At 48.6% G+C, this 72089-nt stretch overlaps 1 long non-coding RNA gene across 1 annotated transcript; it reads right to left on the bottom strand.

Moving 5' to 3' along the window:
• Positions 1-21329: 21329 nt before the first annotated feature.
• Positions 21330-71101, bottom strand: LOC143822436 (uncharacterized). Its single transcript, XR_013226157.1, has 3 exons — positions 70814-71101; positions 38900-39161; positions 21330-23162 (listed from the first exon to the last, which is right to left on the bottom strand). It is a non-coding gene; the product is annotated as an uncharacterized LOC143822436 (long non-coding RNA).
• Between the last annotated feature and the right edge of the window lie 988 nt (positions 71102-72089).

Raw genomic sequence — 72089 nt, 5'->3', positions numbered from 1 at the left:
CCACGTCAGCGAGGACGTCTTTCTGGACCCTTTTGCTGTCATACTGTGGGAGGAGCGACAGAGTGTCGGCCAGAAAGTTCATTTTCCCCAGCAGGTGCTTAAGAGTGAACCGGGAGAAAAACTCCGCCCACCGCATTTGTTTGGCGGAAAATGACCGGGGCTGCTTGAGGGCTTGTAGGTTCTTATGGTCTGTCCAGACAACAAAAGGGAGGGCTGCCCCCTCTAGCCAATGCCTCCAAGTGGCCAGCGCTAATTTAACAGCGGCCGCCTCTTTTCCCCAAATTGCCCAGTTCCGCTCAGGTCCTGAAACCTTTTTTGACAAGTAGGCGATAGGGTGTAGTGTGCCATCCCCCCCTACCTGGAGAATCACCGCCCCCATTGCCACATCTGAGGAATCTACTTGCACCGTGAATTGCAGCCGCTTTACCACCGTCTTTTGTCTTCAACAGGTCTGTCAGAGGCAGGGCCACCCTTGCAAAATTAGGGATGAATGTTCCATAAAAATTGGCGAACCCCAAGAAACTCTGGAGCTGTTTGCGCGTCTTGGGGGGCTCCCAGGCCAACAAGTCCCTAACTTTGCCAGGATCCATTTCAATTCCCTTACTTGACACCCTGAAACCCAGGAACTCTACAGAGTCACGATGAAATTCACACTTAGACAGTTTAGCAAACAAATGGTGCTTGCGAAGCCTCTGGAGCACCTCACGTACCAAAGACATGTGTTCAGTCAAATTGTCTGAATACAGCAAAATGTCATCAATGTACACCAGGACCCCTTGGTACAATAAATCATGCATAATTTCATTAATCATATTCATGAACACGCCCCAAGCGCTGGCAAGGCCGAACGGCATGACTGTGTACTCAAATTGGCCCAAGGGCGTGTTAAACGCAGTCAAATATTCGTGTCCCTTCTTTATGTGCACCCTATAATACGCTTCGCGCAAGTCCAGCTTAGTAAAAAATTTTGCCTCCACAAGTGTCCCAACAGGTCCTTGATCAAAGGTAACGGGTAAGCGTTACACATGGAGACAGCATTCAGCCCTCTGTAGTCCGTGCAAAGTCGCAGTGTGCCATCCTTCTTTTTTGCAAAAATAACCGGAGCAGCCAACGGGGAGGTGGCAGGCCGGATAAAACCCCGGGCCAGGTTCTTATCCAAGAAATCCCACAGCTCCTGCATCTCTCTGGGACTCATGGAATACAGTTTAGCCTTTGGGAATGGCTCCCCCGGCTTGAGCTCAATTGCACAGTCAGTTTTGCGATGGGGGGGGGGCAACTGGTTGCACTCGGACTTGTCAGGATTGTAGAATCCCTGTCATAAATTAGCCTGAGTTCTTCCATGACAGTTATATTGCTTGGCGCCTGGTTGCTGCAGGTCCTGTAATCATGCTAACTATTAAAAGTGAAATATATGTTGTTGTAACTCTTATCACTTGTTGAGGCCTCTCGGCTGGGCCCGGTTTCGCTATCAACCAGTCAAGGCCATGAGAATGTATCACTGTTTTAATTGCATGTGCCTCTTCTCTCCTTCTCCCCTCCCTTGGGAACTTTCAAGTTTTGAGCGGGAGAATTGTATTGATAAGAAGAAGCAAATCTGTACTCAGGTCAGATTTGACGTCGCCAGTCTTGATGCGTGTAGTACTTCTCAATAAAGCTTTCTGATTATTAAGAAGCTAGTTGTGAGTTCTCTCAGCGCTTGACATTAAGTCAAATCTCACAACACCTTTCGCCTGCCAATATGCAGGACGAAGGCAATCTCTATACTGAGCAGGAAGAAGGCCTGGATTGGGATCTCTCTCAGGGCGATGTGGCCGGAGCGGGCTCGGTTAGCTCGGGCATGATCAGAGCCTTGGGAGAGGCGACCCCGGGTCATGCAGAGTTCCTGGAAAAGCACATCACCGAATGCAGGCGTCTATCGAGGTACGACCACCTGACGGGTGATGAGCAGTGGCCTGACCAATTGCCCCTGGGGGTGCCCAGCCAAGGGATGGCGTCCACCCTTGAGGTGCGCGAGTTGCAGCAGAAACTGGACAAGGTGACCAGCTGGCTGCAGGGTGTGTCGGGATGGTTGGATCCGGAAGAGCAGCGTAGGCGAGGCGCCTGCTGCGCGAATTGCAAGGAGACGTCCGCGAACCCGGCGGCCGGAGGCTGGGGGATCTTCCCACCCTGAGGGAGCGCGAGGAGGCGGCGATGAATGCCGCCGCCGAAGCCGAAGCCGCAGCCTTGGCGGCGGCGAGAGCAGCAGCGCAGTTGCAGGAGGAAGAAGACGACGGCCTTGGTGGGGCCGATGCTGGGAGAGGAGCGGGCCTCCTGGGTTTGGGTCAAGTCGTGGCCCACGGACTGGCTGCAGGAGCCGGTGGATTACAAATTGCAGCGGCGGCTGCTGACGGAGCCGGGGTAGCGGACGGAGCGGCGGCAGGGGCTCGTGGAGCGGCTGAAGCGGCGGCGGCAGTGAGAGCAGCGGTGGCGGCGAGAGCAGTGGCGGCGGCGAGAGCAGCGGCCGGAGTAGGTCGAGGCGTTGGTCGAGGAGCGCGGGCTCCGATGGACTGGGGCCCAGGACGTCTGCCTCCCCATCTCAGAGGAGTGGAGATGCGGAGCACCTACAAGTTTAAAGCTAAGTTCTCGGGAGATCCGTCAACCTTCCCGTCGTTCCTGGTGCATCTCCAAGCCTACAGAATGGACATGGGGTTCACTTTTAACGATGATGCCAAGCGCATTCGTTTCGTGGGGGAGTGCTTGGAAGGGAAGGCGGCAAAATGGTTCATGGACCTCTATCATTACAATCTGAGAGCCGTCCGTAACTACAATCACTTCCTGAGAGCCATGCGCCTGATGTACGTGGAACCTTTCGAAAAGGAGACGGCAGAGAAGAAGCTCAAGGCCCTGAAGCAGGGCAAAATGACGGTGGCCGAGTATGCCCGGGAGTTCAAGGAACTTTCATCTGCTGTGTCGGATTGGACTGAGCCCCAGAGAGTGCATGCTTTCGTGGGGGGGCTCTCCGGAGATTTGTCCAGCAAGTGCCTCCTTCTGGAAGACCCACTGACCGTGTCGGGATGGGTGCAGCTGGCAGGAGAGATGGAAAGCCGCCTGGAGCGGGCGACCAAATATAAAGGAATTGCTGACAAGACGGGTGGAAAGACTTCTACCCCTAAGAAAGCCAAGCCCAAGGCTAAACTGGAACCGAGCGAGTGCTCTCGGCGCATGGAAAAGGGATTATGCCTGGGTTGTGGCCAGGCTGGCCATTTTCTCGCCCAATGCCCAACCAAGACATTGCCCAGCGCCAAGTCGACGGGGGGAACCCCAGCTAAAGCTTCCACAACCATGAAAGCGGCCCTGAAGAAAAGTGCCAAGTCCCTGCTGGCTCCGGCCGGGGCCGCAACTGTGGTGGAGGAATCGGGGGACAGCAGCAGCCAAGATGAAGAAATTCAATCGGAGGAGCAGTCGGGAAACGAAGACAGCCTGCTGTGAAGGCGCCCCGCCAGCAGGTCTCCGGCAGGGGCAGGCGCGCGGTGAGTGACTCTCCACTGGTTCTCTTCCCCGCGACTCTCACATAGCCCAACTCTGGGAGAAAATTGGGTGTCCGTTGCATAGTGGACTGGGGGTGTACGAAAACCCTAGTTAGCCCAGCGCTAGCCGAGACTTTGGGGGTGGGGAAGCTGCCTCTGGGGGAGCCCCTACCCATTACTCAACTGGATGGGAAATGTGCCCCAGGGGGGGAGGCCACAGTGAAAATGCTCCCAATGGACTTGGACATTGAAAAACATTGGGAGCAGATCCAACCCCTGGTAGCGCCCCACTCTGCATTTCCGTGTGTGTTGGGGGCTGGACTGGTTGTGGGAACACGATCCCACGGTGAAGTGGAAGAAAGGGACAGTGAAGTTTTCGTCTCCTAGTTGCAAGCAGCATGTGCGGCCCCAACCCGCTCAGGGCTGTCGAACCGTGGCCGCAGTGGGGGCGGCTAGGGTGCCTGCCCTCCCACGGGAGTATCGGGAGTTTGAGGATGTGTTTGCAGAGACCGAATGCAACCAACTACCTCCCCACCGAAAAACAGACTGTGCAATTGAGCTGAAGAAGGGGGAGCCGCTTCCCAAAGCCAAATTGTATTCTATGAGCCCTAGGGAAATGAAGGAGCTCAGGGAGTTCTTGGACAAGAATTTAGCCAGGGGATTTATCAGACCGGCCACTTCTCCCCTGGCTGCCCCGGTCCTCTTTGTGAAAAAGAAGGATGGGTCCCTACGCCTTTGTACGGACTACAGGGGGCTGAATGCTGTTTCCACCTGCAATGCTTACCCCTTGCCTTTGATTAAGGACTTGTTGGGACACTTGGGGTGGGCTCGGATTTTTACAAAACTGGACTTCAGAGAAGCCTATTACAGGGTCCGCATAAAGAAGGGGCATGAGTACCTGACCGCTTTCAACACCCCCTTGGGCCAATTTGAATACACTGTCATGCCTTTCGGCCTCGCCGGCGCTCCGGGCGTGTTCATGAACATGATAAATGAAATTATGCATGATTTGTTGTATCAAGGGGTGCTGGTTTACATTGATGATATTTTGGTGTATTCAGAAGACCCGGGCAAACACGCCAAATTAGTCCGCGAAGTGCTCAGCCAGCTGCGGAAGCACCATCTGTTTGCCAAACTCTCAAAATGCGAATTCCACCGGGACGCGGTGGAGTTTCTGGGGTTCCGGGTTTCCAAAGAGGGAATTGAAATGGACCCGGGCAAAGTGCGTGATTTGTTGGCCTGGGAACCCCCCAGGATGAGGAGGCAGCTCCAGAGCTTCTTAGGCTTTGCGAACTTTTATAGAACGTTTATTCCCAGCTTTGCCAAGGTGGCATTGCCGCTTACTGACTTGTTGAAAACGAAGGAGGGGGGAAAGGCAGCAAATCGACCGGGCGCCCCACTCCAGTGGACCCCCCTGTGTCAGGAAGCCTTTGAGAATCTGAAGCTCCTTTTTACATCTGAACCGGTGTTGACCCATGCTGATCCAACTAAGCAATTTACCGTGCAAGTAGATTCTTCGGATGTGGCAATGGGGGCCGTAATCCTACAAGAGGGGAAGGATGGGAAGCTGCACCCCTTAGCCTATCTGTCAAAGAAGTTTTCCGGGGCAGAACGAAACTGGGCGATTTGGGAAAAAGAGGCGGCCGCAGTAAAATTAGCACTTGTCACTTGGAGACATTGGTTGGAGGGGTCTGCCGTCCCGTTTGTAGTTTGGACAGACCATAAAAATCTCCAAGCACTCAAGCAGCCCCGCTCACTCTCTGCCAAGCAAATGCGGTGGGCGGAGTTTTTCTCTCGTTTCAACTTTACTCTTAAGCATCTGCCAGGCAAAATGAACTTTTTGGCGGACGCACTCTCCCGCTTGCCCCAGTACAACAGTAAGCGCGACCAATTGGTGGATACAGTTTTCACCCCCGCCCAATTGGGGATGGCAGCAGTGACGCGCAGTCAAACAAAGAAAGGAAACCCGATTCCCGGTGGGTGGGTTCAGAAGGAGGCATTACAGGACTCTGAGTTTGCTTCCCTCCGCCCTGCCCTAGTCGACAAGGGGGGCCTGTTTTTCAAGGGGGAGCGCCTCTATGTTCCAGCGGCGGCGCGCGGGGACGTTTTAAAACTTTGTCACGATGCGAAAACCGCAGGACATTTTGGTTTCGTGAAAACTCTGCACCAGGTCAGGAGACATTATTGGTGGCCAACAAGGAGCGATGTAGAGAAATACGTGCAGGGCTGCCCTACCTGCCTGGTTTCCAAACCCCCAGGAGGAAAGAAACGAGGGCTGCTGCAGCCTCTGCCCACCCCTGCCCGCCCCTGGTCCGATGTCACCATGGACTTTATTACGGACCTGCCTCCCAGCCAGGGCAAGACAGTAGATTGGGTGGTGGTGGATGCATTCTCAAAGCAAGCCCATTTTATTACCTGTGCGGGCTTGCCCTCAGCGGCCAAACTGGCTTCTATGTTCGTGTCTCACATAATCCGCCTACATGGAATTCCTAGGAGATTCCTCACGGATCGGGGCCCACAGTTCGTTGCCAAGTTCTGGCGGGAGCTTTTGAAGTTGCTGGGGATAGAGCAAGCCCTGACATCGGGCTACCACCCTGAGTCCAACGGACAGACTGAACGGGTGAACCAAATTCTTGAACAGTACCTGCGCTGTTTTATTAATCACCAACAAAATGATTGGGTTGCCCTCTTGCCTCTTGCTGAGTTTGCCTACAACAACGGGGTGCATGCCTCCACTGGGGTGTCTCCCTTTAAGGTGGTGTACGGGACATACTTGGTTGCTGCACCCACCTGGGATTTAGTTTCTGCTGAAGCCCCTGAAGTCACAAAATGGGCAGCAAATATTAGTGCAGGTTGGCCTGACATTGTCTCTAGCCTTGAGGAGGCTAAACAAGCTTATAAGTCCCAGGCAGACAAAAAACGTGCACCTGCACCAGCCTGGAAAGTAGGTGACCTTGCCTACCTGTCTACAAAAAACTTACGCTGTCAGCAACAATCTAAGAAACTGGGTCCCAAATTTGTGGGGCCCTTTCCCATTGTGAAGCTGATCAATGCTGTGACTGTGGAATTGCGTTTGCCTAAAACTTACAGGAATGTGCATCCGGTTTTTCATTCCAGCCTGCTGCGGCGAGCCCCTGTGCCGGATGTGTGGCACCCTCCGCTCTCAACACCAGTGCCTGTCTACATTGATAAAGACACCCACTACGAGGTCAACCAGATCTTGGACTCTCGTGTGCACAAGGGTCGCCTCCAATATTTGGTGGATTGGAAAGATTTCCCTTCGGGGGAGAGGGAGTGGGTGGAGGCGGCGAATGTGAAAGCCCCGCGACTCCTTCGGGCGTTCCACCATGCATTTCCGGAATGCCCTCGTCCAGTGGATGCGGGCTAGTGTGGGAGGGGGTCCTTTTTAGGGTGGAAGGATGTCAGGATTGTAGAATCCCTGTCATAAATTAGCCTGAGTTCTTCCATGACAGTTATATTGCTTGGCGCCTGGTTGCTGCAGGTCCTGTAATCATGTTGTTGTTGTTATGTGCGAAGTCGTGTCCGACCAATCGCGACCCCATGGACAATGATCCTCCAGGCCTTCCTGTCCTCTACCATTCCCTGGAGTCCATTTAAGTTTGCACCTACTGCTTCAGTGACTCCATCCAGCCACCTCATTCTCTGTCGTCCCCTTCTTCTTCTGCCCTCGATCGCTCCCAGCATTAGGCTCTTCTCCAGGGAGTCCTTCCTTCTCATGAGGTGGCCAAAATATTTGAGTTTCATCTTCAGGATCTGGCCTTCTAAAGAGCAGTCAGGGCTGATCTCCTCTAGGACTGACCGGTTTGTTCGCCTTGCAGTCCAAGGGACTCGCAAGGGTCTTCTCCAGCACCAGAGTTCAAAAGCCTCAATTCTTTGACGCTCGGCCTTCCTTATGGTCCAACTTTCGCAGCCATACATTGCAACTGGGAAGACCATAGCCTTGACTAAACGCACTTTTGTTGGCAGGGTGATGTCTCTGCTTTTTAGGATGCTGTCTAGATTTGCCATAGCTTTCCTCCCCAGGAGCAAGCGTCTTTTAATTTCTTTGCTGCAGTCCCCATCTGCAGTGATCTTGGAGCCCAGGAAAATAAAATCTGTCACTATCTCCATTTCTTCCCCTTCTATTTGCCAGGAATTGAGAGGGCCGGATGCCATGATCTTTGTTTTCTTGATGTTGAGTTTCAAGCCAACTTTTGCACTCTCCTCCTTCACCCGCATCAACAGGCTCTTTAGTTCCTCTTCACTTTCTGCCATTAGAGTGGTATCATCTGCATATCTGAGATTGTTGTTATTTCTCCCTGCAATCTTGATCCCAATTTGTGACTCCTCTAATCCCGCATTTCTCATGATGTGCTCTGCATACAAGTTAAATAGGCAAGGCGACAGTATACAGCCTTGCCGAACTCCTTTCTCAATTTTGAACCAGTCAGTGATTCCATGTTCAGTTCTCACTGTTGCTTCTTGACCTGCATATAAATTTCTCAAGAGACAAATAAGATGCTCTGGTATTCCCATCTCTTTAAGAACTTGCCACAATTTGTTGTGTTCCACACAATCAAAGGCTTTAGCATAGTCAATGAAGCAGAAGTAGACGTTCTTCTGGTACTCCCTAGCTTTCTCCATGATCCAGCGTATGTTGGCAATTTGATCTCTAGTTCCTCTGCCTCTTCGAAACCCTGCCTGTACTTCTGGAAGTTCTCGGTCCACATATTGCTGGAGTCTAGCTTGTAGGATTTTGAGCATAACTTTGCTAGCATGAGAAATGAGTGCAATGGTGCGGTAGTTTGAACATTCTTTGGCATTGCCCTTCTTTGGGATTGGAATGTAAACTGACCTTTTCCAATCCTGTGGCCATTGTTGAGTTTTCCAAATTTGCTGGCATATTGAGTGTAGCACTTTTACTGCATCGTCCTTTAAGATTTTGAATAGTTCAACTGGAATGCTGTCACCACCACTAGCTTTATTGTTACTCAGACTTCCTAAGGCCCATTTGACTTCACATTCCAGGATGTCTGGCTCCAGGTCAGTAACTACCCCATTGTGGTCATCAGGGATGTTAAGCTCGCTCTTGTATAGTTCTTCTGTATAATTTTGCCACCTTTGTTTAATCTCTTCTGCTTCTGTGAGGTCCCTACCATTTTGGTCCCTTATCATACCCATCTTTGCATGAAACGTTCTCTTCATATCTCCAATTTTCTTGAAAAGATCTCTGGTCCTCCCGATTCTATTATTTTCTTCTATTTGTTTGCACTGTTCATTTAAGAAGGCATTCTTATCTCTTCTAGCTTTTCTCTGGAATTCTGCATTCAGTTGGGTGTATCTTTCTCCCTTGCCTTTCACTTCCCTTCTCTCCTTAGCTATTTGTAAAGCTTCCTCAGACAGCCATTTTGATTTCTTGCATTTCTTTTTCTTTGGGATGGTTTTAGTTGCTACCTCTTGTACAATGTTGCGAACCTCCATCCATAGTTCTTCAGGCACTCTGTCTATCAGATCTAATTCCTTAAATCTATTTGTCACCTCCACTGTGTATTCGTCGGGGATATGATTTAGTTCATACCTGAGTGGCCTAGTGCTTTTCCCTACTTTCTTCAATTTAAGCCTAAATTTTACCTGTAATCATGCTAACTATTAAAAGTGAAATATATGTTGTTGTAACTCTTATCACTTGTTGAGGCCTCTCGGCTGGGCCCGGTTTCGCTATCACCCAGTCAAGGCCATGAGAATGTATCACTGTTTTAATTGCATGTGCCTCTTCTCTCCTTCTCCCCTCCCTTGGGAACTTTCAAGTTTTGAGCGGGAGAATTGTATTGATAAGAAGAAGCAAATCTGTACTCAGGTCAGATTTGACTTCGCCAGTCTTGATGCGTGTAGTACTTCTCAATAAAGCTTTCTGATTATTAAGAAGCTAGTTGTGAGTTCTCTCAGCGCTTGACAGGACTCTGCGAAAACATCGCAAAAGTCTCGGTGTTCTCTTGGTAAATCACTGCCCCCCATTTCAGCCACTGCCGCCGTAAGGGGGGGATGATCCCCTGCTGGCTCTTTCGGATCGGGCCGCCGGTGCCCTTTGCATCCAGGATCCGAAAATTATCCCAACCCTTTTTTCCACTTTACAGTGGGGTCGTGCTTAAGTAGCCAATCCAGCCCCAGCACACATGGAAACGCGGAGTTGGGGGCTACCACTGGTTGTATCTGCTCCCAGTGCTTCTTAATGTCCAATTCTAAAGGGAGCGTCTTGCTCGTTGCCTCCCCCCCCCCGGAGCGCACTTCCCATCCAACTGGGCAATGTGTAATAGTTTCACTAAAGGCACTCTGCCCACTCCCAGAGTCTCGGCCAACACTAAAGTCTTGGTGCACCCCGAGTCCACAATACACTGCACCCCTACTTGCTTCCTGGATTTGGGCTCAGTTAAAGTCGCGGGGAGGAGAACCAAAGGGGGAGCACTCACCGAACGTTTGCCCCTGCCTGGGACCTGCTGGCGGGGCGTTCTTACAGCAGGTCACCTTCGTTTCCCGACTGCTCGCTTGAATTTGGTTCCTCGGGCGTGCCACTGTCACTGGAGTCCGGAACGGTGGAAGTGTTGCTTGCGGGCGCCAACAGCGATTGCACGGTCTTCTTGTGCGCACTCTTCTTCGGTGCTGCCCCGCCAGGCACCACTCGAGTAGCAGTCCCCGATCCTCCGGCAGGACGACTCTCCACATAAGCCAATGCTTGCTTCTTGGTGGGGCATTGAGCAAGGAAATGCCCGGCTTGACCACAGCCCAGGCACAACCCCTTCTCCCGACGGCGAGCTCGTTCGGCGGAATCCACCTTCCCTTTCAGCGCTGGCTTCTTCGGAGCGCTGGCTTCTTCCCTTTTCCACCGACAAGCCCTGTGGCTACCAAGAGACGCTGCTCGACTTCGCCCACCAGGCGCACCCATCCCATCACTGTTTTAGGGTTGTCAAGATGCAGGCATTTTCGGGCCAAACTCTCGTTCAGTCCCTCACGGAAGGCATGCACTCTCTGCGGCTCAGTCCAATCAGGAACCGAGGCTGCCAATTTCCTAAATTCCCAAGAATATTGGGCCACCATCTTGGAGCCTTGCTTGATCGCCTTGAGTTGGTTCTCTGCTGTCTCACGCTGAAACGGATCCACGAACATCTCGCACATGGCTCTCATGAAGCGGTCGTAGCTCCTCACTGCCCTGGGATTGTAGCGATAGAGATCAATGAACCACTTTGCCACCTCTCCATCCATGCAATTCCCCACAAAGCGAATGCGGTCAGCGTCATCCTGGAAGGTGAAACCAACGTCCATCATGTACGCCTGGAGGTGGACGAGGAAGCCTGGGAAGGTTCCTGGATCCCCGCTAAAACGGGTCTTGAAACGGTAGAGACGCCGAATTTCCACCCCGTGTAATTGTGGGGGCAGCCTCGCCGGTGGGGCATTTGCCCAGTCTTGGAGCCTTGCTTGATTGCCTTGAGTTGGTTCTCTGCCGTCTTGCGCTCAAACGGATCCACGAACATCTCGCGCATGGCTCTCATGAAGCGGTCGTAGCTCCTCACTGCTCTGTGATTGTAGCAACCACGGACAGCCAAAGTTACCAACAAGACAGTTTTAGAGAGGAGCAACCCAAATATGTCATTAGAAGGGAAGATATTACGGATAAAGCTCACTAACTTTAGACACATCATGAGATCAAACTCATTAATGCTCGGCATGGTCAGCAGCAAAAGGAAATGTGGTTGCCAAAGGATCTGCTGGCTCAACTCGATCAAAGTTGATACAGGGGTGACCATGAACCAACCAAAAGAAGCAGCCAGAGACAGGGTTGCATGGCGAAGACTTTCCTATAGAATCTCTGAGGGTCGGATACGACTGAACGGATATCATCACCATGATCATCACCCATGAAACTGTTCCCTAAATTCCAACTGGCCCAGAATGCAGTTGTGCAGGTCCTCCCAGCTGCACTGGCTCTAGAGTAGGGACAAAATCGGTTTCAAGGTTTGGTTTTCACCTTCAAAGCTCTAAGGGTCTGGGACCTTCGTATCTATGGGACCGCCTCTTCCATCATATCCCCCAAAGGACGCTACCTTCTAGCCAACAAATTCTGCTCAGGATCCCTGGCCCCAAGGGAGGTAAACTGGCCTCAACCATGGCCTGGGCCTACTGAGCATTCTGCCAAATGACATTAGGGCCCTGTGGGATCTTCCACAGGGTCTACAAGGAAGTGAAGTTCTGCCAGGCCTATAGTTTCCTGGACTCCCTGTCTACAGTCCATCCAAATAAATTCTGCCTGAGCAAAGTTTTATGTCTCCCTCCCCGTTTTTCACTAGGGGAAAGAGGCTGCTTTGAATCAACTGATTTAATTATTTCATATTTAATTATTAATTTAAAAATTAAAATTTAATATTTAATATTTAGTTCTGTTGTGTATGTTTAAGCTTTCTGTAAGCCACCCTGGGCCTCCAGGGAATGGCAAGGGATAAATGCAAGCATAAATGGATGACCTCCATCGCCAGCTGGACCGGGGCAGATTGGTGCTGTTTATTTTATTAGATCTCTCAGCAGCGTTCAACACAGTAGACCATGAGCTTCTAGCTCACCACCTCGCCAATGCCAGGATCAGAGGGACTGCCCTCCAGTGGCTGATCTCCTTTGTCCAGAATTGTGGACAGAGGTTAGCATTAGGAGAGAGCTCATCAAGGCACCACCAACTGGCTTGCAGAGTCCCCCAAGGGGCAATTCTCTCTCCAACCCTATTTAACATCTTTATGCGCCCTCTTAAGAGCCTCTTGTGGCGCAGAGTGGTAAGGCAGCCGCCTGAAAGCTTTGCCCATGAGGCTGGGAGTTCAATCCCAGCAGCCGGCTCAAGGTCGACTCAGCCTTCCATCCTTCCGAGGTCGGTAAAATGAGTACCCAGCTTGCTGGGGGGTAAACGGTCATGACTGGGGAAGGCACTGGCAAACCACCCCGTATTGAGTCTGCCATGAAAACGCTGGAGGGCGTCACCCCAAGGGTCAGACATGACTCGGTGCTTGCACAAGGGATACCTTTATGCGCCCTCTTGCCCAACTGGCGTGGAGGTTTGGGCTGGGTTGTCACCAATATGCCAATGACACCCAGCTCTTCCTCCTGATGGATGGCCACCCTGACTCTCCCCCTGAAACATTAGCCAGCTGCTTGGAAGCGGTAATGGGATGGCTCAAGCAGAGTCGTCTGAAGCTCAACCCTTCAAAAACAGAGGTCCTGTGGCTGGGCAGGAAAGGTCCAAACAAGGAAGCGAGCCTACCCAATCTGGATGGAGTGCAGCTAACAGTGGCCCACTCTGTAACCCTGGACTAATTGGGCAGGCTCCCATCCAAGTACAGACAAGGGCTGGTACTGCTGAGCTTCCAAAATCTGTTGAGATTGTCCTAGTCTGGGTTATTGTTGCAGTCTGTGTCGGGGGTGGGAACAGCCATGAGCTTATGGGTGATAACTGAGCCAGAGTGAAGGGCTAGTTGGAGCCATCTCAATACTTTGAAAGCCTCTCCACTGCCCGGCATCTGAATCTGCTTTTTCCTGGATTTCACTGGCCTCCCCAGTGTCACCATCATTACCTTATCCTTGTTGATGTCTTCCAACGTTAAACATGAACACACTGAGTGTCACTCTAAAAGCTCCTCTGTGCTTGGAGTCCATTGATGAACTAATCTCCTTTTTTGGCCTATTTTTTCCATAATGAGACCCGAAAAAGAAGAAAGAAGGCAGCTGGTGTCAGAGGGTAAGCAAGAGACCTCTCTCACTTGGCTCTCTCGTTTTAATAAATCATCGTAGCAGCTTTGTGACAGGTCCCCCATTATCCTCCCAGCTCTGGCAAACAGCTTTTCTTTCAGCTTCTATTCAAACTTCTGCCAGGCCTGCAGGAGCAGGGGAAGGAAACTGCCTGTAATTCAATTAGAAAAGCAAGCATGAAGGCCGTATTCCTTGCGGCAAGCCAAGAGCCATGCGGCACCATGAAATGATAATGAGGGTGTCCACAATGGAGGTAAGCGGTACAAAGTTTTTAAATGCCTTGCTCCGGCATGTGACTAGTGTATAGAAAAGGGGCGACCACATGGAGACACCGGGGCGCGGGCCTCTGGGGATTCCCCTCGCACACCATATGCATCTTGGACAGAAGGCCAGCTGGAGAATCCAAAGGAATCCCTCCATCCCCCAAGCGAACGGAGTTCTTAAACACATGGCGCACCAGAGGAATACCAGGTTTTTCTGGATCACTGACAACAAGACGTTCTCTGACCCATGAACTCAGGCAGGCTAGGAGACACTCGGAAAAGTCAGAGAATAAATGTAACCTGGGAGGGAGAGTTCTCCCACATCTAGTGGCTCCCAAGGGCTTCCAACAGGCCATAAAACTAGCCCCAAGGGGGGGGGGATAAGCCTATTTAGTATTCACTGACCACAAATGTCCAGCAAGAAAGCAGGGAATGGCTCAAGCTGCTTGTACTGGGTTCTAAATAGTGTTTCTATGCCACCTTTCCTGGAACCTGCCTTAGAGGTTACAAAATACAAATATTAAAAGTGAAACTTTAAAAGACATCAATTAAAAGAAACAGCCCAACATGCAAGCATAGGCTACAGACAGCTTAATATAAGATTGTTGTAACAATAGTGAAAGATTAGTGTGGAAAAATCCTACAGCATTTCCTTATATTATTGTTTTAATATCAATAGTTCATTGGCACGAAGATATTGGGGAATGCTAGTCAGAGACCTTTGAGCCAATGGCCTTATTGATATTAAAACACTAATATAAGGAAATCCTGTAGGATTTTTTCCACACTAATCTTTCACTATTGTTACAACAATCTTATACTGGAGGACTCAACCACTGAAGAAGATATTGAAAACGGAAATTATCTAGCCATTGTGGTTGATTCTCTGTGTATATAAAAATTGTATTAGAAATGGATATATATATTGTTAGAACAAGAATATTGCCTTGGAAAGGTTCCTTGTTTTTCTGTAGGTATTCTATTATGAACCTTCCTTTTTCGTGTTGTAATCTTATACAGACAGCTTAAAACAACAGTTTCCTGATTAAAAAGATGAAGAACTGGTTCTTATACCCCGCTTTTTGCTGCTTGAAAGAGTCTCCAAGTGGCTTTCCTTTCCTCTCCCCTCAACTGACACCCTATGGTTTAGGTGAGGCTGAGAGAGCCTTGATAATACTGCTTGGTCAGAACAAAAGAAGAAGAAGAGCTGGTTCTTAGATGCCACTTTTCTCTACCCGAAGGACTCACAAAGTGGCATACAGTTGCCTTCCCTTTCCTCTCCCCACAACAGACACCGTGTGAGGGAGGTGAGGCTGAGAGAGCCCTGAGATTACTGAAGCAGAAGAAGGGTTGGTTCTTATATGCTGCTTTTCTCTACCCAAAGGAGGATCAAAGTGGCTTACATTTGCCTTCCCTTTTATCTCCCCACAACAGACACCCTGTGAGGGAGGGGAGGCTGAGAGAGCCCTGAGATTACTGCTCAGTCAGAACAGCTTTATCAGTGCTGTGATGAGCCCAAGGTCATCCACCTGGTTCCATGTGGGGGAACGGGGAATCAAACCTGGCTCACCATATTAGAAGTCAGCACTCCTAACCACTACCCCATGCTGGCATTTAAAAATCAACCCTTTAAACAACAGCTTGGGAGAACAGAAGATTTTGGCCTGGATTTTGGGTTACCAACCCCTCCCCCCCCAGTAAAAGGCAGGGGACACCAACTAGCCAGCCCTGCCTCCCAGCTGCCAATCTGGAAGAAAGATGAAGGCCTAGGCCAGGGGTGGCCAAACTGTGGCTCTCCAGATGTCCATGGACTATAATTCCCATGGACATCCAGAGAACCGCAGTTTGGCCATCCCTGGCCTAAGTCATGTTGCTGGTATCGCATAGGAAGTGACATCATTACACTAGTGCTTTTGGGGCAAAAACTCCAAAGCCAGTTTTATCATAGAGCTTCTGCTCAAATGCCAGAGCAACACCTAGAAGTCACTGACAGGATGACATCACTACCTGGGTGTCCCCAGCAACACGACCTGGGCCCTCCTCTTTCTTCTGGTAAGCCGCTTCCCATCCCTGCCAGTCACCGGGAGGGGCCTCCTGAGCAGATCTTAACTGCTGGTCTGTAGGGCAGGGGGGGCACCTCAGCCCCAGTTCTTTGAGGGCAGCAAAGGTAAGAACCTTTGCATTCTGAACTCTGCCAAGAAACCAGTGGGCATCCCATTTCGGTCAGAGGGTTTCAGAGCCCTGACAGCAGAGTGACGGCCCTTCATGTTGCATCCTAACTGCACATGATTGATCCCCCCCCTTTCCCTGCCCCCAGAAAGGGCATTTCATCTTCATGGTGCTTCAAAACTCTGCAGAAGTGGTTCAAACCAATACTGTAGCACCAGAGGGGTGTGGAAGGGCTCCACGCAGCCATTTATTTAAGTTTGGATCAGGGTCATTTTGTTTGGATTCTTTAATGTTGTCATGATGATGGAGTTTGAAAAAATAATGCACGGGGTGCAGAGGGTGTGCCAAAAGATCTTTTACTCCCTCTGACTCAAGGGCATCCAATGAAGATGATGGGCAGGGGCTTCAGGACAGGCCAAAGGAAATACTTCTTTGCACAGAAAGTGATTAAAATGTGAAACTCCCTGGCAGAGGATGTGGCGACAGCCGTAGGAATAATCAGCTTTCAAAGGGGATGAGATAGATTCATGGAGGGCGAGTCTATCAATGGTGACGAGCCATGTAGCCTGAGGAGAACCTCCACATTCAGAGGCACTAATCCTGTGAATTCCAGGGCCAGGAGGCAGCCTCAGGGGAAGGCCTCAAGGTCTCTGGGCTCTGTTGTTGGCTGTCCAGAGGCCTGTCCAGGTTTCACTTCTCATCCAGTGTGTGAAAGAGGATGCCTCATGTCGTTGGCTCATGGTGAGATTCTCAGAGACCTCCAGCTCCGCAGAATTGCTCTTCAGGAGAGGCCTGGGGTCCCTGCTTCCTCCCCTCAGATGCACCATATAGTATCACGCAGTAGCAGAAGTCACCTTTCTTCTTTATGGTTTGATTTTCATTATTTTCCAACATTAAACATTTCATTATCCAGGACTGGAAACTACAGAAATAAATTGCCAAGGGTAAGACCAGACACAGTCAATAATCTCCATCGTGGTAATTATCTTTGGAAGCAGCTGATGGGCAATGAGATCAGGACTGTTACGTTGAGTAGGGACATTCATTCCACCACCCTGACTGAGATTTCCAGATAGAAATCAGCCTCCACAGGGCTCTCTTTCGCAGCCACAGAGCAAATGTAGAATCCAGGGGCACTTTTAAGACCCTTCCTTAAGACCAATCAAGTTTTCTTCAAGGTATGAGCTTTTGTGGGCAGGCCCACTTCATCGGATACAATACCAGCCATTTCATGACTAATTCAAAAGGCAAAACGACGGTTTGGATCCTGCAAACTTGATCCTCCACTGGAAAAAAAGTTCCCAGATGCAAAGACTCTTCCAACAATGGAAGCATTTCCGGCTTCCAAGAAGCCTCCTTGCCTGGGGAAGGGGGAATTCTGTCTGTTGTGTAGCGGTTCAAGAACTGATCAGGCTAGCCCAGGGGTAGTCAAACTGCGGCCCTCCAGATGTCCATGGACTACAATTCCCATGAGCCCCTGCCAGCATCATGGGAATTGTAGTCCATGGACATCTGGAGGGCCACAGTTTGACTACCCCTGGGCTAGACTTTAGGAGACCCAGCTGTGAATCTCCACTCTGCCACAGAAATTTGCTGGGTGTCCTTGGGCCAGTCACACCTTCTCAGGGTTGTGAGGATAAAGAAGAGGTAAGGGAGAATGGCAGGATATAAATGAATTAAATAAATGAAACAGTTCCGAAACAGTTCCACAGGGCTTGCAAAAGAGAGCTCCTCCGCCAGGAATTTGGTTGAGGTCGACCCAAGCCATCGCTTCCAATTGGCCCCCAACCCCCCCCCTCCTACGACTACTACTACGACTGCTGTGAATCTACACAACCCACTGGGTCTCAGTAAGAGGTGAGCTGAGGCTCCTTTACAGTTCCGTTATTCTCTCATGTTACTGTTGTTATAATGTTATAACGTTATTGTTGTTATCACCTGTTGTTACCATATGTTTTCTGTATCTTTTTTCCTGTTTCCTGTAAACCGCTCCGAGCCTTCGGGGAGGGCGGTATATAAATATAATAAATAAACAAACAAACAAATGAATGAATGAATGATTTGTGGACTCCAGCCCACCCCACTGTGTGTAGGTCCCCCATCTTTTAACCAGCATTTCCTTTGACAGAAGACAAGACAATTCTGGAGGACGTACTGGTGGCCCCTTTCCAGGGACCTTCCTGGGCAGCCCTCAGCCGTTAACTTTGGTATTTAAGGGAAAGATAAGGCAGTGGGTTGTTTTCAGAAATATTCCCGAAGTTGAAAATGTTGCATTCTGAAACTGAGTCATCTCTTGGTCAGGGGGGGGAAATGCCAAATGTCCTCGTGTAACTCCTGCCAGTGGCTCCTGGAAAGTATGACTTCACTTCCCTTTTGTGTCGCTTATTCTGCTGATGGCACGGCTGAATATTAGAACTGAAGTCTCTCAGTGTCAGCCCCCAAAAGATCCCCCCACACCCAGTTTTAACTTCTCGTCCAACGTTTCTTTACACGGGCTGGGATTCCTGAGCTGTCATTTTAGGCCATCCACGTTTGGCAAGAATATAGCAAGAATCCCGTATGCCCTTTTACTGTTACTCTCGGGAATCCTATAGTTAGTTCAGCAATTAATAATTAGGAGAGATGAGCCAAACTCAGAAGCTCTGGCACAAGTCTGGTTATAGGTCGGGGGCATTCCAGCTTTGCAAATGAGAGGGAAAATCTTAAATATCAGAGGATGCACCACAAATTAATACGATGGACAGAAACTCTACTGGAGGTAGGAAACAGCCTCATCCAAAATTACATCATTGGTCTATCCCAGCCTTTCTCAACATTATTATCATTGAGAAACCTCTAAAACATCCTTTGGGCTTTAAGAAACACAGAACTGGTGTTCATGGGAAACATGCTTGGAAAGCAAAGCTGTGAACATGCTCACCTGGGGCCCCTCCCCTTCCATCCCCTCCAGGCCCATCACGGGCCATTTTGGAAGGGGGTTTTGTGCCCAGGAGGGGGTGGAGCCTGCATGACTGCTTTTGTCTTAAACCACCCCCTGTCTCCCTCCCCAGCCCTTTTTGAGTCTGCTTGTTAAGGTGGGTGGTGATGTCACTTCCAATGATGTCACTTCTGGGAGTGGTTGGGGGAGGGGTCATGACAGGGAGGCCTGGTCAGCTGATATCACTTCCAGGGCTCCTTGAAGTTTGAAAAATTATTTCAGAGGCTCCTCCATGGTAGAAAAGCTGAAAAGGGCTGCACTCACCCCTGCACCATGCTGCTTAGAAAACTGCCTGTCTGGAGCTTATATTACTAAGGAGATCAGACGTCCCGCTTTTCGCAGGACAGTCCTGATTTTTTACACTTTGCCCCGCATCCCACGGCGTTTTTAAAAAGTCCCGATTTTTTGGGGAAAAAATGCATGACGAGCTAGGGAACGGCAGGAGAATGGGAAGGGAATATACGGTTTCCAGATGCCAAATATAATAATAAATAAATATGGCTATTTCACCAGGATATGAGTTTTATAATATTTTTTTTTAATTTTACAATGTTAAACTTTAATAATAACAAATAATTGTTGAGAACTGATTATCGAGAACTGCTTATCAAAGTTCGCATTGTTGATCAGTTGTTAGAATTCGACCACCGTTGCTTGGACTCCCCACTGGCGCTGCCATGCCCCGCAGAGGAGGGCTTCCTTCAGCTCTCCTCCCGTTTTAAAAGGCGCAGGCTGGCTGGGGGGGGGGGGAGAAATGCCTTTTGCAAGAGGACTTCATTTCCCGGCATGCTGGCTGCGGCTGAGAGGCATCGCGAAGAGGCAGGGTTGCAATGCAGGCCTCTGCTGCTGCCATGTCTTTGCGCTGGGAGTGGAGGCGCACAGCGGAAGCCTTTGGAGCAAGGGTTGTGCGGTGCTGCCGGGAGCTTATGGCCAAGGCGAGCCGCAAGGACGTGGCCTACGGGCTGGCCATTGGCTGCCTTCTCCTGCTCTACTGCAGCCCCGGAGCCATCTCTTTGCTGCTGCAGAGCCTCCCGGTGGAGCGCGGGAACGACAGACCCATCTTGGTTGAGTGAGCGAGTGAGTGCTTGGCACCGGCCGGGGAGGCTCACCAGTCAGGTTGGTCCTCTGGCAGCACGGAACGGGGTAGGAGGGAAAGGGAGGCTTGAAATAAGCACCCAGAACCAGGCATCTCCCCCCCCCGCCCCCCATGCAGCGGGCTTCAGCTCTCTGTGGCTGTGGAACTCTGTCAGACCTGTTGCCACAGCAGGCCCATGGACACAGGTCCCGTTGCCTCTCGAGTCAGTTGGAAGCCCTGCACAGGTTCCTTTTGCTCCGGTTTCGCTCCGAAATCAGAGGGTGAGCACCTTGCCTGGCTGACAGTACTTTTGTTCTGTTCTTCTAGAAAAGCAGGCATCTTTTGCATAGCTGTTGGGGTGCCTGCTTTTGCTAATTTCATTTGGGCAGATCTGGAGCTAGTGCACGTCCATAGTGAACTGGTGTAGGGCATATAGGCCAACATTTTAATCAAGAACACACACCGGTCAAAGGTGTCCTGCTTGACTAATGTTAAAATCTGGTCACCATGTATATTACATTCAGTTTTACTTTGTCAGGCAGTGTTTCAAATAAAAACATGCTATGTAGCAAAACATGTGTTCCATTTTTGTCAGCAAACTGAGAGCAGTAGAAGCTCACTGCAACATATAATTCCAGGATAAAGATCCGGAGTGGGGAAAGGAGATTTAATTGAAAGCAGTGCAATCCCAATGCAGTCACTGATCTGCAGCTATGAATTCGACTGAAAGCTGTAATCTCATGCCCTTTAACTGGGGCATTCTGTTCGACTACTTTCTCTCTAAAATGCATTGTGGACTTTGCAATAAAAAAGCACTATTTCAGGTCCAAAACATTTCATAGCTCATAAATCACATTGTTTCTTACCTTCCAGAAGTTACCCATTTTCTTTGCAGACAACTTGGGCTCCAAATGTAATAATGAGAGCATATATTTATATTAGGAGTTTCTTAGAGGCAATACAGTTGGTGATTCCTGAACCAAGCACTTATAAGGAGACATGGGAATATACACAGCCCAAAATCTCTATCAGATTGTTTGGTCTATATTTCCCATTTAAAAGCAAGGGAATAAACTTTGCCACCAGGGAAGAGAACTCTTCTGCAAAGCTGTCACTTGTTATAAAATAACCGGAGAGGGGAATCACTAACTAAATCTGTGTGTGTGTGTGTGTGTGTGTGTGTGTGTGTGTGTGAACACAATCACTTACACTGTCTCCAAATATTTTCTTAAGAGTTTGTGTTTTCAGAGGCGTCCACATGCCACGGAGTGATCCTAGTGCCATATCTTTTGGAAATGCCCATCCAAACTTTATAAAAATGTCTGCAATAGCAAGACACGCATTCCTTTGTTTTTCTTTGAAGCTCTGAACCAACAACATTAGCCTAAACCACTAGCGTTAGTCTAGAAGAAAGATAAAAGCACAGAACAAGCATCAGCTGTACAAATAGTTTACCTGCCTGAGCCAGATCCGGCTAATGAAATAATCAAGCCAGTGAATTTAATTAAAGCCCCAACTGCAAAAAGGGATCATGTCTCCTTTATGAAGTCTAAACACCAAAGAGAACTAAAAAGCAACATAGAACAGTTGTTTAAAGCAAATTTATTTAGCCCTCAAGAGAGATTTATATGCCCCACAATATCCATCAGTTACATATGTTACTCTTCCCTCTTTGCTTAGCACAAAAGGACCCAAACTAGGCCATGCCCAGGGAAGAAACAAGGTTGCCAACAACCTGAAGGGGGGAAGCATTGTACAGGATGTAATTTATTTAATTCATTAATTTCCCATTTTTTGCCACAATTACAGCAGCTTACAGCACATCTTAAAACAAAGTGAGAACATTTTACCAATTTCAAATAATCAAATTTACATTAAAACTCCAAAGGGCTCCCTGCCTTCTCTCTGGCAAGAGGAAGGGGATGATAAGGTGCTTCGGTAATGGTACAGGTGCTTACTGTGTATGTGGGGAGGCCAGCTAACTGATGCTATCTGAATACCTCAACCATAGGCCTGGTGGAACCGAACTGTTTTAAGTCTCCCCAGGCCCTGATCTCACTCCAGAGAGAGGCTGAAAAGGCCCCAGCTCTGACTGAGGCCAATCTGACTTCTCTGGGGCCAGGGATCACGAACCGATTCTGTTTGCTTGATCATAAATATATTTGAGAGACATAGTGAAACAGGAGGCCTTACAGGTACAAGGGTGCCAGACCATTAGGGCCTTGAAGGTAAAGACAAAACCCTTGAACCAGATTCAGTCTTCAACCTGGGCTGAATCTGCACTTACTTTGTTTATTCCGTTGTGGATCCTGCTGAATCCAGATCAATTTGAACTCAGGTCTTCCTCTTCACCGCCTTCCCCATTGAAACAGAAAAGTGTTCTGCGCATGGTTAGGGAAGCCCAGAAGGGGGAGGGTAGCCAAGCACAGCATGAGCCTCTTTCTTTTCTTGAACGGGGGATGGGGGGTGGGGAGTATTGGAGACATCAGAGGAGGGAGAAAAACCAAGAGGCAAATCTCTGCAGAGAGAAGTTAGGGCTTCCCCTTTAAGGCAAGCTTGCATCCTGGGAACGAGGAACTGAAGCTTGGCCAATCAGGGCTTCTCTACCATGGAGCTCAGCAGCAAATTTGGAACATGCAAAGCTCTGCATGCTTTCTCACGCTTTCTCACACTGATTTTTCAAATATTGAGGGTTATATCCACTCTAAGTTATTGCAGGGAAAAAGTAAGGTCACTCCAGATCAATCATGCTTGTTGCAGAGGGGAAATTTAAATCGGACAAAATCAAAATGGAAATCGCATTCAGTGGAGATGGCAGGACTGACTTGACCTGGGATTGGAATAAAAGCTCCGTGCAGATTCAGCCCTGTAGCCAGTGAAGCTGGGAGACATCTGGTCAAATATGCTCTCTCCACCTGGCTCCTGTAAGGACTGGGAACTTAAATTCAAATGAAGACTACCCCCCTCAATCCTCTCCCGATCTCCTCACTCTCTGTGATGACTCTGTAAGCTCATGGGTTGGCAGCCATATAGACCTGTGTTCTGCATGAGGCAGTGGTGGTGTCATTCGTCATCTGCATCCAGTGGTTGAGAGGCCTGAGGGTTAGCAGCCAGTGAAGAAAAGAAGAAGAGGAGGAGGAGGAAGAAAAGTGAATCTGTGGCTGACAGGAGCTGCAACTGGAGGGACTGAGTTGCTAAGGCCAGCAGTGTTCAGAATACACAGGCAGGTATCTCACGACAATTTGCACCTGACCACATGAGTGGCTTCTGTTGACAAGTCTGGAGATGATCTCAGGAGATGTGAAGGCTCTGTCAGCAGTGATTGATGTGGGAGATCTGTTTCACCCATGCAAGCCGCTGCCTGAAGTTTCGACATACATTTGTCAATGCACCTTAAAACAGCACAAGAGGTTTGTTGGCTTGATCCTAGAATTCCTTTCAACACACCCCCTCCTCTTTCACACACAGAAAACAGCAACATCAACAAAATCCACACTACGGCTAACTCAGGGTGCCCACTGGAAAAAATATCATTTTAACTCTGTCTTATAACTTAAGAAAGTTATTTTAAAAATTGTCTGAAATGTTGCTGTTGTATCATTGGATAAACAGAGGGAGCAGAGGTCCATGACTTTTCCAACACCTCTAACCCAGCCAAGTGTCTCTCGCAGAATCACAGAATCAGGGCGTTGGAGGGCATCTCAAGGGTCCTCAAGCAGGAAACTCACAACCACCTGCCCAGCCACAGTGACTCCAATACCATGCCCAGATAACACTCCCCCCCTCCAAAAAAAAACCCAGAATCCCTGGCCATAATTTGGCAGCTACAGAGTTCAAGAGGTTTTTAAGGTTTTTAATGTTTCTGTAGTTGATTGTAAACCACTCCGAGATGGTAGTCATTAAAAACAAAGAAATAAACAAACACATTTTGTTGGCCTGTCAGGTGCTTCGGGACCCAAATCCGGCTCTTCTACTGCAGACTAACTCAGCTGCCCTGGAAAACTACTCTACACATTAACTGTAGGTAGACTGGCGAGTGATGGATTTTCCCAGTCAAACTGGAAATCAAGGGGGACATGTTAGTCTATTATTTCAGTATCTAGGCTCATTCCCACGCTCTGCTTCCAAACTCTGACCCAAACCACAGCACCCTCTCAGATTTCTGAATGTTTGGGGGGAATCAGCACCTTAAGTAGCCTCCTTCCGCCCTGTCTTCATTAGGACCCATTCAATTCCATGTGCAATATTTTGCTTGGACACCCCAGCTTTCATAATAGGCCATCAATAGCTTGTTTTTCTCCTTCCTTGCTTGCTTGCCTCATGTTCAGACTTCCATTATCGAGAGCTTCACATGGTTCCTTCGCAGGGACCCTGTTCTGTGTCACTGAAACACCCCCAATCTGGAAGGCCCCCAAGGTCAAGGAAGCATCAGGAGTTAAGTTTCTTAAGTGCCATGTGTGAGAAGCGATCTGACACTGTTTATAGATAGCCTTTGCCTCCGATTGACCAGAGGAGGGAAGTTAAAAGCATCGGCTCAGGAGTTCAAACATATTAACCTCCGAAGTAATGTTTGAGTTAGAATAATAAAAGAGGGTGGAAGAGGTGGGGGTAGACAGGACCCCCAAAAAGGAAGGCAAAAGTAGAAACGTTGGAAAATATTTCCAGAGGTGAGGAGAGCATTGAAAGGTGACTGTGCCAAATGCTCCATTATCAGGGGCTCTGGGGTGGAATGTAGTTATCAGGTTTGCGAATGAGGAGACGAGGCTCCCAGTGGAAACGGCATAACACAGCTGACAAAATACAGAGGTCACAACTTTCGTAGGCAAGCCGGTGGTCTCGGAAGAAGCCGGCAGTGAACATGCCTGGCTGGCCCAGAGATTGGTCAGCACTAAGGAAGGGGGTGTCGCCCGGAGGCTGACCGCTGGGCTGAGGGCTGCCTCCAAAGAACCATTCGCTTCTTGGCAACCGGCGGCTCCGCTCTAGATTCACGGATGAACAAACAGGCCACATTAAGGACGTGGAACTGGTCAGTAACACTCTTGAAAACGCTCAACATGTAGCCCACGGAGCAGCCAAGGGGGCTGCGGTAGAGAACAGAGCTCACAGAGCAGCACCTCTGAACCCCAAGTCTCCAGCTGGAGCCCCTGCGGAATATAAATGCAAACTGTTGTAGAGGAAGAAAGAGGGCTTGTGATATTTCACAGGGACTATGTGCATAGATTGACTACCTCCAATCTGCCTTCCTAAAAATGCTATGTGCATGCACCCTCACTTACCCTACGAACCCTGCGTTGCTGTGCAAAACACAGGTCCTCTATTTCAGTGGCCATCCATGTATCTACACCTAAGACACACTGAGCAAAGGACCCATAGAGGTTCAAGCAAGACATGGGGGAGGGGGGGTGCTTACGGTGTAGATTAAAACAGCAAAATAAAAGCAAGGATCTCGCTGGATTTGCCTTGTGCAGAATGGCTCTCTGACTCCACTGTTTGGCTATTAGTTCATCACGAGTTGTCCTTGCTGCTCAAGGTATGGCCTCCCCACTTTCCTACTAAGTTGGTTGAAAGTCACCTTCGCTTCTGAGGGAGGCTTCCCCTGGGTCTCTCGTAGGCCTTCCCTATTGATGGGTCTCCTCATGGCCTCGCTCCTCTGAGCATGTTAGAGGCCAGGAAGGAGGCCAGGAAGTACAGTCTTGACAGGTGCATAATTTTCTATACCTCATGAGGCCCGTGCTTCTCGGCATAGGATCCTCAATAAACCTGCTGGCAATGAGAGGGAGCAACCCTGCTCTCAACCATTTGCCTAAGCACTACTCAGAAGTCATTCTGGAGCTGTCCCTCCGCCCCCCACAAAAAAAGCAACAAAAGCAAAAGGAAATCCAGCTCTCAGAGATCTAACTGAACAAGGTTCCCATGTGAATTTTAAGCGCTCCCACTGGCTATGTGAAACCAAAACTATTCTTCAAAAAGACAGGCAGCTTCCCAGCGCTGCAAGACCAAAATACTCCTTATGTTTGGCATTCTATTTTAATTCTGTGGCTGGACTTTAACTCAATGGGAACGTTTCTTTTACTGAACTCACCAGTCAAAATAATACCTGAAAACCGAATGGGAAAAAATGTTAAGCATTTCAAAGTGGAGAAACGGGGCAGGCAACAAGTTTTGCTAGCATGCTGAAAAACGCAACGTTCACTTCTGAGCAAGGGGGGAGGGGTGGTGGCTGAGACCCAGCAATACTCCTAGTGGCTCAAACCCAGTGGCTCAAACCCAGCTCTCTAAGAAGCAACAAACAGCATGACTATACATATACATATACATATACATATACATATACATATACATATACATATACATATACATATACATATACATATACATATACATATACATATACATATACATATACATACACTAGTAATCAAGCCCGCTGTACTTACAATACAGCGCTAGATCATGGTCTCGCGGCCGGCGAGTCTGCAGGCCGCCGGCACGTGGGACATGGCGGCCTGACGCGGTGAGAGGCGCTTCGCCTTTGAGCTTCTTTGATTTTCTTCTACATTCTTGATCTATGCTCTCTGATCAGTCTGGTTGACTTGCCAATGTAATATTTGTGACATTTACATACCCAGAGATAACCGTGATTTTTAGCATTGCAAATTGCCATCAGGAAGGTCCACCTGTTTGGTGACCCAAGCAAATTTGCAAACATTACAACTATGGCATCTAAAGAGCCTCATAGGACATAGTTCTTCAGTTCCAAATCCCCTACAGTCTGTGTGAGTGAGCTGCTCTCCCATAGTCCTGGTTCTCCTAAGACCAATCTTAGATGTCTCTAAACAGCCCAGTATGTCATTTAAAATATGCCAGGGCTGATAAATGGATTGTTAATGTATGGGTTAATGTATGTAATTTTTATTCTGCATTTGTTTTTAACAATTTTATTGTATCTAATTTGGTGATGGCCTATGGCCTAGTGCAGTACAGTTTGACTGACTGACAATGTCCAATGACCAATGAATGGTTAAATCCTCTGGTCTAATCCTGGTTTTAAGCAGTTGTTTCCTGGAGATCTTTCTCACCTTATGTAAAGCTTTAGTCACTATTACAGTTGAATAGCCCCTTAAATAAAGGTTATGAGACATCTCATTAGCAGAAACCTCAAAACCATGTATGCTTATAGAGTTCCTCTTAATTATCATCAGTTAATTGGAACAGGTAAGATGCAGCAAGCAAAATTTGCTCAGGATCCCAAGACCCAAAGAAATAAAATTGTCCTGCCTTATGGAAAGCTCTGCCTAGTAATCTCTGTGGTACCTAAACAATTTCACAGGGCATGTAAAACAGAGTTGTAACACTGGGCTTCCACAGGGCCTAAGGATGAGTCTTTGGAACAACATCTGAAAATTTGGCAATCCAAGTCACTATCCAAGTTTAGTTAATCACCCTACATTTTAGGGATTATATCTTGGCATCACCCCCCCCCCCCCTCCTTTTTTCTTGTTAAGGATGTGGCACTAGAGAAATCAGTTTTAAAGAGTTTTTTTTCTTAATTTTTAAATTTTGAAATCTGTATGTTTGGAAAATTTTGTAATCTGCCCTGAGCTACCAGTGAAGGGTGGACTAGAAATGCAATAATAAATACATAATAAATAGATGAAGAAGAAGAAGAAGGAGAAGGAGAAGGAGAAGGAGAAGAAGAAGAAGAAGAAGAAGAAGAAGAAGAAGAAGAAGAAGAAGAAGAAGAAGAAGAAGAAGAAAAAGGAGAGTTGGTTCTTAGATGCCGCTTTTCTCTATCCGAAGGAGGCTCAGAGCAGCTTACAATTGCCTTCCCTTTCCTCTCCCTACTACAGACGCCCTGTGAGGCGGGTGAGCCTGAGAGAGACCTGGGTGTAAACTGCACGGAGCTTTTATTCCAACCCCAGATCGATTCAGTCCCTGCCCTCTACACAGAATGCGATTTATGTTTGGATTTTGGGTGATTTTAATTTTCCCTCTGCTCCAAGCAGGATTGATCCGGAGTCACTCTACCATTTCTTCGCCATATCCAGGAGTCCTTTTAATCCTCGATATTGGAATATTGCTGTTCAGAAAGCATGAGAAAGCACTCCCTCCATGGTAGAGCAGTTCTGATTGGCCAAACCTGCGAAGCCAGCCAAGGCTGGTAGCTTTTCTTAAAGAGGAAGCCCGGTGAGTGATCTGAGCCCAGCGGCGCCGCTGCCAGGGCCTCCCTGCCACGACAGGGAGACATACAATGGGCTTTTTTACTAGTTGATAGATAATCTTCCAAATAAGGCCACACCACGTATCTATCCAGGGGCATTACAATATTGGCCAATTTATTCTCAGTCCCTTCCTAGTAATCCTTTACACAGAGTTTCTATTTTTACCGCTGCAGCGTGCTGAGATGGTGCTTTTGCTGCCCACTGCAACCCCAAAATCTTTCCCCCTCTCAGTCTCAGCAGGCTTAGACCGAGGCTGACACTTGAAGCTGGCAGTTTTTGGCCCAACGTGCATCACCGAGCACTTTCCAAAAGATTCAGGCATTGGTATGAAGCTACCAATGCCTGTTTGAGTCCAGCTGCACCTTTAAGATCAACAGAAGTGACTCCTGTATAAAAGTTTTCATGTGGAGGCACACTTTTGCCAGTGCCTACACACAAAGGTGCATGCCCAGAATTACACAGGACTTAGAACATGTCCTGCTGCTCCAGACTGAATATAGCTGCTCCCTGCCTGAATATAGCAGTGTGTCAGTTGTAGAGCTGTTGTTTTTTAATCCCAACCGTGCCATGGGGGAGAGGGATGGTGGCTGCAAGGGTTCCGGTGAGGAAATTGGGTGGGCTATTGCTGTGCTCTGTTGCCCTAACAAAGGCCTCTGCATTTTTGTGGTGATGAAAGCGACTCAGAGAAACACCAAGGACTTCAGCCTCTCTTGCCTGTTAAAGCACCTGCTAGGAGGCATTCCTGCTCTTCAGGCCAGCCCAATCTCATCAGCTCTCAAAATTTGTAACATGGTTACTATATTGAGTCTGATAGAGGCAGCCTCCCATCATGCTTTGCTCCCTTCCCCTTTCCCAAAAAAGTGTTTGTTTTTTTGCAAAGTGGTGCCTGCTGGTACCTTTGTTTTCATTGTGCCCCTTAATCCCACCATTCTGCCTCATTGATCGTCTCCCTCCTTCCTCCCAAGGTGTCTCAAATGTTGTTTTTTTTTAAAAAAGGAAGATTTTTCAGAATGGAAGAAGGGAGGGGAAGGGAGGAGGAGGGGGATGGCAAAATAGAAAGGGACAAACAACTCAAAATGGCAGGTATGGGGGAAAACTCGAGAGCACACATTTCCACAGTAGGCAGCCCCAAATTAGACCCCATTAATTCCTGCCTTTACAAATGAGGATCATTTTGCTGCAGGGCAAGTGAGGGGGCAGTTTGGGTCTGCAGCCAAAGAGGCAAATTTCAATGTGGAAACGGACAAAAAACTTGACCCTTTAAAAATGCAAATCTGAAAGTTATCCCTCATGGAAAAACAGTCTTGGAGGATGATTAGGGGTCTGCCTTGATGGAGAGGAAGTGCAGAGCACTTGGTGGGCTTTGGGTGCTGCCACCCAGTCTGTACTCACCATTCTCAGGAAGAAAATAACTGGGAGAAACAAGGGGCCTCCTGTGCCCAGCTCGCAGGATTTCTGAAGCCATGACAAGCTTGCCTCCCCGCCCAGACTCTATTCCGAGGCATTACGGCTGGAGGGAGGGGAATGGAGGGCCAGTTTGGCCAGAGGCCACCATGGAGACCCGGCTCAAATCGTTGGGATGAATATTCATGGCACACTCTTGGCACGCCTGGACCCCTGCCAAAGCACCCCGTGCCCCGCTTGGACTTTTGCCCGAGGAAAGAGATCCCCCTGTTTGGCCCTGTTCCTTTACGGCCTTAATCTGTTTGTTTTAGTACAAGAGACACAAAACTTCCACTTCAGGGTGTATATGGCTACAGTACCAGAGGCAATTAAAAGATGTGGAGGGGAAAAAGCACCAGAGACTTCACGGCTGGCTGTCCCCGTGTTCTGGAGCGTAAGGCTCAGACAGCTAATAATAGATGAAGTTTGACATGTTTTTCTTGTGTTTCCAGTGGGCCTGTCGTAGCACTCATGCAACTCGCACCCAGGAACTTATTGCAAACATTCCCTTTGTGGCCTATTTGACAACTCGAACCTGGCATGTGACCACATGTGCATTTTTATGACCCCGTAATCCAGCAGGGCTTTTAAAGTCCCCCATTGCTTGGAGGCATAGCATGATCCGAAGCAACGCAAACTGGTTCAGCCTTCCTCTCAGGTTCCTTGCTTTGTCTAACTGGGCTCAGATTGTTGCCCACTCTCTCTGGCGTTATGTAGCAGATAAGATCTTTGCACCTAATTAATCCTGCCAGGCCTGTGAACAAGGCTCATTAAGGGAATAGTCAAACACAGTTATGTTTAAGTACCTTATTTAGTTGGAATTTAGATCATATTTCTGAAGGAAGAGGGTTCACATACTTCCCCTCAATTCTTTCGCCACCACAGAATGTGGGCATTAAATGTAAACATCTGGGGGTTCTGCAATTTTCACTTTGCCAAATTCCAGCACATGCCGAGAAAAAATTGCTTTCTTAACTTCTTGGTTTGCTTACGAACAAGAAATGCTCTAGTTAATGTTGCTTTCTTATCCTTAAATGGAAAAATAAAAAGGCCGTCACAAGCTAAATGGTAGACCAGAACTGCATTTCAACATTTCCTAGCAAACTAAACAACATAAACAATGGATTTGTATCCCATAAGGCTGTCAGCTCCCAGGTTGGGGACTGTTCTCTTGAATTACAACTGATCTCCAGATCAGTTCCTTAGAAGAAAATGCTAGCTTTGAAAGTTGGTCTCTACGGCATCACAACTCCCTGGCTCCTTCCCCAAGCTCAGCCCCCAAATCTCCAGGAGTCTCCCAGAGTTGATAAGCCCAAGCGATTCAAGACAGATCACTGTGGTTGCAGCCCTTTTGCCGTGTTGTTAGTGTCAGGCTGAGATGTGAGGCACAGGGGCTCAAGTCCCTCCTCTCCCATGGATGCTCACTGGGTGACCTTGGCCCTGTCACACAAGGACTTAATTTAGTAACAACCCTGTAAAATTGGAGGCCATTTCATGTACTGATGGCCACAGGTATGATGATGATGATGATGATGTTATCAGTCGTGTCCGACCTTCGATGATTCTATAGGAAAGTCTTCGCCATGCAACCCTGTCTCTGACTGCTTCTTTCAGTTGGTTCATGGTCATCCCTGTGTCGGCTTTGATCGAGTTGAGCCAGCGGATCCCTTGGCGACCACGTTTCCTTTTGCCACTGATCATGCCGAGCATTAATGATTTCTCTAATGAGTTTGATCGCATGATGTGTCCAAAGTTAGTGAGCTTTATCCGTAATATCTTCCCTTCTAATGACATAGTTGGTTTGCTCCTCTCTAAAACTATCTTGTTGGTAACTTTGGCTGTCCATGGGATTCACAGCATTCGTCTCCAACACCATAATTCGAAAGCCTCTATTCTCCTCCTCTCTTCCTTCTCCGGGGTCCAGCTTTCGCATCCGTAGCTTGTTATAGGGAAGACAATGGCACTGACTAGCCGGCATTTTGTATTAAGGCTCACTCTCCTCCTCACTCTTCCATATTTGGTTCGTGCCTAACATTGCGTTCCAGCCACAGGTATAGAGGGTGCTAAAAGGGGGGTGAAATATGTAAAGGACCAGGTAGGTGCACAGGGCTCCTTGGAGAAAGCACAGGAGAAGAACAATCCACTGGACAGAAATGTGTGGAGTCATTCAGACACCAGAATGGTCTCCTGAAGGAGCAATGAGCAGGAGACATGGCTCAGTTTCCGTGTTGCTGGGATGCTAGAGAGGGAGTTCTGCTGGTCGAGCACTGCAAAAGAAGCGGGGGGGGGGGGCTGATGCTCACTGCCAGTCAGAGAAGACTAGGCTGAGCTCCATGGGCCAAGGGTCTACTTCAGCATGAGGGAGCAGCTTCATGTGTACAGGCTGAGCACAAAATACAAACAAGCACCGTCAAATATCAACGCTACCACAACAATAAAAACTTATCAATGCATGTAGCAAGCCTCGATATGAGACCCCGTAAGAAGACCGGGGAAGGGAAAGGGGAAGTAGTGGTTCTTTCTCTCTTTTTGATTTTCTTCTGTAGGCATATAGGCAATATAATTGTTAGTGCCGGAAATATAAAACGGGGTTTTCCCCCCTTTATTCTTTCTTTACCAGTGTATTGCTATAGGGCTAAAGCTCATACTGATCTGTAGAAAATGTTTAATGTTAAGCTCTCGACTTAAATCTGAAAATACACCTGTCAGGATGACTCTTAGAATGTGTCAAGTATAAATTGTTTTATAGATGTATGCGACACTAAAAGTGATTGTAAAAATTACTAAAAATTATGATAAAAGTGGTAATAAAGTAGGCTTCTTTTTCCCCCCTCCTATATATGGCTGAAATGTGAATAAGCTTATACGTCTATACCATTGTGTAGTCAACATGGGGCCTCAGATTTCCTATGTAAGCTGAATCTGTATTAAGGGAAGGAGAAGCTATGAAATCCGCATGTAATTCTCTTGTACATTTTTAACCTAATGCCCTACTTTCTTTTCTTTATATTAGGGTATTGATACAGGGCCAAAGCTCATATTGTTCTACAAGATATGTTTAATGATAAGCATTTAATCTAAACCTGGAAACTTTACTATTCTCTGTATTAATAACTTATACTGTATTCTATATTTCTATTTTTATGAAAAAGGGGAAGCAGTGGTTCTTTCTCTCTTGTTTCTTTTCTTCTGTAGGCATATAGGTAATATAATCGTTAGTGCCGGAAATATAAAACGGGGTTCCCCCCCCCCTTATTCTTTCTTTACTAGTGTATTGCTATAGGGCCAAAGCTCATACTGATCTGTAGAAAATGTTTAATGTTAAGCTCTCAACTTAAATCTGAAAATATACCTGTCAGGATGGCTCTTAGAATGGGTCAAGTATAAATTGTTTTATAGATGTATCTGTATTAAGGGTAAGGAGAAGTTATGAAATCCTCTTGTAATTTTTTTGTACATTTTTAAGGCCTGAAAAGTAGGCAGGTAGAGTCATTTGGAAGAAACCCCAAAGGCATTGTCTCTTCTAGGTCAACTCCTGTGTTTTCAAAACGATGGAAGTCATACCTACACTGGTCAGGCCAAGCAAGGCCAGGCACTTCCCTAGCTCTGTGTTAGGAAACGGGAGGGGGGGGGGTATGTGGTCTGTTTGGCACAGCCTGAAGGGGCTGACAACATACATGTGTCCAATGGTGCAGGACCAGATACAGTCCCTCTAGAGATTGTAGGCCCCTTCTGTTACATCTGCAGATCCATGAAATCACAAAATCTCCATGCACCTGGCAATTATTCCCTAGGATATACCACAAGCAATAAAAATGCCAGTTGGAAGGTACCTCCAGGGTCATCCAGTTCAACCCCCTGCAGAATGCAGGAATTTCACAACTACCTGCCCACCCATTCCGTGTCCAGATGACACCTCCCCCCAAAAACCCCAGAACCCCTGGCCAGTGCAGAATCAACTCCTATTGATTTGATCCCAACAGCTGTGATTCAGGCATCACACTGGGAATGTCAAGGAAGGTTGTGCTGGAATAAAAGTACTGCGGGGCTCCTGTTTACTTTTGCTGCAGTGGTTGGTTGGTTGGTTGGTTGGTTTGCCAATTAAGCGTCAGCTGAATTACGTTGATTCACTCCATAGAATTTCCAAGGCAGGAGATGTTCAGAGGTGGTTTGCCATCATGGATTTTGCCTTGCTCGTGGTTCAGAAACCAAAGTTCTTGATGGGTCTCCTGCCATGAACTTTCATGTAATTTTAAAGCGGCTCATGGTGTCTCTGCGGTAGAGCAGAAAGCACAGGTTTAAGAGGATTCCTGTGAAAGCTGTGAAACCATTTGAGTGTGTGTGGGGCTGGACCCTGCTGCTCAGCTATTTCAGGCAGTCGTCCACACAAGATGGCCCCTTACAGCTTCCTGTCACTTATATGCTTTTCAGGCTTTCTGCAAACCTGTTACTTGGTCAAAAAAGGAACTAGGTTGGTCTGGAAGGACCTGTTGGAGACAAATCCATGCTGACTTCCTTGGATCACCAAATTGTCCTCCAGATGTTTGCAAATCGCTCCCTTTAATATCTGCTCCATTATCTTCCCCACAACAGAGGTCAGACTCACTGGTCTGTAGTTTCCTGGGTCATCCTTCCTCCCTTTTTTGAAGATCGGAATAACGTTTGCTCTTTTCCAGTCCTCCGGGACATCTCCAGTCCTTAAAGAGGTTCCGAAGATGATGGACAAGGTCTGTGCAAGTTCTCTGGAAAGTTCTTTGAGTACTCTCGTGTGCATTTCATCCGGACCAGGGGATTTGAACTCATCCAGTGCAGCTAAATGCCTCTCGACCACCTCTCTTTCCATGTTAACCTGCCACCCAGACACTACCCTTTGGCTACGGCCATCTCTAGATTTGCCTAAACACTTTGACCTGTGGGAAAAAACAGATGTAAAATAGGCACTAAGCCTTTCCGCTTTCTCTGCATCTTTCGTTAGAGTTTGTCCATCCGCACCCAACAGTGGGCCTATTGCCTCCTTTACTTTACGTTTGCTCCTCACATAACTGAAAAATCTTTTCTTGTTACAATGGGCTTCCCTGGCCAATCTTAGCTCACTCTCAGCTTTGGCCTTTCTGATGATTGATCTACAGTGTCTAGTAACCTGTAGGTACTCTTCTTTAGAACTCTGTCCTTCCCTCCATTTCCTGAACATTTTCCTTTTCTTTCTTAGTTCCTCTTGAAGTTCTCTGTTCATCCAAACAGGCTTCTGAGAGCTCCTGCAGTGTTTTCGTCTTTCTGGGATAGTCATTGATTGAGCATGCAATAGCTCTTGTTTGAGTAGCGCCCACCCTTCACATGCTCCCTTCTCTTCCAGCATTCTCGTCCATGGTATGACACTCATCATGTCTCTGAGTTTATTAAAGTTTGCCCTACGAAAATCCAACATCCACGTCTGGCTACAAGCTTCCTTGGCTCCCCATCTCAAAAGGAATTCTATGAGGACATGATCACTTTCCTCTAGGGTCCCCACCTCCTTCACCTCATCCACCAACTCTTGCCTGTTGGTCAGTATTAAGTCCAGTATGGCTGAACCTCTTGTGGGTTCATCTACCATTTGATAAATGAAATTGTCAGCCAGGCAGGTCAGAAAGTTACATGACTGAGGACGCTTCGCAGAGTTTGTTTCCAAGCACACATCTGGGAAATTGAAGTCACCCATGATGACAAGGTCCTGCCGCTTGGATATTTTCTCAAGCTGCTCACAAAGTGCAGCATCCAAATCCTCTCGTTGGTCAGGCGGTCGGTAGCAGACACCAACCACCACACTGTTTGTTTTCCCCTCGCTTATTTTCACCCAGATGCTTTCCACTGTAGATATGCTCTCCTTGACTAGAATTTCCTGACAGGTAAGCCCTATCCACACATACAGTGCCACTCCTCCACCTCTTCGATCTATTCTGTTTTTTCTGAACAGTTCATATCCATCCACCATTACATTCCAGTCATGAGAATCATTCCACCAAGTTGTTCTGATGGATAAGCAATCTGAATTTTCAGATAGTTAGGTGGATAGGGAATTGGTTAGAGAACCGCACTCAAAGAATTGTTGTCAATGGTGTTTCATCAGACTGGAGAGAGGTGAGTAGCGGGGTACCTCAGGGCTCGGTGCTCGGCCCGGTACTTTTTAACATATTTATTAATGATCTAGATGAGGGGGTGAAGGGACTATTCATCAAGTTTGCAGATGACACCAAATTGGGAGGACTGGCAAATACTCCGGAAGATAGAGACAGAGTTCAACGAGATCTGAACACAATGGAAAAATGGGCAAATGAGAACAAGATGCAATTTAATAAAGGTAAGTGTAAAGTTCTGCATCTGGGTCAGAAAAATGAAAAGCATGCCTACTGGATGGGGGATACGTTTCTAGGTAGCACTGTGTGTGAAAGAGACCTTGGGGTACTTGTGGATTGTAAACTAAACATGAGCAGGCAGTGTGATGCAGCGGTAAAAAAGGCAAATGCCATTTTGGGCTGTATCAACAGGGGCATCAAATCAAAATCACAAGATGTCATAGTCCCATTGTATACGGCACTGGTCAGACCACACCTGGAGTACTGTGTGCAGTTCTGGAGGCCTCACTTCAAGAAGGACGTCGATAAAATTGAAAGAGTACAGAGGAGAGCGACGAAGATGATCTGGGGCCAAGGGACCAAGCCCTATGAAGATAGGTTGAGGGACTTGGGAATGTTCAGCCTGGATAAAAGGAGGATGAGAGGGGACATGATAGCCCTCTTTAAGTATTTGAAAGTTTGTCACTTGGAGGAGGGCAGGATGCTGTTTCTGGGCAGGATGCTGTCACTTGGAAGAGGGCAGGATGCTGTTTCTGCTGGCTGCAGAGGAGAGGACACGCAGTAATGGGTTTAAACTTCAAGTACAACGAAATAGGCTAGATGTCAGGAAAAAAATTTTCACAGTCAGAGTAGTTCAGCAGTGGAATAGGCTGCCTAAGGAGGTGGTGAGCTCCCCCTCACTGGCAGTCTTCAAGCAAAGGTTGGATACACACTTTTCTTGGATGCTTTAGGATGCTTAGGGCTAATCCTGCGTTGAGCAGGGGTTTGGACTAGATGGCCTGTATGGCCCCTTCCAACTCTATGATTCTATGATTCTAACCAACACTAACCACCGTTCAGGATAACACAGAGGTTTTCTCTCTCTTAAATTCTGTTTGGTAACTACATCATGTGCAGAAAACAGACATTTGTTTACTTACTTTATTCCAAGAGGAACCCAAAATGGACTGCAACATCCTTCCCTTCTCCTTTTTATCTTCACCCCAATCCTGTGCAGTAGGTCTGAGCATCCGTCTGGCCCAAAGTCACCAAGCAGACGTCCGTTACAGAGTGGGCTTCCCAAGAACTAACTCCAATGCATTGACAGTATGCTAACCTGGGCTGATTCTGCACTTACTTTGTTTTTTCCGTTGTGGATCCTGTTGAATTCAGATTGATTTGAATTCCGGTCTTCCTCTATCCCCACCTCCCCACTGAAACAAAAAGTGTTCTTCACATGATTAGGAAAGCTCAGAAAGGACGAGGGGAGCCAAGCGCAGCAGGTGTCTATTTTTTTTTAATGAGTGGAGGGGGGGGAGGAGGATTGGAGACAGTAGAGGAGGGGGAATAAATCCCAGAGGGAAATCTCTGCCGAGAGAAGTTAGAAATCCTGGAGCTTCTACTGAGAGAAGTTAAGGCTTCTCCTTTAAGGGAAGCCTTGCAACCTGGGAACGAGGAAGCCTTTGAACTTAAACCCTGGCCAATCAGGGAAGACAGCTTTGCTCCCAGGCTCTTTATTCACACAAAGCAGGAAGCTGCACACTTCCTGGTGCTGGTTTATCAAATATCGAGGGTTATATCCACTCCTGGATATCACAGGGAAAAGGCAGGGTCACTCTGGATCATAGAATCATAGAATCATAGAATCATAGAATCATAGAATCATAGAATCATAGAATCATAGAATCATAGAATCATAGAGTTGGAAGGGGCCATACAGGCCATCTAGTCCAACCCCCTGCTCAACGCAGGATCAGCCCTAAGCATCCTAAAGCATCCAAGAAAAGTGTGTATCCAACCTTTGCTTGAAGACTTCCAGTGAGGGGGAGCTCACCACCTCCTTAGGCAGCCTATTCCACTGCTGAACTACTCTGACTGTGAAAAACTTTTTCCTGATATCTAGCCTATATCGTTGTACTTGAAGTTTAAACCCATTACTGCGTGTCCTTTCCTCTGCAGCCAACAGAAACAGCATCCTGCCCTCCTCCAAGTGACAACCTTTCAAATACTTGAAGATCAACCATGCTTGCTGCAGAAGGGAAATATAAAGCACCTAAAATCAAAGTGGAAATTGAATTCAGTGTAGATGTCAGGGATTTATTCAAGCTGGCGGTGGGTAAAAAGCCCTGTGCAGACTACACCCTGGTAGCAATCAGGTAGCAATTATCTAGGGCAGACTTTCTCAACCTTGTTACCATTCAGAAACCCCAGAAACATTCTTCAGGCTTTGAGAAACCCCAGCAAAGGCACGATCATGCAGATTATGATTGGGAAGCACAGCTGTGAACACACCTACCCAGAGTCCCTCCCCTTCCCACCCCCTCCAGGCCCATCATTGGCCATTGTGTGTGTATGGGGGGGGAGGGTTAACAGGACCATAGATGGTCATATCACCTGATAAATGTTTTACAGATTTTAAACCTATATAACTCCCATCCATTGGGGAAACCTTGTCAGGGTCCCCAAGAAACCCTGATTTGGGGAGTAGAAAAGACTGCATCTGAAGGTGGAAAATTAATAAATATTTGGGGGTGGAGCCTCAGGAGGGAGGGATTTGGGGAGGGGAGGGGCCTCAGCAGCCTGTACTGTCATAAAGTCCACCCTCCAAAGCAGCCATTTTCTCCAGGGAAACTGGGAATCAGTGGCAATGTAATTCTCGGTGATTCCCAGACACCGCCTGGAGATTGGCAGCCCCAGTTGGTGTAATAATTCTCGTTTAAGTCCCTTAACATCAGTGGGCTTGGAATTACTGGGCAGTGAATTGCACTGTTGGACTCCTATTAGGGCAACCGTCTTCCTGTGGCCAATGGACGGGCTGTAAATCAAAGTCCCCTCGCAGCAGCCTGGCATTGCTTGTTAGGGATGTGGGGGCCACAGTTCAGCCCCTGCCTGGCAGTGGCAGGCCTCAACCCCCACAGGCTGCAAGCCCTTGGCACAGATCCTCCATGAAAAGCTGGACAGCATTAAGGCCCCCAGTAGCTCTGCAGGCCCTTTGGGGTGACCCTCCTACTGGCTGGGCAGGAAGAGACATTTGCCATGCAGGCAAAAAGAAAAAGCAGGTCCGATGGTGGGGACGGTTTTCGCCCATCAGATGTGGCTTGGGTGGGATTCTGGTGGGTCTATGGAGTCTGGGATGCTAAACATGCTACTCACCGTGTTCTTTTCCAGAGGACAGTGCCTGTGACAGATTGGCCTTTAGGAATGACGCAGAACATGATTGGTTCGACTCACTGAAGCATCCCCAGTGTGGCTTGTATTAATTTTCTTCCATGCTGTTTCCTGCAAACAGGAGCTGCACTGACTTGATTCCAGCTAGCAACTTCACAATCACTGCAACATTTCCCCTTCAGAGACTGATGCGTCAACATCTGGTTATTTTGCCTCCAATAACATGGAGCCTGGAAGGTATAATATTCTAAAGGAAATAAAAAATGGAAAGCTGAGAAAATATTTGATGTATATTTTTCTGCCATGGTGTATTTATTAATTCTGAGCCCCTGGCTACTGTTCATAGGTGAAAGCAACAAGCAATAGTTATATGCCTCCCTAATTTAGATAATAAAACAGAGAATGTGGGACTCAAGAATATTAGATAAAAGCAAGTGGGGAGTCATAGAAGAATCATAGAATCATAGAATCATAGAGTTGGAAGGGGCCATACAGGCCATCTAGTCCAACCCCCTGCTCAACGCAGAATTAGCCCTAAGCATCCTAAAGCATCCAAGAAAAGTGTGTATCCAACCTTTGCTTGAAGACTTCCAGTGAGGGGGCGCTCACCACCTCCTTAGGCAGCCTATTCCACTGCTGAACTACTCTGACTGTGAAAAACTTTTTCCTGATATCTAGCCTATATCGTTGTACTTGAAGTTTAAACCCATTACTGCGTGTCCTTTCCTCTGCAGCCAGCAGAAACAGCATCCTGCCCTCCTCCAAGTGACAACCTTTCAAATACTTAAAGAGGGCTATCATGTCCCCTCTCAACCTCCTTTTCTCCAGGCTGAACATTCCCAAGTCCCTCAACCTATCTTCATAGGGCTTGGTCCCTTGGCCCCAGATCATCTTCGTTGCTCTCCTCTGTACCCTTTCAATTTTATCGATGTCCTTCTTGAAATGAGGCCTCCAGAACTGCACACAGTACTCCAGGTGTGGTCTGACCAGTGCCGTATACAATGGGACTATGACATCTTGTGATTTTGATGTGATGCCTCTGTTGATACAGCCCAAAATGGCATTTGCCTTTTTTACCGCTGCATCACACTGCCTGCTCATGTTTAGTTTACAATCCACAAGTACCCCAAGGTCTCGTTCACACACAGTGCTACCTAGAAGCGTATCCCCCATCCAGTAGGCATGCTTTTCATTTTTCTGACCCAGATGCAGAACTTTACACTTATCTTTATTAAATTGCATCTTGTTCTCATTTGCCCATTTTTCCATTGTGTTCAGATCTCGTTGAACTCTGTCTCTATCTTCCGGAGTATTTGCCAGTCCTCCCAATTTGGTGTCATCTGCAAACTTGATGAGTAGTCCCTCCACCCCCTCATCTAGATCATTAATAAATATGTTAAAAAGTACCGGGCCGAGCACCGAGCCCTGAGGTACCCCGCTACTCACCTCTCTCCAGTCTGATGAAACACCATTGACAACAACTCTTTGAGTGCGGTTCTCTAACCAATTCCCTATCCACCTAACTATCTGAAAATCCAGATTGCAGTCCTTCAACTTATCCATCAGAACATCATGGGGAACCTTGTCAAAAGCTTTACTAAAATCCAAGTAAATGACATCAACCGAATTTCCTCGATCCAGCAAACCTGTTACTTGGTCAAAAAAGGAAACTAGGTTGGTCTGGCAGGACCTGTTGGAGACAAATCCATGCTGACTTCCTTGGATCACCAAATTATCCACCAGATGTTTGCAGATCACTCCCTTTAATATCTGTTCCATTATCTTCCCCACAACGGAGGTCAGACTCACTGGTCTGTAGTTTCCCGGGTCATCCTTCCTCCCTTTTTTGAAGATCGGAATAACGTTTGCTTTTTTCCAGTCCTCCGGGACATCTCCAGTCCTTAAAGAGGTTCCGAAGATGATGGACAAGGGCTGTGCAAGTTCTCTGGAAAGTTCTTTGAGTACTCTCGGGTGCATTTCATCTGGACCAGGGGATTTGAACTCATCCAGTGCAGCTAAATGCCTCTCGACAACCTCTCTATCCATGTTAACCTGCCACCCAGACACTATCCTTTGGCTACAGCCATCTCTAGATGTGCCTAAACACTTTGACCTGTGGGAAAAAACAGATGTAAAATAGGCACTAAGCCTTTCTGCTTTCTCTGCATCTTTCGTTAGAGTTTGTCCATCCGCACCCAACAGCGGGCCTATTGCCTCCTTTACTTTACGTTTGCTCCTCACGTAACTGAAAAATCTTTTCTTGTTACAGTGGGCTTCCCTGGCCAATCTTAGCTCACTCTCAGATTTGGCCTTTCTGATGATTGATCTACAGTGCCTAGTAACCTGTAGGTACTCTTCTTTAGAGCTCTGTCCTTCCCTCCATTTCCTGAACATTTTCCTTTTCTTTCTTAGTTCCTCTTGAAGTTCTCTGTTCATCCAAATAGGCTTCTTAGAGCTCCTGCAGTGTTTTCGTATTTCTGGAATAGTCATTGATTGAGCATGCAATAGCTCTTGTTTGAGTAGCGCCCACCCTTCACATGCTCCCTTTCCTTCCAGCATTCTCGTCCATGGTATGACACTCATCATGTCTCTGAGTTTATTAAAGTTTGCCCTACGAAAATCCAACATCCGCGTCTGGCTACAAGCTTCCTTGGCTCCCAATCTCAAAAGGAATTCTATGAGGACATGGTCACTTCCCCCTAGGGTCCCCACCTCCTTCACCTCATCCACCAACTCTTGCCTGTTGGTCAGTATGTTGGTCAGTTGGTCAGTCCCAGGGAACTTGCAAGGAGGGGGCATCCTGTCCCCTTCCCTCGCTTTTCCTTCTCTCTCCCCAACCCCACCCTTGCTGCTTTGCCCACTGGCCTACCCCATCACTGGAGTTATGCCCACCCCCCATTGTCAGGTGCCGGCCCAAAAAAACCCATTCCACAGAAGAGTGGTTTAGAATCCTTGCATGTCTCCACCAAGGAGATTTTTCTTTCCAAGTCTCAAGAAAAATCTGTCCATTTGGCCCTGATCTGTCTCCAACACGTCCTGCCAGACCAACCTGGTTTCCTTCCTTCCTAATAAGTGATGAGCTGATTAGATCACAGAAACTCAGTGGATGTTGTTTACCTGGATTTCAGTAATGCTGATGATAAGGTTCCCCATGATGTTCTGATGAGTAAACTGGAGGGCTGCACAATGAGTTTTTGAATAGTCAGATGGATAGGGAACTGTCTAAAAACCTCAGCACAAAGAGTGGTTGTTAATGGTATTGGAGGGCTGGGAGCAGAAGGGTGCTACAGGACTCAGTAGTGGGTCTGGTCCTTTTCAACATTTTTATCAATGATTTGGATGAGGGGGGAGGGGGACTCCTCATTAAATTTGCAGACGACACCAAATTGGGTAGAGTAGCGAATGCTCCTGAAGATAGAGATCAACAAGATCTGAATGTATTGGAAAAGTGAGCAAATAAGAGCAAGATGCAATTCAGTAAGGAGAAGTGCAGAGTTCTACACCAGGGTCACAAAAATGATTAGCATCCTTACTACATGGGAGATATACTTGTGGGTTGCAACGTGTGTGAATGTGACCTTGGATACTTGTGGACCGTAAGCTAAATATGAGCTGACCGTATGATGCAACAGGAAAGAAGGCAAATGGGCTTTAGCAGCAGAGGCATTACATCAAAACTGCAAGATGTCATATTCTTCTGTAGACTGCATTGGTCAAACCCCACCTGGAGTCCTGTGTGCAGTTCTGGAGGACTCGCTTCAGAAAGGAAGTGGACAAAATGGAGAGGGTGCGGAGGAGAGCGACGAAGATGATCCGAGGTCTGGGGTCCAAGCCCTATGAGGAAAGACATTGTTCTGGCTCCCACAAATTCCTCCCACCACTGACTGAAGTGAAAATAAGCAACAGTGTGGGTGTCCTCCCACCAAGGCAAGGAGCCATTATAAACTCATTAGGCTGTTAACTGAGTTTATTAAAGTCTGCCCTACTAAAGTCTAACAGACACATCTGATATGAACTTCCTTGACACCCCCCCCAACTTATGAGATGACATGGTCACTCTCCCCCCTCCCCAGGTCCCCATCATCCCATGGACCAGTTCTTGCCTGTTGCTCAGTACTGAGTATGGCCGAGCCTTTCATAAGTTCTTTCAGCATATTTAAATGAAATTGTTAGCTGCACAGGTCAGAAAGTGGCCTGACTCAGGGCACTTAGCAGAGTTTATTTTCCAGCACACATCAGGGAAACTGAAGTCACCCATTATTATTATTATTATTATTATTATTATTATTATTATTATTATTATTATTATTATTATTATTATTATTATTATTATTTCGATTTATTTCCCGCCACTCCCAAATGGCTCATGGCGGGTTACAGTGTCTTAAAACCCCATTAAAACTCCCATTAAAAGACTTTAAAATGTCACAACATGGCGGCACAGTAATAAGATCCCCTTCCTATCCCACTTCCTAAAAAAGGGGGGGGGTGGAGGAAGGTCTTGTTGCAGGGTCTTACAAGGTCTTGTTGCCGGGATAGTCTATCAAGCTGCTTACGGAGGTCAGAGGCTACACCTTCACCCTGGTTAGATGGTCCGTAGCAGGCCCTGATCACTGAAGTCTTTGCCTTTCCTTTCCTTATCTTCACTCGGATGGTTCCCTATAAAGTGTCATACTCTTATTCTAGTATCTCTTGATAGACAAGCCCTCTCATCACATACAGCATTACTCCATTTCCCCTTCAAACTTTTCTGTTTCTTTTGAACAACGCATGCCCATCTACTACTGCATTCTAGTCATGGGAATCATTCCACCAAGTTTTTGTAATGCCCACTAAATCATCTCTCTCTGTCTGCATGAGAAGCTCGAGCTTCTCCTTCTTATTTGGCCATTGGTGTACAGGCACCTGAAGCCTCTTAACCTAGGTTCGATTTGACCTATCCTTCCCAGGCAGGCCATCGGTATTCGTTCTCTTTTATATTAGAATCCCTACATTGGGTATCTTCCCCTTGTGACTTCAGTTTAAAGCTCTCCTGATGAATCTCCCCAGGCTCCTGCCAAACACATTCTCCCCCAGTTTGGATAGGTGCAGCCCATCCTGTGCTAGCAAGCCTTCTCCTAGGAAACCTATCCCATGGTCCCAGAGTCCAAATCCCACATGCCGGCAGCACCAATGCAGCCAGAGATTTATCTCCATTATATTTAGCTCCCGGCTACTGCCTACTGGATGGGGGATACGCTTCTAGGTAGCACTGTGTGTGAACGAGACCTTGGGGTACTTGTGGATTGTAAACTAAACATGAGCAGGCAGTGTGATGCAGCGGTAAAAAAGGCAGATACCATTTGGGGCTGTATCAACAGGGGCATCACATCAAAATCACAAGATGTCATAGTCCCATTGTATACGGCACTGGTCAGACCACACCTGGAGTACTGTGTGCAGTTCTGGAGGCTTCACTTCAAGAAGGACGTCGATAAAATTGAAAGGGTACAGAGGAGAGCGACGAAGATGATCTGGGGCCAAGGGACCAAGCCCTATGAAGATAGGTTGAGGGACTTGGGAATGTTCAGCTTGGATAAAAGGAGGTTGAGAGGGGACATGATAGCCCTCTTTAAGACTTTGAAAGGTTGTCACTTGGAGGAGGGCAGGATGCTGTTTCTGCTGGCTGCAGAGGAGAGGACACGCAGTAATGGGTTTAAACTTCAAGTAGAACGATATAGGCTAGATATCAGGAAAAGGTTTTTCACAGTCAGAGTAGTTCAGCAGTGGAATAGGCTGCCTAAGGAGGTGGTGAGCTCCCCCTCACTGGAAGTCTTCAAGCAAAGGTTGGATACACACTTTTCTTGGATGCTTTAGGATGTTTAGGGCTAATCCTGCGTTGAGCAGGGGGTTGGACTAGATGGCCTGTATGGCCCCTTCCAACTCTATGATTCTATGTTTCTATGATTCTATGACCATCACAAACAGGTAGTGATCCTTAGGTTTTATCAGTTTTACATCCTTTCTATAATATCTTTAATCTTTGCCCCTGAGAAGCAACACACCTCTCAAACAAGGGAATGAGGCTTAGCCACATGCCATTCCACGTCTCTCAGCAGAGAATCACTAATGTCCAACACTTTCCTTTACCTTCGAATGCCATTTCCTCTTGTCCCGTGCATTCAATTTGTCTTTGGATTCGTGTTGGTTCTTCCTCTCGCCTCAATGCTGCTTCCACCTCCTTTGCAAGGGCCTGGAATCTGTTCTTGAGCTCCAATGGCTCCAAGTGCCGTCTCGCTCGATGCCTTTGTGCTTGTGTTACAGCACCCTTCTCCTTTGGACTGTTCTCCTTCTCCACATGCAGGTTTGCACTGCTCCTATCAATGAAATCCTCTCCTTGCTTGATTTCATGCAGTGCTCTAATCCTCTCCTCCAGGCCCCACATCTATAAGCCCTACCAATTTACACTTATGACAAGTGTAGTCCATCTTGTCTTCAGGGAGGAAGACAAACATGGGACACTCCTTGCAGGTGACTGGATGTGGGCCTTGAGTATCCATGACTTCCAAAAATAGATTCCTTGACTCTAGACCTTTTATCTTCAGGCTAGAGTAGTTAGGGTGATCTCTAGGGTTGTTTGCTTTGGCCACTGAAGTGGCCGTTGGAGCCCAAGGCATCCAGCGCTGCGGCGTGGGTGGAGAGGCAACACCAGTGGCGGCGTGAGACCTAGCACCCATCCATTCTATTCCAAGTCAGTTTTCTGCATTTCAATAGAAAGGATTTCAATTTCACCTTCTTTCACTCAAAGCGTGGAAGCTGACTGTCACTGCTCAGCCCCCCAGCCACAAGCAACAATGGGGCAGGTAACAAACTTGGGGCCTTTCCGCACAAGGACCAATGTTGCCAATTGGTCCCGCAAAGCGGAAATGCTATTTTTAAAAGTGCATCTCGGCATTACGCATACCTGCTTTTTTAGTGGAATCCAGTAGCGTTTCATTCGTTTCCCACAGCTTTCTGATCTCGCAAAAATCGCTAGACAGGAAGCGATTTTTTCTGTGCTTTGTCCTGCCCCTGGCCGTGAATCTAACGTACAGCCAATGGGCGGTTGTTATCATGGCCCGGGAAAGCCCCTTTCCCTTTAAGAACAGGTTTAAAAAAAAACACACACACACGTTGCAATGAATATGCCTTGATTCTTCCTAACTAGAGACCCATCTAGCTGGCAGCTGGCGTGTGAGCTGCCGATTCATCGTTACCACGCTCCCCCGAGTGAAAAGAAAAATCCCACCCCCCCGAACGGGTGCGATTTTCGGCCGAAAATAAAGGGAACTTGCAAACGGGGCTGTGTTGTGCTTGGGGACTTAGAGGAGATTTAAAGCACTTCTGTGGAGGGACTGTAACCGGAGAAGCCTCGCTGGGTGAATGAAGGCTCGCTGGTTCATTGCTTTCTGCTTGCTCTGAGAAAAAAAAATGGCGATCGCTTCGCCGGAAGTTCGGAGGAGAGAGCCAGGGGGAGGGACTTTGTTGGAACCACAACAATGGGAACGCACAGGTCTTTTTCGCTACTGTTGCAGATTGTTTGCAAGAGTGTAGTGCTTTTCGGAGGGTGAATCCACTTTTCCCGATTTCCCTTTAAGTCCTACAACAAATCGCTTTTTGCGGGACTGTTTCAGGAGTGTGGCAGATTGTGTGCGACGTTCTGCGGAACTGCAAATTAGTAGCGTTTACAATCTGCAAGCCTTCTGCTACATTAAAGTCGTGTGGAATGGCCCTTGGTTTTCTGTTCTCTTCTATTTAAAGCTCCTCCTTGGTTCAAGTTCAGGGGGAGAGACGTCTCTGCTGGCTGGCTGGGGCTGAGCGATAATTAACTGAAACATATTCCTGAGTTAAACATTTATTTTCATTCAGGTCTGGAATTGCCTTTTCAGCTGCACGGCTGAAACACAAGAAAGCTGCCTCACAATATTGATTGCAAGGGATAGTGCTCTGAATAAATTGGCTTTGACAGTTCTGGGGTTCCACTCGAATATATTGATACGCAAATTACATTCATTACAAATGGGGAACTTACAAGGAACTTCAAAAAGGGTGTGGACAAAATTGAGAGAGTGCAGAGGAGAGCAACCAGGATAATCCAGGACCTGGGGAGACCAAGCCCTAGGAGGAGAGGCTAAGGGATTTGGGAATGTTCAGCCTTGAGAAGAGGAGGCTGAGAGGGGACCGGAGGGCTCTCTTGAAGGATCTGAAAGGTTGTCACTTGGAGGAGGGCAGTAGAGGAGAGGAATTGTGGTAATGGCTTTAAACTACGTGTAGAACGATACTGGTGACGGCTAGATATCAGGGGGAACATTTTTCACAGTCAGAGCACTTCAGCAGTGAAATGGGCTGCCTCAGGAGGCAGGGAGCCCCCCACCTTGGCAGTCTTCGATCAGTGGCTGGACAGATCCTTCTCCTGGATACTTGAGGCTGACCCTGCACTGAGCAGGGGGTGGGACTGGATGGCCTCCATGGACCCTTCCCGCTTTAGGCTTCTATGAGTCTAGTTCAGCAGTGGAAAGGGCTGCCTGAGGAGGTGGGGAGCTCCCCCTCCCTGGCGGTCTTCAAGCAGTGGCTGGACAGATCCTTCTCCTGGATGCTGGAGGCTGATCCTGCACTGAGCAGGGGGTGGGACTGGATGGCCTATAGGATTCTATTATTCTAACTTGTGTGTATGTGCGCATGTGGGTGGAGCTTATCCTTCCTCTCTGGCCACTGTTTTCCTCTTGCTAAACTGAGGGTAACCAGGTAACCCTGAGGGCAGCGGAATTGTCAAACTGAGGATAATTGAGGATAACCGTGGCTGCTGCTCCTGGCAGTTTCCATTCATTCATCACCCCCAGAAAATTCAGGCCCAGGATTTCAGTTGTCTCCTTATGGGTTCTGTACCCAATACTTTCCCTTTCCCTTTCCCTTTCCCATCCCCCATTGCCTGGTGTTTGGCTGTTACAAAGCTTTCCACACACTCCCCCCAGTGATCTGCTACAAAGACAGCGTGGCCATTTGTGGCATTTTGGAGAATTACATCACAAGCAGATTCACCCAGTAAATTAGTGTGGTGACTATTCGAAACAGAAATCAGGGGAGCCGACCCACGGCCAGAATGCCCAGAAGCCATTTCCGTTTCTGACTCCAGTCGAGATTCTGCCTCGGTAGGCCATAGATGGATGGCAGGGGCAGCCCATTTGGCCGTCTTTCTCTCCCCCCCCCCCCCGGTCATTTTCAAGTTCTCCTTGGGTCAGCTCCACAAGAGGACTCCTGCCTTCTGCTCAGGGTGTGATGCTTAGATCTCAGATGAATTCGCCTGCAAGGAAAAGAAACACACCCTGGTCTGTTCCAGGACATTCTTGCGAGGCTGAATGATCCCGCTTTTAAGCGCATGCCCCCTTCACGAACTGTGCGGAGATGCTTCTTTTTGTAAAGCTAAAGTAATTGGATTGCTCCATGGCACTGCATTTCGGACCACAAATGAGATCAGTCTCGATTCTGCCGGCTGCACCTTTGTTCCCTGCGGTGAGTTCACTGAGCATGCTTGGAAGGGGAGCCCGCTTAGAGAGAGGCCAGGGGGCCTTCCAGGACGTTCTGGAGAGGGCAAGGGCCTCCCGTGAGTCTGATCCCATGACGCCTCTCTTGGCCAGTCCTCAGCAGCCGGGGACCTTGGTTTGATGCTCATTCACTGTTTGCCACCCCGAGTGCTTTATTTTTATTTATTTATCCTTTAATTTATTAACCATCCTTCCCTGCAAGAGGGCTTGGGATGGTTTAGAACAGATATCCACGTTAAAACAGAAACATTTTAAAATCTAACAGTTTGCCAATTCAGCCACCACTATTGCTTTGCCAGCAATTATTTAACACTATTTTACGATGATTGTGAGGATGTATTGTGTTTGTTACATTTGTATGCTGCCCTTCCCTTAGGCCACTATGGTGGGATAATCTCCTAAGACGCAGGGGAGAGCCAGCATCACAAGAAGGACATGCAATACTTATTTATTTTATTTCTTTGTTAGATTTTTATCCCGCCACTCCCCAAAGGCTCGTGGCGGGTTACAGAAAAAATACATAAAAACCCCTAAAATTTTTAAAGTTTACATCACATAGATTAAACCCCAAGATGGTCACGACAAAACCAATTAAAAGAGCGCCCCCCCCCCCACCGGGTCCAGCAATGGTTTCTTGAGTAGAGGGCGAACCACCACTTCCTTAAACAGCTCCGGAAATACCCCAGATGGTAGGGAGCAGTTGACAATTTCCGCAAGCTGTTCTCCTATCCATGGCCCCCCCACCTTTGAGGAGCCAAGATGGACAGGGATCCAGGGGGCAAATGGCAGCCCTCACCCTCCCCAGCAACCTGTCCACTACAGTTAAAGAGAGCCGCCTGAAGCCGTCAAACGTCACCTCCAGAGGTATCAATTGTAGCGGGAAGGTCGTGGCGGAGCGACAAGACTTTATCCACAAAATAGCTTGCTAATGCCTCACAGCCAAGATCCGATTTCCTAATATTTTGGCGCCCTTCCTCGAGGGTGGTAAGAGACCGAACTACTCTAAATAATTGGGCCGGGCAAGAGCTTGCGGACACAATTTCCGTGGCAAAAAACTCACGTTTTGCCACTTTCGTTGCCATCTCGTACGCCCGCATAAGCATGCAATAAGATGTTATTGTGGCCTCGTCACGAGTCTTCCGCCACACTCGCTCCAGTCGTCTCACTTCCTTCTTCTTCTCCCGCAGCGCCCCAGAATACCAAGGCGTCCGTTTGAGTCGAGGGCAGAGAGGACGTCTAGGAGCAACCACGTCTATAGCAGCAGGTAGGCGAGACTGCCAGTCCTCCACCATGGCCACCAACGAGTTGCCAGGAGGTATTGGGTCCCGTAAATGAGCCTCTTGTGGCGCAGAGTGGTAAGGCAGCCATCTGAAAGCTTTGCCCATGAGGCTGGGAGTTCAATCCCAGCAGCCGGCTCAAGGTCGACTCAGCCTTCCGTCCTTCTGAGGTTGGTAAAATGAGTACCCAGCTTGCTGGGGGGTAAACGGTCATGACTGGGGAAGGCACTGGCAAACCACCCCGTATTGAGTCTGCCATGAAAACGCTAGAGGGCGTCACCCCAAGGGTCAGACATGACTCGGTGCTTGCACAGGGGATACCTTTACCTTTACCTTTATTGGGTCCCGCAGAGCATTCTGGAATCCAATAGGATCCATAAGTCTCCATGGGCTGACCAAAATACGTCTGCCGCCCAAGTGGGGAAGGGGTGGAGTCTTGAGCCAGGCCCAGAAGGCACAGTGGTCTAACCATGGAACGGCCAAGGCCGCATCCAGACTCACCTCTATCCCCGCACCAAAGATCAAGCCGAGGGTGTGGCCGGCCTGATGAGTGGGCTCGGCAACAAACTGCAAAAGCCCCAGTGTTGCCATGGCCGACACTAGGTCTGAGCCATGTCCTGAGGGCAGAGGAGGGGCAGAGGAGGCCATAGTTATTCCTGCATCATTCTGGCCTCAGTCATATGCTTGGTGGAAGAGCACCTCTTACGGGCCCTCCAGAACTTCGTTCGGTCCGCCAGGGTCCAGGTCTCAACTGGTGACTCATTCCACTAAGCAGAAGCCCTGGCTATAGTGAAGGCTAGCCAGAGGCCTTACACTCTGGTCATTCCCAGTCCCAAGGAAGCTCGCCTGGCCTCGACCAGGGCCCGGGCCTTTTCGGTCCTGGCCCCAACCTAGTGGAATGAGCTCCCGGAAGAGCTGCGGGCCCTGCGGGAATTGTAGCCATTCCACAGGGCCTGAAAGACGGAGCTCTTCCGCCAGGCTTTCAGTTGAGGCTGGGCAGCAAGAAGATCTAGCCCCCCTCACAAATGTGACGGTTGCGTCTGTCATCTGCCCCCTCCCTTTCCCTTCTTAGTGGGTGTGGAATTGGGTTAGCTATATTGAATTTTGCCGCCTTTCTTGTCTTAACTTTTGTATTAATTGTATGTTTTATTGTGCTTTTATTCTTTTAGGGGATTGGTTTTTATGTGACCTGCCTTGAGCCTCCGGGGAGAGGCGGGATATAAATTAAATAATAATAATAATAATAATAATAATAATAATAATAATAATAATAATAATAATAATAATAATAATAATAATAATAATAATAATAAATAATGATAATGATATTTCTCTGGAGCCAGGAATCACCAACAGGCTGGTATTTGCAGAGCATGGGGCTCTCCAGGGCACAGACAGGGAGAAGCGGTCCGTAGATACACAGGGCCCAGACCACATGAGACCTTAAAGTTTAATAGCAACACCTTTATCGAGAACTCCACCAGCAACCAGTGTCGCTGGCAGAGGGCAAGTAGAACATGGGCTCTTCACGGGGTCCTCATAAGGACCCATGCAGCCTCATTTGCTGTCTTCAGTTGTGTTTCCCACCCCTTCCGGTTTAGTATCATCTGCAGATTTAATAAGTACCTCCATTAATCCAAATCCAAATCATTTATAAATATGTTGACCATACATATGTTGACAGGCCCCATTACAAATCCTTGGGCTACTCCACTTGTCACTCTTTTCCAAGAAGATGCTGAACCATTAACAAGTACCCTTTGGGTACGAATTGTCAACCAGTTATCGATCCACCTGACAGAATTAGGATCCATACTGCATTTTACCAACTTGTCAACAAGAATATCATGTGGAACCTTATTAAAAGCTTTACTGAAATCCAGATAAACTATGTCCAATGCATTCCCTTGATCCAGCAAGGTAGTCACTTTTTCGAAAAGAGAGATAAGGTTGGTCTGACATGACTTGTTCTTGCAAAACCCATGCTGAGTCTTAGAAATCACAGCTTTCTGTTCCAGCTGCTCAAGGACCAACTGCTTGATTATTTGTTCCAAAATTTGCCAGCTACAGATGTCAAGCTGACAGGTCAGTAGTTACCCAGATCCTTCTTTTTCACTCTCTTGAAGATGGGGACAACATTTACCCACCTCCAGGATGTTTCTAAAATTAACATATTGTTTCAAAATGCATACAAGCAAGTGTACTTATTGAGCTGGCTAAAAAATACTCATCTGGCAGTATCTGTCAGATCTCCAGTGGCCAGTCAGAAGCTATGCTGGGAAGAATTCCCACCTAGCCCTGGTCCCTTTATAAAAGCCCTTGGTGGGTATCAAGTTGGGGACCTTTGCATTACAGCTGTCATATTTAAGCCTCTGTGGGGAAATTCCAATGCAAGGCCAAGCATGCTCTTACAGAAGTGCAGTCCCATGAAAAGCCCAGTTTCTATCAGGAAAGTGAAGCACTGTGCTTCAGAAGACCGATCTCCCTATCTTAGTCTGTTCTTCCTATCACTTGAAACAACCAATATCCAAGTTAAAGGAGAGGGAATAGACCATTGATTGTGGACAGGCTTTGCACACTGAAGGTCCCCACAAGGTTCTGTCTTTGGCCATGAAAAGGAAGCTGGTTGATGAGGAGGGATCATGGCTTGGTGGTAGAACATCCCCTTGGCATCGCAGAATGTTCCAGGTTCAATCCCCAGCATGTCCAGTTAAGAGGAGCTGGCAGGATGAAAGACCTGTGATCCTGGATAGCCGCTGCCAGTTGTTGGAACCAGGAACGTACAAAGAAGACCCAGTAGGGGGTGGGGAACAGGCAATGAGACAGGAGTGAAGTCAGCCCCTTCTTTCCAGTTAAGTACAATCCCTCATCTCCAGATTGTTCCTGTTAGGGCAATATCTTGCTTCTTTTCAGAAGTTCCACACTTAGGCCTTTTATATAAAGGTAAAGGTAAAGGTATCCCCCTGTGCAAGCACCGAGTCATGTCTGACCCGTGGGGTGACGCCTTCTAGCGTTTTCATGGCAGACTCAATACGGGGTGGTTTGCCAGTGCCTTCCCCAGTCATTACCGTTTACCCCCCAGCAAGCTGGGTACTCATTTTACCGACCTCGGAAGGATGGAAGGCTGAGTCAACCTTGAGCTGCTGGGATTGAATTCCCAGTCTCATGGTCAGAGATTCAGACAGCATGTCGCTGCCTTACCACTCTGCGCCACAAGAGGCTCTAGGCCTTTTATATACTACTAGTTTATTTAAATTTTACTCTGCATTTTGGTTGGGTGTATTTTTCTCATTCTCCATGTCTCTGCACTTTCACTGCACGTGTCCATCGAGTTATATTTTTCCTTCTACCTAGATTTTGCTCGCTTTGGCATTCAGTTTGTTTTCTGTTTTTCCTCTGGGTTTTTTTGAGAGTGCTATTGCTGGAGTTCTTCCCTTTCTTACCTCTCAAGGCAAGCATAATCTGTGAGATTTCCTTCACCCTCTGTCCTTTTTCACCTCTTGGAGGCAACTTCATTACAGACATGGCTTATTTCTTTATTTCTTTATTTCCTTATTTCTTTCTTTCTTTAATTTTTTAATTATTTATACTTGAACTTTTATTTTGCCCTATCTTGACTGACTCAGGGTGGATCATCTGATAGGTAAAATCAGTCAATAGTATTCTAAAAATATATTCCTGAACAAATTAAATCCACCTTGTCTTTTTCTCTTGTTTTTAGATATATTTTTTCCTAAAAATACAAAAAATGAACATCTGATGGATTGAAATAAAAAGAAAATCTGATTTTTATGCCCCTGTTTTCACTACCCAAAGGTGTCCCAAAGCAGCCTCCACTCCCCACAACAGATAACTTGTGAGGAAAGTGGGGCTGAGAGAGCTCTGAAAGAACTGCTCTGTCAGAACAGCCCTGTGACTAGCCCAAGGTCACCCTGAGGGCTGCATGTGGAGTACTGGGGAATCAAACCCCATTCTCCAGATTAGCGTTCCCTGCTCTTAACCATTATACCCGGCTGCTGACTTTAAAATGAGAGAAGATTGCAAGACCAATATTGCCCATAGAAATTTGCCTATCCTATGAGAAAGAGGGAAATAATAGCATAACACTCACTGGGGGGTGCCATGGGTTCATATATCAGATGCCAGACCTCAGTGAGAGGCTTGGCAGAACAGCTCCGTCTTGCAAGCCTTAGGAAATGGCTGAATCTTTTCTGGGTTCTAATCTTGTTTGGCAGACTATTCTACCACTCATGAGCTTGGGTCAGGCCCCAAAAGGCCCTGGTCCTCATGAAGGCCAGTTTAGATTCCATGGGGCCAGAGATCTGAAGTACATTCTGGTCAAGAGACCTTACTGCCTTTTGAGGAACATAGGGGGGAGAGGCTGTCCTGAAGATACAAAGGTCCCAGACCATTTAGGGTTTTGAAGTGAGAACCGAAACCTTGCATTTGATTTGGTCTCCAATCTGGAGCCAATGCAGCTGGGAGGGCGCTGGTGTCATACCATAGAATCATAGAATCATGAGTTGGAAGGGGCCATAGAGGCCATCTAGTCCAACCCCCTGCTCAATGCAGGATCAGCCCAAAGCATCCTAAAGCATCCAAGAAAAGTGTGTATCCAACCTTTGCTTGAAGACTGCCAGTGAGGGGGAGCTCACCACCTCCTTAGGCAGCCTATTCCACTGCTGAACTACTCTGTGAAAATAGTTTTCCTGATATCTAGCCTATATCGTTGTACTTGTAGTTTAAACCCATTACTGCGTGTCCTCTCCTCTGCAGCAAACAGAAACAGCATCCTGCCCTCCTCCAACCTTTCGTATACTTAAAGAGGGCTATCATGTCCCCTCTCAACCTCCTTTTCTCAAGGCTGAACATTCCCAAGTCCCTCAACCTATCTTCATAGGGCTTGGTCCCTTGGCCCCAGATCATCTTCATCGCTCTCCTCTGTACCCTTTCAATTTTATCTATGTCCTTCTTGAAGTGAGGCCTCCAGAACTGCACACAGTACTCCAGGTGTGGTCTGACCAGTGCCGTATACCAGAGGTAGTCAACCTGTGGTCCTCCAGATGTTCATGGACTACAATTCCCATGAGCCCCTGCCAGTGTTTGCTGACAGGGGCTCATGGGAATTGTAGTCCATGAACATCTGGAGGACCACAGGTTGACTCTCCCTGCCGTATACAATGGGACTATGACATCTTGTGATTTTGATTTGATGCCTCTGTTGATACAGCCCCAAATGGAATTTGCCTTTTTTACCGCTGCATCACACTGCCTGCTCATGTTTAGTTTACAATCCACAGGTACCCCAAGGTCTCGTTCACACACAGTGCTACCTAAAAGCGTATCCCCCATCCAGTAGGCATGATTTTCATTTTTCTGACCCAGGTGCAGAACTTTACACTTATCTTTATTAAATTGCATCTTGTTCTCATTTGCCCGTTTTTCCATTGTGTTCAGATCTCGTTGAACTCTGTCTCTATCTTCCAGAGTATTTGCCAGTCCTCCCAATTTGGTGATATCTGCAACTTGATGAGTAGTCCCTCCACCCCCTCATCTAGATCATTAATAAATATGCTAAAAAGTACCGGACCGAGCCCCGAGCCCTGAGGTACCCCGCTACTCACCTATCTCCAGTCTGATGAAACACCATTGACAACAACTCTTTGAGTGCGGTTCTCTAACCAATGCCCTATCCACCTAACTATCTGAAAATCCAGATTGCAGTCCTTCAATTTATCCATCAGAACATCATGGGGAACCTTATCAAAAGTTTTACTAAAATCCAAGTAAACGACATCAACCGAATTTCCACAATCCAGCAAACCTGTTACTTTGTCAAAAAAGGAAACCAGGTTGTTCTGACAGGACCTGATGGAGACAAATCCATGCTGACTTCCTTGGATCACTAAATTGTCCTCCAGATGTTTGCAGATCGTTCCATTATCTTTCCCACAACAGAGGTTAGACTCACTGGTCTGTAGTTTCCCAGGTCATCTTTCCTCCCTTTTTTGCTCTCTTCCAGTCCTCCGGGACATCTCCAGTCCTTAAAGAGGTCCCGAAGATGATGGACAAGGGTTCTGCAAGTTCTTTGAGCACTCTCGGGTGCATTTCATCCGGCCCAGGGGATCTGAACTCATCCAGTGCAGCTAAATGCCCCTCGACAACCTCTCTATCCATGTCAACCAGCCATCCAGACACTATCCTTTGGCTACTGCTGTCTCTAGATGAGCCTAAACCCTTTAACCTGTGGGAAAAAACAGATGTAAAATAGGTGCTAAGCCTTTCTGCTTTCTCTGCATCTTCCTCTGCATCTTTCTCTGCATTAGAGTTTGTCCATCTGCACCCAACAGTGGGCCTATTGCCTCCTTTACTTTACGTTTGCTCCTCACATAACTGAAAAATCTTTTCTTGTTACAATGGGTTTCCCTGGCCAATCTTAGCTCACTCTCAGCTTTGGCCTTTCTGATGATTGATCTACAGTGCCTAGTAACCTGTAGGTACTTTTCTTTAGAGCTCTGTCCTTCCCTCCATTTCCTGAACATTTTCCTTTTCTTTCTTAGTTCCTCTTGAAGTTCTCTATTCATCCAAATAAGCTTCTTAGAGCTCCTGCAATGTTTTCTTCTTTCTGGGATAGTCATTGATTGAGCATGCAATAGCTCTTGTTTGAGTAGCGCCCACCCTTCACATACTCCCTTCCCTTCCAGCATTTTCATCCATGGTATGACATTCATCATGTCTCTGAGTTTATTAAAGTTTGCCCTATGAAAATCCAACATCCGCGTCTGGCTACAAGCTTCCTTGCCTCCCCATCTCAAAAGGAATTCTATGAGGACATGGTCACTTCCCCCTATGGTCCCCACCTCCTTCACCTTATCTACCAACTCTTGCCTTTTGGTCAGTATTAAGTCCAGTATGGCTGAACCTCTTGTGGGTTCATCTACCATTTGATAAATGAAATTGTCAGCCAGGCAGGTCAGAAAGTTGCATGACTGAGGACGCTTCGCAGAGTTTGTTTCCCAGCACACATCTGGGAAATTGAAGTCACCCATGATGACAAGGTCCTGCCGCTTGGATATTTTCTGAACCTGCTCACAAAGTGCAGCATCCACATCCTCTCGTTGGTCAGGCGGTCGGTAGCAGACACCAACCACCACACTGTTCGTTTTCCCCTCACTTATTTTCACCCAGATGCTTTCCACTGTAGATATGCTCTCCTTCACTAGAATTTCCTGACAGGTAAGCCCTTTCCTCACATACAGTGCCACTCCTCCACCTCGTTGATGTATTCTGTTTTTTCTGAACAGTTTATATCCATCCACTATTATTAGTAATCCAATCCAGAAGGACCAATTGCATGAATCACTATGGCCAGGTCTTCTGAGGCCAGTACCTTTGCCTGGCACAGATGGCAAAAGGCCTGGTGAGCTCCCCCTCTCTTGCGGTCTTCAAGCAGCGGCTGGATAGGTCCTTCTCCTGGATGCTTGAGGCTGGTCCTGCACTGAGCAGGGGGTGGGACTAGATGGCCTCTGTGGCCCTTTCCCACTCTGGGATTCTATGAGTCTTGTTCAGCCATGGAATGGGCTTGTCCTGGATGGCCCCTTCCCACTCTAGGACGCCATTTTGTTCCTCTTCACTGCTGGGACTCTCTTGTTCTTGCCTATGGCAAATGGGCATATGAACGGTTTAACCACAAATACTCTATATGCAGAAGGCACTATGACCACAGGAACACAGAAAAACACAGGCACGTTATAAGCAGTCAGTCTTCATTATTTCCTGGGTGTCTTAGGCAGAGTTATTCCGGTCAGCCCGCCAGAACTGGCAGGCTTAGAATGCCTCCATTCTGCCATTAATACCCTTGAAAGAGATAATGGAGCAGATATTAATAAGGGGCTAGAACGACATCTGCATTGTTATAAAGGAAGGACATTTCAGCAACTTCTTTCATCTGAAAGACCGATTTGTAGCTCTCCTCATCCCTGATTCTTCAGCAGGTTGCCCTTGAAGGTCACAAGAAGACTTTGGCCACTTAATCTGCCCTCTCCCTTCCCACTTGGCTTTGTTACTTGTTGTTCGATGTATTTCAGAATTATTTAGAGAATTCCTTTTGATGTACATTCATCCGGAAGATGCCGTTTCCTTTTTCAGATAACGAGGGGGAAGGGGGGGGGGCAAAACCTTTGGTTTTAAAAAAGAAGCATTTTGAAAGTTCACAGAGCAGAAGCTCCCTATTTTTAAAAAGAGCAAGGGTGACTTATGATAAAGAACTCTGCCTTTCAAGGGAACCATCGAATCCCTTGAATATTAGAAAGAATAAGAAGGCCTTTAAATTTTTTTAAAAAAAATATTCAATCTTCATGACAAGAAAGAGGATTTATTCATTTTATTTGCTTCAGCTCCAGCATGTATGTTAAGCATCAAAATGAAATACTTAAAAACATGTAATTTATGATAGAACATAAAGTCGGAGACAAAATAAAACAAAGGGGGAAAGAGGAGGATTGCTTGAAAACAGATCAATATAAATGTGCTTTTTCATGTTTGAAACTTTATTTCTCATTAACAGTATGAAGTTAAACAGAAAAATAAGAAAATCTACAACCACTACAAATATCTGTTTGGGGTACAGATTTCTCATGTTTTGATCAACAGCATTACAAATGCAGTTCTTTGTCACTTTGGCAAAATGGCGTAAAAGCTTTGGTTTGTAAATATAATTTCATATATTTCCTGTGTTCCTAGCAGAAAATTTGGACTCTGTGTGTGCATAAAGTGCTATCAAGTCACAGTTGCGTTATAGTGACCCCACCACGAAAAAAGTACGGTTCGAAATGAGTATAATAACAGAGGAAAGAACATACCCTAGGCTATAATAAACAATTTCACAATTTCTTTTTCTAATAGAACAACCAAAACGGCCTCCAGATTAAAACCATTTTCAAGTGAGTTTTCATCAGTGGTTGTTTTTCAACTTAATGTTTGCTAGTGAAGTCCTTCAATAGGGGAACAGTCTTTCGACTAAACTTCCCCGCACCTGTGAGCCAAAGGCCATATATATATTATTTAAATTCTGCCAAGAAGAATTGATCCTATTGAAGGATCTCTTAAAAGAAGAGATAAGACACTTTTAGTTACATTTATTGTGAAATTGTTTATTATAGCCTAGGGTAGGTTCTTTCTTCTGTTCTTATAGTGACCCCAGCAAGGGCCTTTTAAGGCACATGGGAGGCTGAGGTGGTTCACCATTGCCTTCCTCTGCAGAGTCGTCCTTGGTGGTCTCTCATCCAAGATTTTTGGAGACATCAGGAAGGGGCTTTCAAGATACGTGAGAAGCAGAGGTGGTTGGCCATTGCCTTCCTCAGCAGAGTCTTCCTCACAATGGACTTTTTGAACAACCTTTGTGGTGATCGGTTCAACTGACCATTAGAATGAGTAGTGGGAATCCAAACAGCCTTTAGGATGCAAGGATGTCAATCATCTGTTCATCGGTGCCATCTCCAAGCAGAATTACACAGCAGTGCATGTGCCTCTATCCCTGTATCATTAATAAGGACCTCAGAAGAGCCCTGCTGGGTCAGGCCAGGGAGTGTCCCTCCATTCCAGCCTCCTGTCTCACCCAGGGGCCAGCCAGTTCCTCTGCAGGGCCAGCCACAGGGCAGAGAGGCCAAGGCCTTCCCCTGATAAGGGCCTCAGAAGATCCCTGTTTTTAATGCAGCATCAGTTATCAAGGCTTTGAGCCCCCATGGTGGGGGTGGGGAGTCACGTTCTGCTTAACATAAGAAGCAGAACATTTTTCTTTCCTTTATTTATTTATTTTGAGATCTTTATCCTGCCCCTCTCAGGCTTTGCCATCTCAGGGTGTACAACCAGTTAATAATAATAAACAAGTACAGAAATACACACAAAACAGATATATATTATTATTATTATTATTATTATTATTATTATTATTATTATTATTATTATTATTTAATTTTTAGACCGCCCTTCTCCCAATAGGTCTCAAGGTGGTTTACAACATAAATAGTTAAAACACAATAAAATCCCCATAAAAACCCCAATTAACATCAGCAAAAGTTACATATAACATATAGCGGCGGTGGTCACAATTCTGATCTTAGTTCAGCCTGGTGGAGAGAATAATATTCAGAAGAGGGTGGCACCAATACAATAGATCTAACAATGATCTCGATGTTAGAGATCTCAATATTGGAGGGGATCCTCTGATGGATTAGTGGGAGAGCTGCCCTGGCCTCAACCATATGCCTGGCGGAAGAGCTCCGTCTTACAGGCCCTGCGGAAAGCTGGTAGATCCTGCAGGACCCTTAGCTCTATGAAACTATTAACAATAAAATCACATCCAACAAATGTTAGGACCAACTGAAGAGAGCTGCAGTGAATAAAATGACTTTCAGGAGCAGATGGGAGGGAAAGGAAGAGGGAGGGAAAGGGAGGGAAGCCTGTTTTTTTTTTTTTAGTATACATGATATCCTGCTGTCCTGGCTGGCATAAGAAGAGCCCTTCTGGATCAGTCCACATAATCCACTATCCTGACTCATCTACTTGTTCCTATGGAGAGCCAACAACAGGGCATAGAGACCAAGGCCTCCCCCTGATGCTGCCCCTGATGCTCTGGGATTTATACCTTGTGTTCCTCCCCAGCAGGCACCCCCAGTGACTTCTGGAGTTCTTCCCTCCTCCAAACATTCCTCAATCATTGCATCTGCATGTTGGAAACCTCTAAACTGGAATGAAGACCCAGACAAGAAAGTGGCGACCATGTCCAAACCTAGGTTTGCCCATAGCCAGGTAGGACCTAGAGATCTCCCAGAATTGCAAGTGACCTCCATCAGATGCCCTGAAGCAGGGGTAGTCAACCTGTGGTCCTCCAGATGTTCATGGAGTTTGCTGGCAGGGGCTCATGGGAATTATAGTGCATGAACCTCTGGAGGACCACAAGTTGACTACCCCTGCCCTGGAGAACATGGATCTTTGGAGGGTGGGCTCTGGGACACTATCAGACCAGTGGTCCATTTAGGAAGAACTTCAGAAGAGCCCCCTGGATCAGACCAATAGCTGTGCTTGCTTCAGCAGCACATTCACTAAAATTGGAACAATACAAAGAAGATTAACTGGATCAGACCAACAGTTGATCTAGTCCAGCATCCTGCCACACACAGTTGTCAACCAAATACGCCTGAGAAATCCCTTCCACCACTCTCCATGCATTGTCAGCTGGGCTTCTCAGGCCTAGTTCTGGCAAACATTCGATGAGGTAATTGGACTCGTCTCAGGACCACATCACTTTGGCCATCAGGAGGAGAGTCGTGAGACAGAAGCCTGCCTGAATAACTGAAAAGATTCCTGCACATAATAACATAAACAGCTCCTCCAGCTTCCGGCCCCTCAGAGGTGCTACCTTTCTACCTGGAGGCGTTCTAATTTTTATTGTGGAAATCCTGCCATGCTGCAGTCTGAAATGGGCCAGAACGAAGTCCCAGAACGGCCCAGCAAGGTCTCCGGGCCTCTCCTCTTAAGGAGTGTGGGAGGAATTCTGCAGTGCTGGCGTTTTCCAGCTGGATTAAGTCTGGCCAAGGCGAAAGGTTTCCAGTGGGCTGCGGCAACAGCTGCCCTCCTTGGGGAAGAAAAGGACCCAGGCTTTGTGGCGAGGGACGGCCTTTGATGGGCACGGGGCTAGGAGGGGAGGGGAGGGGAGAGGCCTTTGCCTGCTTTTGAGCTGGGGTGCTGGGGTGTGTGGAGATGTATTCTTTTCAGACTCACATTATCCAGCACTGAGCAGCGCTAACAAAGGCTACCTTGAGTTCACAAGCTGCTCTCTGCTGGATTGCACTTGTTGAGATTTAATCACAAGCCGGCCCCTTCTCCCAGTGGGGAGTTTTCCATCATTTGGGGCAAGTGGCGCCACAAGATAGGAACAGATGGGTCTCTGGGACTTCTGGCACACAGGCCAGCCCCTTTGCTCAGTGCCTGAGCCCCCCACCATTGCCTCCAACCTGGTGTGTATCAGCATACGGAGCCCACAAATTCCTTCCGACAGAGACTTTGAAAGCAGGTCAGAAGGATCTCCCAACTCTGGATAGCCAACAAACTGGTCAGTCTGCTGAGGTGATTCATGTTGAAGATCCGGGGAAGGTTGTAATTGGTGTTAGTCTCAAAGCAAAACCTACTTCAGGGTCCTCAACTGTTTTGCGCCTGTAGATACCTTGGGAATTCTGACAGAGTGTGGTGGGCACAACCACAAAAGTCTGTCACATAATGGCTGCTGCTGGAGGCAGTTGTTGTTGTTGTTAGTTGCGAAGTTGTGTCCGACCCATCGCGACCCCACGGACAGTGATCCTCCAGGCCTTCCTGTCCTCTACCATTCCCCGGAGTCCATTTAAGTTTGCTCCTACTGCTTCAGTGACTCCATCCAGCCACCTCATTCTCTGTCGTCCCCTTCTTCTTTTGCCCTCGATCGCTCCCAGCATTAGGCTCTTCCCCAGGGAGTCCTTCCTTCTCATGAGGTGGCCAAAGTACTTGAAGGCTGCTGGAGGCAGAGCCAGAAACAAAATGGCTACCCTAGGGAAGAGGCCTGGGCTCTGCTGGCAGCTGTTGCCAATCCAGCACAGTCATTCAAGCCTCCAGGTAACAATCAGAACTGTTCTTGGACAAAAGCCCAACCTATCCCTGCCCATGTTCTAAAAACACGGTGTCAGAAACAAAATCAGCAGGTGGGTCACGTCTTCCTTCCTTCTATTCACCCTGGGGCAGATTGGAACTTTAAAAAAATGCCTTGAGGAAATTGATGGCACCACAATGCTAATGACACTCTAGCAATCAGCCAAAACTCTATGATTTAAACCACAGCATCTTCATAAAGCTCAGTGATGCAATAACATCACATTAAATCTTTTCCACAGTGTCGTGGTTCGGTCCTTGGTGGCTTGGGAACGGGACCGAACCCCGCCATCAGAGGCGCCCGCGATCACGGAGGTAGGGCATGGTGATCATAGGCAAGCCGGCAGCTGGGCGCCCCACCCGATCGTTGAGGTGGCAATGGCCGCTAAAGAACCTCAATGTCCCCCTCCACCTTTTGACAAGGGCCCGGAGATGGCCCTTTGTTCCAGGAAAATGGGCCATCAGGAACCCCGGAAAACCTCGCATATGTGCATGAGTCATGATTGTATCAGCATGTTTCCTCCGCAAGTACTGGGTGGGGCAATACAGCCTAAGGAGGTGGGTTTTGTATAAAAGGGAGCTTCCACCTGGAGTTCGGTGGAAGCTCTTACTCCATACCAGCGGACTCCACGTTGCTGAAATAAAGCTTGTTCCTGTTGTATCGTTCACCAGGCCTGGCGTGACGTTTTCTTCAAAGGGGCACCCTGTTTTTTCAGTTAGCAAGCGGGTTCCCGACATCGTAAGAGCTTCCCACCGAACTCCAGGGTCGGCATCGCATCCGAGCGCTTATCGGGACGGATCCAGAGATGGCGTTTTCAAGCAACGGGGCGGTCTCGACCCCCACGAACCCCGGGAACATGAGTTTAATGTCCCCGGGAGATTTCCTCCGAAAATCGGGGGGCCAGGAGCAGCTGTCCGGGACCCCGAGACCCTCGGCAGCGGCGGCCAAGGGAAGGCGCCGGGCCATGGGTTTCCCAAGCACGGCGGGGAGCGCGTCGAGGTCTGGGGGGTTGGCCCCAACCTGGGACACCCAGCTGAGGCAGGCGCTTCGCCCGGTAGGACCTGAGGAATCCCTAGAGGACCTGCGGCGGGCCATGGCGGACTTGGCCAGGCGCTTGCAGGCAGCTGAAGCCCGTGAGCAAGCTCGGGCCGGGCCCGGGGGGACTGGTAATACAACGGCGGAGGTGATCGCGTCGAGTGAGGACGTCTCCAGCGACGAGGACGAGCCCGGTACTGGTGAGCGGGCCCCGGACCCCGACCCGGAGCAGTTTTCAGTCCCGAGTAGGCGAGACGGCCAGCGGAGAGGCGAGATAGCAGAGGATCTCGGGGGAGCGGGTGAGCCGACGGGGCGGCGAGAGCCAGACCAACGCAGGAGCGACGTGCAAGGCAGGGAGCGGCACGGCGTCGTTGGGCAAGTTGGTAGCCGGTGGAGCGGAGCAGGACGAGACGGCGGACGCCGAGAATCCCGGATCCGGAGGGGGTCGGACTACTCTCCAAAACGTTCCCCCCCAGAGCTTAAGGCGCGTTTCGACGGGACGCCGGACGACCTCCCGCAGTTCCTCCTCCACGCGCTGACGCATGCCCGGAGGTATGGAGACCGGTATGAGGACTCCGAGGACTTGGTCTGGGGGGTGGCCTCGTGTCTCCAGGGCAAGGCGGGTCAGTGGTACCTAGGGTTGGCCGAGCGCGGCGACCCGGCAACTCGGGACCTGCAGGACTTCGTGGTCGCGCTCCGCCGACGATTCCAGGACCCCCAGGCTGAGGACAAGGCAAAGAGTCGGATCAAGGGACTTCGACAGGGTACTAGGGGGGTTATGGACTATATAGACATTTTCCGGAGGGAAGCAGGCAAGGTGTTCTCCTGGAACGAGGAGACCCAAATCGAGTACTTCCGGGAGGGCCTTAACCCGAAGCTCAGGGAATGGGCCGTGATCAAGGGGACGGAAGAAGATCTGTCTACACTGGAGGGGTGGTGTTTTGTGGTCGCCAAGTTGGAAGCCAGCCTGGGTTGGGCCGCCGCACCCCCCCGGGAGGCCAAAGGCGGGTCAGCCGAGGCGCCGAGACCGGGCCCCGACAACTCTCGCCCCAAACGACCCCCGAACCCCGAGCGGGAAAGGAGACGCCGGGAAGGTCTGTGCCTGAAATGCGGGGGGTCAGGACATTTCGCAGCAGCGTGTCAACAGCAAGGGGGGGAGGACCGCGGGCTCTCCCAGGGGGGAGGTGCGACACGCCCCCAGCAGGCACGCCGGGCGGAGGACCTCCGCAACGAACCGGGAAGCGCCCAGGCGACGGGAAACGGCCAGGACCTGCTGTAGACGGCGCCGGGCAGCAGGTCCCGCGGTGCGAGGGAAAACCCCTGCAGCATGAGGCGCGACCTCCGAACGTGGTAATTTTAGAGCTCCGGAACCCGGAGAACGGACTAAGTTGGGTGGGGGAGGCTCTTTTGGACTCTGGATGCGACCACAGCATGGTCCACCCCCAGATAGCCCGGGCTTTGGGGCTACCGAAGCGCATTCGGAAGGTTCCCCTGGTTTTCGTCCAGATGGACGGCAGCCCGATTCAGGGGGGACCTTTCGGGGAGGAGGTGGGTCCTATCGCCATCCACATAGGGGACCACCAAGAGCTGCGGTGGCTGATCCAGGTCCCCGTAGCGGGATATCGGGCGGTGTTGGGCCTGGATTGGCTGAAGGAACACAACCCCGTGGTGGACTGGCGGGCGGGGACCCTGAAGTTCGACTTGACGGTGGGTGCACGGCATCGGGTCCCCCACGAGAATTCCAGCCACAAGAGGACGGCGGTGCGTCCCAGGGGAGCGGCGGCGGCGCAGCAGGAGAAACCAGAGCCCGAGGTCCCGCCAGAGTACCGAGACCTCGCAGCCGTTTTCAGCGAGCGGGAAGCGGACGAGCTACCCCCACACCGCCGCACGGACTGCGCTATCAACATCCCAGAGGGGGCGGTACTACCCAAAGGGCGCATCTACAAGATGAGTGAGGGCGAGCTCAAGGACCTCCGGGAGTTTTTGGATAAAAATCTGGCCCGAGGTTTCATCCGGCCCGCTTCCAGTCCCATGGGAGCTCCAGTCTTGTTCGTCCGGAAAAAGGATGGGTCCCGACGGCTGTGCCAGGACTACCGGGGCCTCAACGCCATCGCAGCGGGGAACGCTTACCCCCTCCCGCTGATCCCGGATTTGCTGGCCCGGCTGGGCAAAGGGACTCTGTTCACTAAGCTGGACCTAAGGGAGGCGTACTACCGGGTACGCATCCGGGAGGGGGATGAGTGGAAAACAGCGTTTAACTGTCAATTGGGACAATTCGAATTTAAAGTGATGCCGTTCGGCTTAAGTGGGGCACCTGGGGTTTTCATGAGTCTAATTAATGAGGTGTTGCAGGACCTTCTGTTTCAGGGGGTGGTGGTTTATTTGGATGACGTCCTGATCTACAGCCAAGATCCCCAAGAGCACGTGACCCTGGTGAGGGAGGTGTTAAAGCGCCTGCTGGCAAACCACCTATACGTGAAGCTGGCTAAGTGCGAATTCCACCGTCCCTCCCTGGACTATTTGGGCTACCGCATCTCAGCCCAGGGCATAGCTATGGACCCCGAGAAGGTGCAGGCGGTGCTGGCCTGGGAAAGGCCCCGCACCCGGAAACAGCTACAAAGCTTCCTGGGGTTTGCTAACTTTTTTAGAGGCTTCATCCCCAGATACTCCTCCGTAGTGGCTCCCCTCACGGACTTGCTAGGTACCAAGGGGAGAGGTCCTCGCGCCACGCGGCCCAGCGCAGCGCTCGGCTGGAATGAGAAATCGGAGGCAGCGTTCCTGGCCCTCAAGCAAGCTTTCGCGTCTGAGCCCACGCTACTGCACGTCGACCCAACCCAGCCGATGGTGGTACAAGTCGACGCCAGCGACGCAGCAGCCGGGGCGGTTCTCCTGCAGCGAGACAAGGCGGGACAGCTGAGGCCGGCGGCCTACCTCTCACGAAAATTCGCCGAAACGGAGCGGAACTGGTCTACCTGGGAGAAGGAGGCGTTTGCGATTAAGTTCGCCCTCACCGAATGGCGGCATTGGCTGGAGGAAACAGAGGAGCCGTTCGAGGTCTGGACAGATCACAAGAATCTGGAGGCGCTCCGGCAACCGCGATCCCTGAACGCCAAGCAGATGAGGTGGGCGGAGTTCTTTTCGCGGTACAATTTCAAGCTTGGTCACATCCCCGGCAAAGAGAATTTCCTCGCGGACACCCTCTCCCGTCTGCCGCATTATGGGGAGGGGTACGCTCCCTGCACCAGGTCCGTGTTTGGTGAGGAGCAGCTGGGACGGGGGGTCGTCACTAGGCGTCGGGCCAGGGAGGAATGGGAGCCCGACCCGGCGACCGCCCCGCTCCGAGACCGCCTAGTGGCAGCCTACGGGACAGACGAGGAGCTGGCTGAGCTCCGGGACTCTTTGATTTTGGACTCCGGCCTCTGGCGGAGGGGGGAGGCTGTCTACGTCCCGGAAGGGCTACGACGGGAAGCCCTCAGCCTCTGCCACGATGCTAAGACCGCCGGGCACTTCGGTTTCGTAAAATCCTGGAAGTTGGCCCGGCGGCGGTTTTGGTGGCCCAGTCTGCGGCGGGACACAAAAGCTTACGTCAGTGGTTGTCCTGTCTGCCTGACCTGCAAGCCGGGGGTTGGCAAGCCGAAAGGTCTGCTGCACCCGCTCGAGGTCCCGACCCGGCCGTGGTCAGTGATCTCCATGGACTTTATAACAGACTTGCCTCCCAGCAAGGGGAAAACGGTGATCTGGGTGGTGGTAGATCTATTTTCCAAACAGGCCCATTTCATTCCTTGCGCCAGTGTCCCCAGTGCTTCACAGTTGGCTCGGATGTTCCTGGATCACGTGTTCCGACTGCACGGGCTGCCGGACAAGGTGATTTCCGATCGGGGCTCACAATTCGTGTCCCGGTTTTGGCAAGCTTTCCTGCGCCTGTTAGACATCGAGCAAGGGCTGAGCTCCGCTTACCACCCCCAGACGGACGGGCAGACCGAGCGGGTTAATCAAGTACTGGAGCAGTACTTGCGGTGTTTCGGTTCCTATCATCAAGACACCTGGGTGCCCCTGCTCCCCCTGGCCGAGTTCGCGTACAACAACGCAGACCACAGCAGCACGGAGATGTCGCCTTTTGCCGTCGTCTACGGGACAGACCTGAGACACTTCCCGGAGCTTGGAGAGGTCCCCGCCCGGGAATCGGCCGACCTTCGCGAGTGGGGGAAGCGTGCCGGGAGCTGCTGGAAGTCGCTGCAGGAGCAGCTCCACAAAGTCAAGGCAGCGCAGAAAGAGGACGCCGACCGGAAGAGACGACCAGCTGAGGAGATCCGACCGGGGGATCGAGTTTACCTTTCCACCCGGAACCTACGGTTGAATTTGCCCAGCAAGAAGCTAGGCCCTCGGTTTTTGGGGCCTTTCGAGGTCTTGGCCCCGATCAACGAAGTTTCGGTCAAGCTCAAGCTCCCCAAGAACCTCCGGCACATCCATCCCGTCTTTCACGTGAGCCTTCTAAAAAAAACTCCGGACGGTGACGTTTGGCACCCCGTGTTTTCCCCGCCAGCGCCCGAGGTCCTGCCGGGGGGGGAGCACCACGAGGTGGCGGATATCCTGGACTCTAGACTCCACAGGGGGAAGTTGCAGTACCTCGTGGAATGGAAGGACTTCGCTTTGGGGGACCGGGAATGGGTCTGGGCAGCGGACGTCCTTGCGCCCCGACTCACTGAACGTTTCCACAAGCGGTATCCTGGCCGTCCCGGGGGGTTGGAGAATGGACCTTTGGGGGGGCAGAATGTCGTGGTTCGGTCCTTGGTGGCTTGGGAACGGGACCGAACCCCGCCATCAGAGGCGCCCGCGATCACGGAGGTAGGGCATGGTGATCATAGGCAAGCCGGCAGCTGGGCGCCCCACCCGATCGTTGAGGTGGCAATGGCCGCTAAAGAACCTCAATGTCCCCCTCCACCTTTTGACAAGGGCCCGGAGATGGCCCTTTGTTCCAGGAAAATGGGCCATCAGGAACCCCGGAAAACCTCGCATATGTGCATGAGTCATGATTGTATCAGCATGTTTCCTCCGCAAGTACTGGGTGGGGCAATACAGCCTAAGGAGGTGGGTTTTGTATAAAAGGGAGCTTCCACCTGGAGTTCGGTGGAAGCTCTTACTCCATACCAGCGGACTCCACGTTGCTGAAATAAAGCTTGTTCCTGTTGTATCGTTCACCAGGCCTGGCGTGACGTTTTCTTCAAAGGGGCACCCTGTTTTTTCAGTTAGCAAGCGGGTTCCCGACACACAGCCCCTGAACTCAAAGAAAGACCACAGAGGCTTTTGATGTTAGAGATTTTATAACTCAGTTTTTAAAACCAATAAACTCATATTCCTACTTAGAATAATAGAATCAAAGACCTAGAAGGGGCATAGAGGTGATCTTATCCCACCCCCTGCTCAATGCAGGATCAGCTTAAAGAATCCAGGAGAAAGATCTGTCCAGCCGCTGCTTGAAAACTGCCAGTGAGGGGGAGCTCCCCACCTCCTTAGGCAGCCCATCCCACTGCTGAACTAGACTCCTAGAATCCTAGAGTGGGAAGGGGCCATCCAGGACATCCAGACCCACCCCCTGCTCAGTGCAGGATCAGCTTCAAGCATCCAGGAGAAGGACTCGTCCAGACACTGCCTGAAGACCTCCAGTGAAGGGGAGCTCCCCACCTCCTCAGGCAGCCCCTTCCACTGCTGAACTAGACTCACAGAATCCTAGAGTGGGAAGGGGCCATGCAGGCCATCTAGTCCCACCCCCTGCTCATTGCAGGATCAGCCTCAAGCACCCAGGAGAAAGATCTGTCCAGCCGCTGCTTGAAAACTGCCAGTGAGGGTGAGCTCCCCACCTCTTAAGGAAGCCCCTTCCACTGCTGAACTAGACTCCTAGAATCCCAGAGTAGGAAGGGGCCATGCAGGCCATCCAGTCCCACCGCCTGCTCAGTGCAGGGTCAGCCTCAAGCATCCAGGAGAAGGATCTGTCCATCCTTTGCTTGAAGACTGCCAGTGAGGGGGAGCGCCCCACCTCCTCAGGCAGCCCATCCCACTGCTGAACTACTCTGACCATGAATTTCTTTTCCTGATATCTAAATGGTACCGTTCTACACATAATTTAAAGCCGGGACCTATCCTTGGTTGCCAACAGGAATCGCTCCCTGCCCTGCTCCAAATGACAACCTTTTAAATACTTCGAGAGATTAATCCTGTCCCCTCTCCACCTCCTCTCCTCCAGGCTCAGATATAGGGGGAAGGAATTCTCACAGATCTTAACAACTATTTCAGTTCAGTTGTAGCTATACACCTTACTCAGTTATTTGTGCATCTTGACTCTAATCCTGGCAATTAATTTCCCCCACAACTATATGTAAGGTTTGTGGAAGTCTGATTCAATATACGCGAAGAAGCATGCATGCACAGGAAAGATTATACCTGAAATTAACCTTCTCTTGGTTTTAAAAGTGCCCCTTTGGTCTCTTGCTTCAGACCAGCCCACAACCCACCTGAATCAATACACCTCTTTGGTCTTCAAAGTAACACAAGAATCTGGTCGATTTTGACTAGAACAGACTTAACACTATGACCTCTTGAAAATTATTACTACGGGAGTCACTCTCTTCGAAATATTTTTAAGCAGCTTCCCACTGCACATGAATTTCTTCAAAATGCACAGAGAAATATTTATGCGATCTGAAGAGAAACCAGAACCATGATTTTCAAGATCAGCATCCAGTTCTGACAGCATCTGAACTGTAGAGAATGTTTTAGGTGGTCTTATTCCATTTCCAAAAGAGAAAAGCTTTTCCTTCACAATATAAAAATCTTCTGCGTCAAAAAGGCTGCCAGTTTCACATGAGGACTGTGACTTTAGACACCACTGCTTTTCCCCTTAAGGAAAATTTCAGCACTTTGCTCAGTTTTCTAATTATGGATACCAATTTCCCACATTGGCTAAATACGATGTAATTAAGCGGGGAGGGGCTTATTAGTTAAATACCTTCCAGTTCGTCCTCCCCCCACAGCTGCCACTAAATGGTTAAGGACATAAACCCCATTCCAGGCAGGTGATGAAATCTTTTGCCCGAGTTCAATCACACTTGGTAATTACCCAAATCAGCCTTCAAGTTTAGATCAATCACCTGTGCAAATGGGACTCCTCCGATGGAATGCACAGCCCCGAAAAACGTGCCGGTCAACCATGAAGCAGAGTAGGCACTATCATTATATTTGACACCGTTGCATTGGTACAAGAGAGGGGGGATCCATTTCAGCATCAAAGCAAGAGAAACGACACCCGAGGGGCACTTCTGGTGGCCTCAGGCTGAAAGGAACTCTGGCTCACCTGTTGTGCTCCCCATGAAAGCGTCCCTGGCATCCAGTGATTCAAACTCCTTGTGAAGGATTGGGTCTCCAGAGGGCACTGATGAGGGTCCACATGGCGGGCAGAAATTCAGCAGCAACATTTCCTGGCATGAGATGAAAAAAGACTCACCTGCTGGATTTGAGTCTATCACACAGTGGTAAAAGAGGGCTGCCAGGAAAATAAAAAAGGTGGCAGTCTTTTAATTGCTAGCTTCCCTCATTCTCCGGGGCAGAATTATGCCTCCAGGGTGGTCCCTGTGGTCAACTGTCTCTTCACATCCCTGAAGTGATCACGATCTTTATAGAAACTCTGAAAGGCTGGGCAAAGCTATAGCCCAGTGAGTCACAGAGCTAGCAAAGGAAATTACACATTTCCCCCAACACAGAGAAACATGCGCAGCGTTTTATGGCACTTGGGTCTCTCTAAGTCACCATTTCATGCCATTCCTGAGTTGCTCTTCCTTGCAGTTTCAAAAGGAGGAGAGAGAGTATTAATATACTTGAGGTTTGACCACACCCGTTCTCCCCACTCACACAACAACTTGGCCCCTGAATACATACTATTCAAGTGCAAGATGTACATTTATTTTTTTATTATTATCATTTTTTTATACCGCCCATTCTTTACAGCTCTGGGCGGTGTACTTGGAACATTATGTAACCCCGGAGGGATTGAAAGAGGCTGTGGGACGCCCACTGCTGAAGAAAACATCTCTAGATACGCGAGAGCCTAACAGCTACACACCCATCTCGCATTTACCGTTTCTGGGGAAGATGATAGAAAGGCAGTCGCAAACCAACTGACGGAATACCTGGAAGATGCTTCGGTCCTAGACCCATCCCAGTCAGGTTTCCGGCCTGGCCATGGAGAAGAGACAGTGGAGGAGAGGTGGAGGAGAGGGCAGGCCGGAGGACTTACCATTCGGGCGGTCTGTGCAGTCTGCTCGGCAAGTCCTTGGCCTGGCCTGGCGAGGCCGGGCCAAGCAGCCAATGGGGAGTCACACTTTGCGCGGCTCCCCATTGGCTGCTTCGCCCTGGATGGACACTCGCGGCTCCTGATTGGGCCCTCTGAGTTTTTATCCTGGACAGGGCCCACCCTAACTCCTCCCCAGGTAGCCTTACCCTTTCATTTAATCCGCTCCTGCGGAGCGGTTAAAAATGGTTTCATATATAGTTTCAGTTATATGTAAACCACTCTGAGCCTTCGGGGAGGGTGGTATATAAATATGAATAAAATAAATAAATAAAATAAACTT

This window comes from Paroedura picta, chromosome 1, assembly GCF_049243985.1.
Source record: "Paroedura picta isolate Pp20150507F chromosome 1, Ppicta_v3.0, whole genome shotgun sequence".
Taxonomy (NCBI): Eukaryota; Metazoa; Chordata; class Lepidosauria; order Squamata; family Gekkonidae; genus Paroedura; species Paroedura picta.
The sequence above is the reverse complement of the archived record's forward strand: the minus strand, read 5'-3'. Positions and strand labels throughout refer to the sequence as shown.